Genomic DNA, 60,948 nt, shown 5'->3' with positions numbered 1-60,948 from the left:
ACAGAATATTGTGTTAAAATCAATTTTTGAGGCATTAACTGGCTGTTTTTGCTGTATTTTACCTTTGTGTATTCATGAAGGTAAAAGTCCTTCGCATTTTTTAACGTGGGTATTTGCAAAATAGAAATTAGAGACTTTGGTAAAGTATCTGTGCACATAAAATTGTAGAACACTTACTGCATTCATGTGATGCATTTTCTGTTAGGGAAGAGATGATTATGATGTTAAATATTGGAATGAAGCAAGCATCATTGACCAGGTAGAGCAAAAGATGCAGCAACAAAACCCTCTGCCAGGTCAGTGGTTCATGTGCAGCAGAAATCAAAGGTTTGAAGCAGATATTTAGTTGGATGAAGTTTTTTATACCTTGCACACAAACAGTTCAGAATAATTCCTTCCTGTTGTAAAGGATGTTTTTAAATGAGTGCTTCATAATTCACAGACCCCAATGCATCTAGCAGACAATTTAGATTGTTAAATCATTTAAAGATATTCTTTATCTGTATGAAGCATCATTTATTCATGAACCAGTTATAGGCTGAGGAGACAAGGTGTGGAATATGAGCCCCTAGATTTAGAGTGTGACAAGATTAGCTTTCAGCTGTGGACACACTGCTTTAAGTGACAGGACAGGCAAAGGAGTAGACTAGGAGGAAACTGGAGACAGAGCTACTTGCAACTTCAGAGTCCAGGTACGCTGGAGGAAGGGCCTTCCCTGCAGCAAGAAGGAAAAAAGAAGATGGGATGAAATCAAGTAATAAGATGACTGGCAAGAGAAAGAACAATGGTTATAATGACTTGGTAAAGTCTTTTGTGAATTTAGAAGCAAAGAAAAGAGAAATAGGATGGAAGGATAAGGAGCGAATGTGGGAAATACAGAGAAGAAATGTGAGCCAATAAGAGGCAATCAATATTTTGGGGGACAAATAACTTACTACAACTCTTCAATTTCCCTAAACTTTCCTATAACCCTGTGTCACTCTTTGTTGTTAACCTGACTGCATTTAGCATCACCATGGAAAAGTATGCTGTGTGTGCTATGAGCAGGGAAGTCTTACTGTGAATTTGGGTACCATTGCTTCGTGGGCTAGGGTCGAGACTGAAGAAAGAGAAAGCGAACTGAGTCCCAGCATTTCTCTCTCTGCCTCCTAAACGAGGACACTGTATGACCAGCCACCTCTCGCTCCTGCTGTCATGTCTTCCCTACCTTTCTGAACTGCCTCCCCTGGAACTTAAGCCTAAACAAACGCAATGCAAATCAAAAGTGCATTGAGATTCCATCTTACACCTGTCAGAATAGCTAAGATCAATGACACAAGTGACCGCTCCTGCTGGTGAGGATGTGAAGCAAGGGGAACACTCCTCCATTGCTGCTGGGAGTGCAGACTTGTGCAGCCACTATGGAAATCAATATGGCAGTTCCTGAGAAAGTCGGAAATCAATCTACCTCAAGACCCAGCTATACTACTCTTAGGCATATACCCAAAAGATGTTCCATCCCACCACAAGGACACTTGCCCAACCATGAATAAAGCCAAAGATTATGGCTTTATTCATAACTGCCAGAAACTAGAAACAATCTAGATGTCCCTCAACTGAAGAATGAATTTAAAAAATGTGGCACATTTACACAATGGAATATTACTCAGCTGTTTAAAAAAAATGACATCATGAAATTTGCAGGTAAATGGATGGAACTAGAAAACATCATTCCTTGTGAGGTAACCCAGACCCAGAAAGATAAATATGGTATGTATTTGCTTATGAGTGGATATTAGCCATTAAATAAATGATAACCACGCTAGAATCCATAGCCCCAGAAAGGTTAGGTGTAGAGGAAGGAACTAGGCAGGACATCTAGACCTCCCTAGGAAGGGGAATAGGGTAGATTTGACCTTGGAATGGGAGAATGAAGTGGAGAGGGAAAGGGGAGATGGGGTTGAGGGAGTGATTTCAGGAGAGACAGCTAGAATTGGAAGGCACTTGAGGTATGGAAACCTAGTGAAGTGGAAACTTCCTAAAATACATAAAGGCAATCCTAACAACATCTCCAAATAATATGTGTTAAAAGGAAGAAGTGTTATGTGCCTATCTCCAGCAAAATGGGGTAAATGTGTAGTAAGAGTAACATGTTGCTTTCTTCACCATTGAAAATTAGTTGTTACATTCTGTTGCTAGAGTTTTCCTGCCTGGCCCACAGTCAGGGCAAATCTCTCTCACCTGCCAGTCCCAAGCCGCTCAAACCCGATCAAGTAAACACAGAGACTTATATTGGTTATAAACTGTATGGCCATGGCAGGCTTCTTGCTAACTGTTCTTACAGCTTAAATTAATCCATTTCTATTAATCTATACCTTGCCACGTGGCTTGTGGCTTACCGGTACTTTACATCTTCCTTGTCCTGATGGCGGCTGCAGTGTCTCCCCCACTCAGCTTTCCATTTCCCTCTCTATTCTCCTCCTTGTCCCGCCTATACTTCCTGCCTGGCCACGGGCCAATCAGTGATTTATTTATTGACCAATCAGCAACACATTTGACATACAGACCATCCCACAGTAACATTCCTTTAATCCCAACAATTGGGAGGCATAGACAGATAGATCTCTGTGAGTTTGAGACAAGCCTCATCTACATAGCGAGTTCCAAGCCAGTCAGGGCTGCCTAGAGAGACTTTGTCTCAAAAAATAAATAAATTAATTAAATTAAATTAAATTAAAAAAAATTAGTCATGTGCCTCAAAATACTATCTTTCTTTCTAATCATTTTTGAAAGCATAGGACTAAGTTTATTATTAAAGAGCACTTGCATACATCCTAATTGTTATATGCCAGGCAAAATCCTAAGTGCCTTATAAATAATAACTAACTTTCTCATCATCACTACCTAGGAGATGTGTACTGTTATCACTATTACCAATTTCATCAATGAAAAAACAGCGAAGTGAGAAGCACAGCTGACAAGTGGCAGAGCTGGGATTCAAACCCATGCCGCTGGATCTAGCATTCAGACTCTGGAACACAATACATAGCCGCTTCTATTTTCCCATGATGCCTCTGTCTTAGTTCCTGACTGTATTATTAAACTTTGTATTGTTCTAAGGTCCGGTTGGCAGAAATTCTCACGTTTTCTTCTGTGCATCTACAATATCCAGCACTGTATTTAGTAAATAGAAGGCGCTGAGTAAATGGCTTTACATATCAGAAGAAGATACGTTAATGATGCTTAAGCACTCTGACCTATTTGCAATAGGACTGTTGTAACAGTATCAGTAACATTGCCTTTGTGAGAGTGTAGAGGGGCTGGAGTTAGGGTCTCATGTGTACCAGGCTTTTTCTTTTAGGCCACCAACCAGCTCCCAAATCACAACATGGAGACTTCCGATTAGTTATGAATGATCAGCCTAGCTTAGGCTTGTTCTTTGCTTGCTCTTTCAGCTTAAATTAACTTGTTTCTCTTTATCTAACCTTTGCCTCGGGGCTTTTTACCTTTCCTTCCTTAGATATATCTTACTTTCACTGCTTCTCATGTCTGTCTGGCTGGCAGCTGCCTGACTTCTTACCCAAGGTGTGTCCCTCCCTTTCTCCTCATTCTCTTCTCCTTTTTTTCTCCTCTCAAGTCTAGATTTTTTTCCTCCTCTTTATTCTCTCTGCCAACCAGCCCCACTTATCCTTTCTCTGCCTAGCTATTGGACATTCAGCTCTTTAATAGACCAATCAGATGCCTTAGAAAGGCAAGGTGAAACAAATGCAACACATCTTTACATAATTAAACAGACATCCTTACATTATTAAACAAATGCAGCATAAATAAATGTAACACACCTTTACACAATTAAAGTAATAAATAAATGTAACACACCTTTACACAGTAAAAGTAATATTCTGTAGCATAAACAAATCTAACATACCTTTACATAGTTAAAATAATATTCCTCAACACTCATATAACCCAGGCTGGTCTGGAATTTGCTATGCAGTTGAGATGACTTTGAACCTATAATCCTTTGGTTTCCACCAACCAAATTTTGAGATTGCACATGTAGGCCACTAGAGCTCCAGGAACACCAGGCAAGGACTCTATCCACAGAGGTACGTCCCTGACCCCTACAACCAATCATGTCACAATATGTTTGACTCTGTATCCCCTTGTGCTTTCTCATGAATGTCTAAGCCCTTATATTTTGTTGCTCCCCAAGAAGAGTGAAGTCTAGAAAACTGAATTTTAAGACAGTATTAGTTGGTAAAGATTACTCAAGCAGTAACATTGTACCTGAGTCAGAAGGTCAAATAGCATTTCTGGACCAAATAGCTCATATAATAATGATAATTATTTAAATGGTATCTTGTATGTTAATGATTTTTAGTTCTTTCATGAGATCATGGCTAATAATATCTATAAACTATAAAATATGAAGTTATACAATCTTTTTAAGGGCAGTATTGACAAATGCCTATGTTATACATAGTCACTGAACATAGATCATCACTTATCAAATTATCGTAGGCATTTAAAAATGTATAGATGTCAACAATGTTCATTTTATTTATTTATTTATTGGTTAGCACCATCTACATTGCTCACAAATTTTATGATACAAAAAGCTATAGCTTGCCGGGCGGTGGTGGCGCACGCCTTTAATCCCAGCACTCAGGAGGCAGAGGCCGGCGGATCTCTGTGAGTTCGAGGCCAGCCTGGGCTACCAAGTGAGTTCCAGGAAAGGCGCCAAGCTACACAGAGAAACCCTGTCTCGAAAAACCAAAAAAAAAAAAAAAAAAGCTACAGCTTAATCACAGAACTATACACATTTGATTTACATATATTGGGAGGTGACTTTTGAGACAAAAGTTTTTTTTTTTTTTTAAACTGTACTCTGCAGCCAAGAATAGCCTTGAACTTGTGGCTATCTCCTTTGCCTCAGCCTCTTGACTTCTGGAACTATAGCCATGACCTGGCATGCCATGCTTCACAGATTTCCTTTTAAGCAACGCTTTTCACAAATCAAAACTTTTTTTTAAATGTATAGTGCACAGATTGGGGTAGATCTGGGAGAAGTTACTTCAAATATATCAAAGTATATTGCATGCAATTCTCAAAGAATTAATAAGGATGTCATATTAAAAAGTTTAATTTCTTAGGTAAAAGCAAATTTGTGAGAAAGTGGCAACTATAATTCCAGTTTCCCATGGTGGTTAATCTGACTTATCCCTTAGAAAAGCTGGACTATGTGTTGAAAACAGGACATACCAACATACACAAATTGTGTGTGCCTATGTGTAGGTGTGTGTATGTCTATATAGTTTGGTATTTGAAATGCAGTACTTAAAATATTTCCTCAAGCATTTGTAGTCACAAATGCTCTGTTTTAAATCTTTTCTGAAGTGAATTTATTTAGAAGTATAGATCATTTTATACTTTAGGGCTCATGTTTATCTCCATGTGTATTTTAGTTTTTTGTGGGGTTTTTTTTTTGCAAAAAATAATGAAACAAAATATTTGCTACAAAAATTAAACTCAGAGACTGAGGAAACAAAGATGGAAAAAAAGACACCTTCCCTATTGTTTTAATAGAATCATGTTTTTCTTGTTAAAATTTTGGGATGGATTAAAGATGCACAAAACACAAGCCAAAAATATAGCCGGAACAGCTCAGGGTTAGAGATCTAATAAAACTACAGTCCCAAGTCCCCATCTTTCAAGGTGAGGATTTCTGAGCTAAGTGGGGCAGTTCACTGGATTTGACAGCTAAAATCTGGACTGGACCAAGAAAAGGTCATCCTTTGCTTCTTTAAAAATACCTCTCTGCTTCTACTTGGAGCCAGGATGTCCACTGGGCTGAGCTGCTGCCTAGGGCCATGTCTGAGTCCGTGGGTGACACCTGAGCTCGTCATTCCGGGCCACTGGGGCCACCCAGGCCCACAGCCAAGCCTTGGGTTGGCCTACGCTAACATCTACTCCACCTGGGACCTACTGGAGCTCATGAAGGGACCGGTCCTGTGGAACAACATCGCCAGAATCTCCATGAGTCAGGGTGGCCATGGGATATCCCAGAGGAGTTCTGGTGAGGATCCATTGATGATGGTGAACCAGAAACTAGAGGCCTTGAACCAGACCAGTGACTCGCTGCAATGAACATTTGCTAGTAAAACTGATTGGACAAAAGGGTATACTATGTGACACAGTGATCCCAATGCCACCAGGACAAATGAAGAGGTGTTGGAGAGGTGGGAAAGAAGTGAAGAGATGTTTCTTGTTGGTTTGTTCATTTTGTTTTTGTTTTTGTTTGCTTGCTTTATTTTATTTTTTTTAATTTATTTTCTTTGGGGGGCTCACTGCAGGAGTGTGGGGAGGATATGGGGGGACCCAGAGGTGAGCCAAATTAGGGTGCGTGATGTGAAACTCTCAAAGAATCGATAAAGAAGAAATTCTGTTAAAAACAAACCCGCTCATATTTTTACGTATTTTCACATAGTGAAGGACTTGGGGCAACACACAGTATGTTATATGAAGTAGTATGTTATAGCTAAATGATGTTGTAATCTTACCTTTTCTTTAACTAGAGAAAAACCCTAACCATGCTGGAAATCCTGACCACAACTAAGGCAACTCAGATAATGCTGATGGGAGCTGAGTGGTTTCTCAAACCAAAACAGCAGGGAGGCATACTTCAAAGACCAGAAGTTTTAGGATATAGTGAGAAGCTACCACCCATGCTAGACAGCTAAAGTCGTCTAAGACACTCATGACCACTGACATGGAAACTGATAAACCAAAATAGATACCCTTAATGAAAAGTCAAATCTTCAATGACTAACTCACTTCCCTGCTACACAACTCTGAGGTTTCCTGTTTACAGGTTTAAGGCAAGCCTGTGGCCATGCAAATGGCAGAATTTGACTCTGATTGCTTCTACATTTACTTTTACTGACTTTCCCAAAATTGCCAGGCTGGGGAGAGAAATCACTTGTAGCATAACAAACTGGAAGAGCTATTGAAGATCATCCAATCAGTCTCCTCTTTGGTTGCACATTTAAAAGAAAATGAGGCTGCAAAGAATTCCTGAATTGGGCTGGAGAGATGGCTCAGAGATTAAGGGCACTGGCTGCTCTTCCAGAGGTCCTGAGTTCAATTCCCAGCAACCACATGGTGGCTCACAACCATCTGTAATGAGATCTGGTGCCCTCTTCTGGCCTGCAGGCCTACATGTAGTAGCTGTATACAAAATAAATAAATAAATAAATCTTTAAAAAAAAAAAAAGAATTCCTGAATTTACAGTTATTTGAGATCTAGCTGATACCAAAGTCAACATAAAGCACCAAATCCCCAAAGTAATCATTTGAGTCACATGCACATAGTAAAGCGATGGCTATAAAAGTATCAAGAAGGTGGGGAAAATGTTATATGTATAAGAGAAATAGATTCACAGGCACCCCCCCTTGACCATTTCAATGATACTTATAGTATTAACTCAAATTTTAAAATGTTTTCAGCATGAGATTTCAATGACTTTCTGTTATTAAATCATGACTGTTGTTTCTCAGGTGAATGGTTGAGTAAACGGAAGTCTCTAGAGGTAGAATGACTCGTTCAAGGGCATGCACTTAGTTGTCAGACAGACAGAACTGCCAGGCAACTGAATCCTAGGCTGTGACTTCCTCATGAACCGTCTCTGTTTGCTCATGCTTAGTCTCAAGAAGTGATGTGCTTTAGTCAGGCAGGAGGCGCAGATTACAGATCAATATCATGAGAATCATAACGGGGAGAGGAAGTGACTTTTTCTTTGCCCTAATAGCCAGCGAGGCTCAGAAGTTTAAGCGAGGACAGACTTAAGGGAACCCTTCCAGAGCTGAGGGGTTTACAACTGTTTACAGCGCATTATTGAGGACACTGACGGATGCCAGGTTGTTTTGCCAAAAGGCCATGTTGTCACGCTGCACGAAGCCCAAAGGTTGTTTTGGAAGTCATTTGTGCTTGCTGGATTTCAGGGTATGAGACAGCACGTGTAAGGGAGGTAAAAGGAGAAAGGTTTGTATCATTGTATCAAAGGAAAAAAATAGTAAAGGCTTGTTTATTCAAATAACCTCTGAGTCATGATTCATAAACTCATTTCTCTTATTTCAGAGCAAAAGAATCAAACACCTTTTAATCCAGTGCCAAAATGTGACATGAAATGGAAGAATGAATGTAATCACTGCCGGAGAAGTCAGGATCACCCAGGTGTGCTGCAACTATTCCTTGAACCTTGAATGTGGCACCATTGCCAACAAGCGAGCATGAAGGGTTTGGTTGCTTTCTGCGTGGAATGGCTCCCGAGAAGCCCATGCTGCTGCATTGGAGGATTTTAGCCTTCTAAGAACTGCGAGGATACAGCCAGGACACAGGGACCCATTACAGTCTTTAATATTTCGTGACCCTGACGTGAGTACCAGGAGCCCTGCAAGTTTACAGCGGTCTGTGTTAACTTTAGTGTTACAGTACATTTTGCCACATTGACATTGGCACATACTGTTCCTGCCTGAGGCATTAGATGTCTAATGTGATCAATTTCAGACCCTATAATTTGAATTCAAGCCAAACCACAATCAAATCATAAAATTTCTAAGGCTGCCACCATCTTGGAAATGTCATATGTGGGTAGTGAAGCAAGAAATAGCTATACAATGGATAAATACAGCCCTTTCTAATGAATTTTGCATCTGGTCTTTATGTGAGTCTACCAACCCATTAGCTACAATTTACACATCGAAATTAATCTTTCATTACTTTATATATCTGCTGGAGAAAAATATTCTGTCTCCATTCACCATGGAGTTTCAAAGTGCTGAATACTGTGTTCTGTGGCCCCTAGAAGGTATCTAAAGTCTGCATATAGGCACAACAGTAACCTGAGAGAAGGGACACTTGCATGTGTGCAGAAAGTGAAGCTGTTAGAAGTATACCCTGCGTTGGCAGTCACTGTCAGGCCTCCTTGTGTCTGAGGAACTGTATACTCCATTCTGAATCCTTTTGGAAATTGCCAGTTTGATAGAATAACATTGCAGGAAACCACTCAAATTGAACATGTTTGTTGTTTTATGTTCTGCCAGGCAAATGTCAGAACAATGCCAGGAGACCAGAGTAATTTAGAATTAGAGCTAGCAGGAGGGGAGGGGAGGAGTGGGAACCCGGAGGAAAACAGACAATGAGAACGGGATGGAAAGTCTCTGGAATGGGGAGTTTTAGAGTAGAAAATGAACTCTTGCTTTTGAGAATTAGAAGCAAAATAGATTGTGTCTTTTAAGTTGTTTTGTGGTCAATAGCACGGCGTCTAATGTGAAAAATTGTGTTGTAGACTTTAATGATTGTGGTCAAAACTTTTCTGTTGAATCTCCATGCACTGGCCAATGCCTTTGGAAGCGGTGACTATTACATAGACAGTTCACTTGGAGAGCGCGCTAGGAGGGACTCGTTGTTACAGCTCCATGGTCTCTTTGTGTTGACTCTTTTGCTACTGGATTTTTTTCCCCTTTGCATTTTTCGATTATACAGCATGCTCAGCAAATCATTTCAATTATTCAGAACAATTTGCCCCAATTGCTTCTTCCTTCTCATGTAGGAAGACACAGTGAGACACAGCCCCACCCAACCTAATTTTTCTAATTTTCCTAGGTCTGATAGTATAGTAAAACTTACTGGTTGGAATAGCCAACAGTCCTGCAGTAATTTATCTTGCCAGAATGACCCATACTGGGGAAAGCTGTCTGAATGGCCATGTCAACTCAGCCTTTGCTTTGTTTTATTTTAGTGGCTATTCATTAGGAACTTGACCCTCTCTTCCAGGCTGTGGGTGATTTTTTAATGAACACAAGTGTTGCTTTATTCATTTATTTACTACCTTTGAGGATTCAACCCGGATAGCACTTAGTACCTTAGTGGTCATGCTTGTCTTAGTACTGTAGGCACAAAGCATTGGTCAAGGTTATCAATACAACTTTCTTTCCCTTCACTGAAATATTACACCCAGCACTGAATACCTGCTCTTTAATGAGCTGCATTATTATTGCATTTAAACAAATTTCACACTGATTAAAATTGAGTGCTGTTGGCCTGTTTTATTATCCATATTAGGTAAAACAAAATAAAACTAAAATTCCTGTAGTTTCCTTTCAAAAAATAATCTAAATACACACACTTTGGTAGCAACCAAATGATGAAGACTATCATATTTTCAACCAAGTAACATCACACTTAGTAATTTTTCCCAGGTCAGAATTTGGGTACTTAAATAATTTCTTGGGCAATATTGTTTATTGTTTGTGGTGATTTGAATAAAATGGCCCCCATAGACTCATAGGGAGTGGCACTATTAGGAGGTGTGGCCTTGTTGGAGGAGGTGTGGCTTTGTTGGAAGAGGTGTGGCTTTGTTGGAGTAGGTGTATCACTAGGGCATGGGGTTAGAAGTCTCAGATGCTCAAGCCACACCCAGTGTGGCTGTCACTTCCTGCTCCCTGTGGATCCAGTTGCAAACTCTCAGCTACCTCTCCAGCACCATGTCTGCCTGCATGCCGCCATGCTCCCTGCCATGATGATAATGGACTAAACCTCTGAAACTGTAAGCTACTCCTAATTAAATGTTTCCCTTTATAAGAAGAGTTACCATGGTCATTATGTCTCTTCACAGCAATGGAAACCCTAAGACAGTGGTTAGATATGTATTTATCTTATTCTTCTGTAGTTGGGGATTTTACTATTATATGCATGGAGAAATAATGTTTACTATGAGAAATGATCATGATAGATTTAGTGGTACCTATTGTTTGTCATTTTCCCTCTGTCTTTCTGTACCTTGGAGTTCAAAGTGAGACCCAAGTGGCCCTGAACTTTTGGCCTAAATAATACAATAATATGTACTCAGTACATCCTGAACAATCATTGGCTCTCTATAACTACCTCTTAACTGCCATTGTGTTCACACTGTTACATGTAAGTTAATGTTATGTGAACCCACGAGAGTCTGTTAAAGGATCTCAAGAATTTATTAAGGTATAAAATGGGGATAATACACTCAATGATACAGAATAAAGTAGACACCGCCATTTATCCAGCTGTCATTGTCTTCTATTCTGCCCAGGTGTGAGAGGATCCAACTGTCCTGACCCATCCACCCAAGAGAGAATGCATGACCCCTATTCCTCTGCTCTTAAGTGGTCACTTCAGCAGGCAAGTTCATGTCCTAGGGTTTTCTACCTCAAAGCCATTGGCTGAAAGGAATGAATTCCCACAACAAGTTAACTTTTAAGTTCCCAGTAGTTTGCAACTATTTGTAAAAGAACAGCACAATTAAATCTCAAGCCTCTAAGTAGGTCACCTTTAGCACACCTTTCCATGTTAAAAGTTTCTTAGGGAACGCCACAGAAGAGTAAACAGTGAATGGAAGAGCTGGAAGAGAAGAAGGGGAGCTGTGAAAGGCTCACTTCTGGATGTGACATAGCTGTTGTACTCATCAACTCACAGCAACTGTAGCTGGCTGCACAAGACCTACGCGATATCACACCAGTCCAAATCCCAACATAAAAGGGGGAGGGGCCGCCAAGGTCCCACCTTTGGCAAAGGGCTATTGACAATAGATGTTTGCTGAGGGAGGGTGAGTCAATCTCCATCGGGGACATGGCTGCTAGTGAGTTACCCATATCTCAGTGGATGGCCCCACACCCATGGGCATATGGACAGCACTTGCTGGACTCAGGGGCCTCTCAATGACAAAAACACAAAAGAAAATGGGGGGGACATGAAGTTGGGAGGGAGAGGTAGTGAGGTTGGAGTTGGAGGAAAATAATGATGGATGGAAATAATCAAAATATTTCATTAATTTACAACATTTTGAAAGAACAAATTTTATAAAAGTGTTAAAGGTTTCTTCTGTATACTTCTTTCAGTATTTTCTCTACCTTTCTCCTTGCCTTCCTCCATCTCTCTCTTGCTCTCTCATACAGACACAGACATACAGGCACAGAGACAGACATACACAGACACACAGACCCATACCACCACACACACACACACACACACACACACACACACACACACACACACATACCTATCTTTCTCTTGCTCTCTCATACACACACAGACAGACATACACAGGCACACAGACAGACATCACACACACACACCCCTCCATCTCTCTAAATTGTTTGCAGAGAGAGAACTTCTGATATGGAAATACATTAGGGTAGACACAAATTTAGAATACTAGAAATTCAGGAGACTGGCATAGCAGGAAGGAGATGTTGCAATATTTTGCTTTTTAAATAGGAGTGCACTGGGTGAAGTGTAACAAAATCCAGTTCCAGTTCACCTCATGTGCCCACTGTACTCTACATTTTTTTTTTCTTTTTAATTGACGATCTTGAAAGTTTGAGATTGAGCTGTCTTCTCCATCTGTCTCCTTGCCTTTGGACTATCTCTAATCCTCTCAGTCTGTGTTGACAACTCAGATGCCATTCAATGTTGTGGTTGCACTGAGTGGCCAGTCTGTTTTGGTTATCCCATGAGTTGTATTGTTGTTGTTGTTGTTGTTCATCTTTTGGTCATCAACATTTCTGCCAGTAATAGCATTTTGTGTTTTAGAGAGTGATGAGTTTGCCTGAGCACCATGGTGGTGCTTGGAAAGGAAGGTGAGGCAGTTACGGTCATGAAGTCAGGACTGGCCACCAATAGTCACCTTCAGTTCTTAGAGTGAATCATGGTGGTGTTCTAATATTGGCTCAGGAACAGTCCTTCTCCGATAAACACTGTTTGTGATGAATGCTGCTAGGGTGAAGTCCATTCACAATGAACACCGGTGGGTCCCTGGAGTCTCTGCTGAAGCTCTTCCTTCTGACATTCACTGGACTGGTCCTTGTTGTCTTTGGTCTTCTCTTGTTCTTTTACTTTAAATTCTCAATGAGCATTAATGCCTTGTCTGTCACACACCAGGTGTGATATATAGCTGTCTACATGGATGTGCTTCTGCACATTCTAGTAGCAACCACCAGCCAACATATTTGGTACACTTGGGAAATACACTTTATTAATTTTCTGATTGTTGACTTGTAGCTGCACTGTTTCGATTGATTTCTTTACCTGTTTCTCAGTTATACTTTTTTCTATTTCTGGTCTTTTTTTTTTAATCCAATGTGCTTTTTAAAATTCAGATCAGGTTAGTTAATTCTTTCTTTAATGTTTTTTAGTTCTTATAATCAGTCAGGAGCCTTATATTTATTATTGGAACCCAAATTACTGTAATATGAAGCTGACCCCCATATGAATACCATAATGCTAACCTCAGCTCTTCCTGGAAGACTATAAAAAATTTCCCAGAATTCCCTCAAGTCCTTCCTCCATCCCCATGTTCTTGTGATATCAGTGCTTTGTTTGACTTGTTATCTCTGAAGACTTGCTCCTGAGGTCTTCAGAGACCTATACCTAACTGACAGGAAGAGGGCTAACACAACTGAGCTCTCTTTACCGAACTTGCTTAATGCTTAACAGCACAGCAAAGACTTCACTGTAGCTGGAGTTTTCTCTAGTCCTGCTCAGACCCAAGTAAACACAGAGACACTTATATTAATTAAAACTGTTTGGCCTAATGGCTCAGGCTTCTTGCTAGCTAGATCTTACACTTAAATTAACCCATAATTCTTATTTATGTTTAGCCATGTGGCTTGGTACCTTTTCCCAGTTCTGTCTTTACATCTTGCTTCTCATGGTGGCGGCAGATGGCAGTGTCTCCTGACTCAGCCTTCCACTTTCCAGAATGTTCCTCTCTCCTAATCCTGCCTACATTATACTTCCAGCCTGGCTACTGGCCAATCAGCGTTTTATTTATCAGTCAATCGGAGTAACACATTCACAGCATCCCCAGCACTTCACCATGATTAACACAACTCTATGGCAGATTCACAGTGAATATAGGAACCTCCACAAGCTGTGATCATGTCTTAGAGTCTGTGTTCACATTACTTCTTTGTCTCCTTCTGGACCTAAGTCTGAAGCAAAGCCTTGTCTTCACTCTGCACTGCATGTCCCTTGTCTCCCCAGGTTATGGAATCTAAGACAAGGGCTCTGGTCATGAGAAGGAGCAAAGCTGTAATCTCAGATGTATCCCCTAAGTCCTTTTAGCTCTTCTTTGACTCTCTTCCCAGATAGTTGGCCATTAGGACACTCCTGTGTTTAAACAGTATTCATTTGCAGCTACTGTTTTGAAAAAATACAAAAATCTAAGTGATTTAAAACACGAACAAATAGAGTATGTTTCTGTTAGGATGATCAGACATTCAAAATAGGTCTGAGGGCTTAAAATCAAGTATTTCCTACTGTTCCTCCTGGGGACTCTAGCAAGGAGTTCACCCCCTTGCTTTCTGTGGCTTTGGGAAACTACCTGCACTTCTTGATCAGACTCTCTTTATTCATCTTCAAAAGCAGCAGTGGCTGGTTGGAGTCCTTTCCCACAGGCTATCGCTCTCAAGCTGCTTCTGTTGTCATATTTTTCTGAAAATCTCCTGCCTCTTTTTCCGTGTTTAAAGAGTCCTTATGATTTCATGGGGACCACTGGACAATCTCCTTGAGTTCATGCTATTAATGCCTTTAAAACAGAACGTATTTACAGGTTCTGGGAATAAAATCATGGCCATCTTGGGTAGTCATGCTGTCTACCATAGTGACAAAGGATTCAGTGACTAGAGTTGCTGTTGTTCTAAAAAAAAAAAAAATTAGAATGAAATTATTAAGAATGAGTATGTTTACCAAGTTCACATGTGGGACTTTATATGTGGGAATTCTCTAGCTCTGCCTAAGGGGGGCTGCATCAACTTGACAGGATCCAGAATCACCCAAGCAACCAGCCATTGTCATGCCTGCGAAGGATTGTCAAGATTAGGTTGACGGAGGTGGGAAGACCCTCCTTACTCATGCGTACACCATTCCATGGGCTGGAGTTACGGGATGAACAAGAGACGTGAACTCAGGAGTCACCCCTCTCTATTTCTTGATCATCTATGCCATGTAGCCACGCTTGTCTCACCATGGTGGACAGCCCCGTGAACTATAAGTCAACATAAACCTTTCCTTTGGTAAGTTGCTTTTGTCGGGTGCTTTATAGCAGCAAAGTAACTAATACGAGATTATAAAATGGAGGGGTGATCATCAGGTCTTTATGCCTTTCTCCACCCCAGATTTCACGATCTCTTTATCCATCACGTGTGAGCAGCCGTTAGGCAAATGTACATACATGACTCCCTAAAACCATAATACAAAAGGTTCATATTAAAAGTCTTAGGAAAGAAACTTGTCTGTTAGAAATAAAATTCTCTAAGCCTTTTAATTCCTAACAACATACCCAGTTTCCATTACTAAACTGAGCACCTAGCCACTCTGGGTGTGGTATCTTTGGTTTAATACCTTACACCCAGCTCTTCCTATGGCTGTGAGTAGGTGCTTCTGTATGTGCATTTCCCAGAATGCCCACTCCCATTGTTATATTTTTTAAAAATAGAGCAATGGGAAAATGTGTTCCTAAGTCAATTTTGTTTCCATTTTAGATGTTAGAAAGCAACTTACAACATAGAAATGACGGCGTCTGTCATTTAAAATGTGCTGAGGCCCTGTCGCGCAGAGTGCTGGGTACATATGCTAATCTTACTGCTCAAAGATGACATGCCTAAATATAAACAGATTTTCCAAGTCTCTCTAAGTTTTCAAGTGTTTGCCTTAGTTGTCCCGACTCAGGGTTTAGGCACTAAAACTGTCATCTATTTTTCTATTTTTCATCTTTAATATCCTAAAAGAACTTTTACAAGTAGTTAACATAACTTCTTCCTTTCATCTCCTAAAAGCCCCTGTCTGAAGTCCTCTGAGGTTTACCTAAGTCCTACAGTGTTTCTCTCCATTTTGAACCTTTGGCCATGCAAATCCATTTGTTCATTTAAGGGACTTTTCTCTCCTATGCCTTGCCCACACGATTATCCTTTCTCATATTAAAGACAATGTCAGGGGCTCTGTCCAATGAGACCAAGAATACATTTGATTTATCATTTGCCTTTTTCTTTCTTCCTCCCACATGTTATGAATTATGAGGAACAGTTTATCATAATCATCTAAAAATATACATCCTACAGGGGCAAAAACTGCATCCTCCTTACATCCTATAACCTTCCAACAACAGTGTATAGAAATGTTGAAGGGCTTAATTAACAAATGAATCAAGGCACTACCATTTCTTTCTTAAATGTCACATATTTTTACGGAGCTAAAAATATTTCCTCCGTGGTCTTGGCATTTTGCATGTGGCATGGCGTCTGCTCTGAAAGCAACAATAGAATTATAACAGACCTCTCAGCTGCTATTTTGAGTAAACTATTTTGTCATCTTAAACTCTTTTGTTAAAATGCAAGAGAGGATAATTATTTTTCCCTAATGCCATTGTGAATAGAAATTCACTGTGGTTACAATAGAAAAAATGATCTTTCAACTGTCTCAGGGGGTTGACACGGAGTCATTTTAGGCGTGTGTGAGCCCTCCTGGGACCACTGTATGTTTTCTTATCCAAGTAACTTAAACATTGATGTACTGACCATAATGCCCCACAGACAGACAAACATACAAGCAGTTCCTTCCATATTTAAGTCAGTACTGAGCAATGCAAGACTGTCTACGTAACAAATTCCCTAAGCTGCCACTGAAGTGCCTGGCTCAATAAATTCAGACTTGGAAACAGTGACATTTGCTCAGAGTGTGTGCATGCAAACCTAAGTTCTCAAAGTATTTTAACATCTTGATTGCAGATCATCAAATTACACAAAGTCCAAATAACTTAAAAATGATGGGCATCATCTGTCTGTGTGCCAAATAAATGGCCAGATTGCTTTTCCTTCTGTAGAATTAGTTAGTTAATTGGTAGACCCTATGTCAGTCTATAGGAGCAGCATGGAAGTGGTCTCTGAACTACAACAGAGCTAAGAAAATTACAGACAAAATTGTATTAAATCATTAAGCAAGTAACTACATACATGACAATAGTGACAGGGAGCAGCCAATTTTGTGCCTGAACCATAAGGCTCATCAATATCCCTGTGATTTCTAACATAAGTTCTTGCTTTCTAATTTGCACGGTTTTCCTCAGCTGGGCCTGGCAGTACACTTTTGCAATTCCAACATTATGGGAGGCAGAGGTTGAAGGATATCTCTAAGTCTGGGGCTAGCCTGGTCTACAAAATGAAAATAGCCTCAAAAATAATATTTAAAAATTCATACATTGTCTAACTTTTTTCCTTTAAGTTATAGAACTAAAAGTTTTGGTGAACAATTTATATTTGCTACATTTCAAAATTATAAATTCCTATAATATATAATATCTATTTCAGAAATATGATTTGTGCCTACCTTGTAAATACATATCACATTTTCTTCGTTCATCTGTGATGAGCACATAGTGTAGACAGACTTTTCTTTTCTGCCCTCCAGTTCCCAAATAATCAACACAGAGACTTAATTGTAAATGCTCAGCCAATAGCTCAGGCTTATTACTGACTAGCTCTTACAACTTAAATTAACCCATTTCTATTAATCTATGTATTGCCACATGGTTCATGGCTTTACCTGTCCTCCAGCATGTCTTGTTCCTTCTGTGTCTCCTAACAACTCCTTGAGACTCCTCAGACTCTGCCCTTCTTCCCAGCATCCTCCTAGTCTGGATCTCCCACCAAATCTCTTCCTGACCAACTATAGGCCAGTTAGCTGTTATTAAACAATGAGAGCAATACATATTTGCAGGGTACAAAGAATGCTCCACAGCAATATAGAGTTTTTTGATATCTTGACTACTATAAATTGTGCAGGGGTGAAGATAAAGGGGAAGAGATTTCTTTGAGATGTTGATTTTAAAAAGTTATTTGTATATGTGAATATGTGTGTGGTGTTTGCTGGCCAGTGTGCATGGGTGTGCTCACCTATGTGGGAGTGTGACTATGTTGAGATATCTTTCCTTAATCCCTTTCCCACCTTATCTTTTCAGGCAGTGTCTCTCACTGAATCTGAAGCACAGTTTGACTAGCCCATCTGGCCAGGGAGCCCCAAGATCTGCCTATCTCCACCCTCCAGAACTGGAGGGACAGATAGCAGCTGCTGTGCTCAGCTTTTATGCGGGTGCTGGGGACCCAAACTTTAAGCTTTTATGACAGGCACTTTACTTACTGAGCTGTCTCCTCAGTGGAGATACTGATTCTTATTTCTTTCAGATATATTCCTGGAGTAGATTGAGAATCATATAGAATTTCCTTTTTAATTTTTTGAGAAATTTTTATACTGTTTTCCTCAATGACCATACCAATTTACATTTCTGTGCAAGGAGGTTTTTTTTTTCCCTACTCTGACAGATGTTTGTTAATTACTGACTTGATAATAACAGCTATCTTAAAATGAGTGAAGCGTTATCTCCTACAAATTAAGTACACTTCACTGCTAGAGAGTGATGACAGGCCATTTTTTTTTCTTTGTTTTCTTTTTTTTGGTTTTTCAAGATAGGGTTTCTCTGTGTAGTTTTGGTGCCTGTCCTGGATCTCACTCTGTAGACCAGGCTGGCCTTGAATTCACAGAGATCCACCCGGCTCTGCCTCCCGAGTTCTGGGATTAAAGGTGTGCCCCACCACCACCACCCGGCGTAACAGCAGTTGGCCATTTGTACCTCTTCTTTGGAAAGATAACGGTTGAAGTCCTTTCCATATTTTAAAAATCAGATTATGTATATTTTTAAATGTACCTAATCTTTCAAACAATCACTCTCCTAGATTTCTACAGTGAAGTTACTGTTTATGCATTTGTTCAAGCCATAGGGTGTCTCCTTTTCCTCAGCGTCACACAGCCAGGCTATCTGCAGATGTCACCTTTCACCCTTTCCACTTACAGTCCTTTGTCTCCACTGCTGCTGTCTATGCCAGGGACCTGTAATACTCCTTAACTTACCTCATCCTGCCTCAGATGTCGACTCTTCCTCAGGGATGCCCTCCTGACTGCCCTTTATGGATCAGAACCGGCTGTTGTCTTTTGAAGTGATAACCCACTTCCCACAACAATCTTTTTCTATTTCTTTAGCTTTAGTACTTCCTGTCAATGACAAACACCATGTTAATTTATCTCTCACTTCCCACTTTCGCCAGCTTCTAAAACATCATCCCCTTAGCTCTTCAGGAGATCTCAAAAATGTGGAAGTTTTTTAAAAGATCCTGGAAACCTGTTGCTGACCTTTGCTCTCTGTATTTAACAAAGGCTGAAGCATCACATTCCAAAACAACGACATGTATATGTCTTTCATCTAAATGTTGGTATTATATAGTAACAGTAACGCCATTTCACGAGCAAGGAAACTAAGAATTAGAGGAGATTTGCAACGACATACTGCTGGGTGCACAGCTTTGAACTGATTTCTGAAGTTGTTATCCCTCTTATTAGATCACATACCAACTATATTTTGACTGCTACAGTCATGAGAGTTCAGGTTGCTTTGGGGTACGTCTTCTTCCAAGGAGGTGAAAACAATCTTGGTTTTACTGGGTGCTGCAAAACTCATCAAGATGATGTTTCTGCTGTACATAGCATGTACCACCTTCCTATAGATGCAATATATACAATGTTTCCTTGAGGCTTATAAGTTATCAGATACAAAATATGTAATACTTTCAAAGTAAGATAATTTAACATAAAAAGGTCAGTATTACCATCTCCTTAAGACTGGGACTGGATTTGTGGTAAAGTCTACTGCAGAAGCAGATACAATAAAGTGGGGGAAAGGTTGATATTTCTTCAGTGATTCAGCTTAAGGAGTACACATATAAAGGCATTTTTAGCCTTCCAAAGGTCGCTGGTGTCTTGTAGCTGCAATACTGGCCTACATTCTATGGGTGAATGGGAAGCACCAACCTTGTAGAGCTTTCTAGATAACTTTGAAATATATCCCATTATTACAAAGGAGTGTTTAATATCCTTTTATGGCAGTCATAGTAAGTTCGGTGGAAATGGTGGTGCTCCATCAGAGATACTCAGCAATAGTAATGGGGTAGTAATTCTACTGACTTAGAATTTCACTTTATTCCAATTAGGAGATGCTCTAAGAAACCTGCTCTCCATTGATAGCTTTATAGAAAGCGATTAGCACACATGCAGAACTAGTCTGTCAAAATGAAGAGGCTCCATCGTGGGGCTCTTATAGCTTCTGCTTTCCTTTTTCAAAGAGTGTGGCCATTGATCTTTCCTCCACTGCTTGTATTTATCAGTTCAAGAATAATATGATAGAAAACATTTTGGTTTGGATTTGCTCTTTTAATTCAACAACTTGAGATCCATTCATGTATATCAGCAGCTTGTTCTCCTTTACAGTTGAATAACATTCTATGGTATAGATTATAAAGGTGTGTTCATCCTTCTTTCATGAAGAGCATTTGGGAATAAGCTATTTCAGTTTGGGACTCTGACAAAACCATCATGAACACTATCTACAAGCTTTTGGTTGAACATAAATTTTTATATATGGCATAAAAATCCAGAAGTGTGATTGCTGGGTCATGGGTTTTAATTGCATGTTTGATTTTTCTTGGACACTACCAAACTTCTGGAATGGCTGTCCCATTTTACATTCTGAACAATAATTTATGAGGAATACATTTTTCTGCATCCTTGCCAACTCTGGTACTGTCAGTACTTTTTAAAAACTATTCTCATAGATGTGTAGTGAAAACAGATGGATTGTTAGTGGTATTTTTGGAACTCCATATAGATACTCCAATGAACTTTCTATAGTGAACATGAGTTCTTATACCACAAATAAGCAGAGTACTTTAATGATGAACGGAGAGTAGATCAGACCTTTGTCCTCTACCTTTATAAAAAGTGAGCATAAAATCATAGAAATTTAAGCCCCCTAGCAACTACAAAACACCCTGTGTATCTGTAACAGACTTGGAGCCCTTGGAGTTGTATTCAGGAAAGAGCAGACAGAAGATTGGTTGTGGTTGACTATCTTTCTTGTGGCCTGATTCTCACTGGCCGGTTGATAAAAAGCCCTGGCAGGGTGGGGGCTTTCCAAAGAATCCTTCATTCTTGAGTTAGAGGACAGTGAGAAAGGGGTATTCACACTGATCTAAAAGCACAGACCACTGGAAAATACAGTCTAACAAAATGAATTTTCCTACTGAGGAAATTTAAACTAGTTTAGTGCATGAAAGTTATAAGTTTTAATCTTTAGTCTTTTGTTTAATTATATCTCTCTACATGTCTTATTTCTTTTTTCTTCTATACAATGAAATGATGAACATTGCATCAAGCTCCACAGCTTAGCTGGTTAAAGCACCTCTCTGGAAACACAGAAAAAAAATTCTAATTGTGAAAGATTGTGGAGACATTCGTTCACTCTACGCACCATCCCTGGGGACTGCAGCTCTCCCTGAGAAACCTTAAGGAGTGGAGAAAGGCGACTGAAGTCTTCAGAGCAGCAGCCTAAAACTGTCCCTGACTGTTCAGCTTTGGGTTAGCTTTCCACTTTTACTGCAAAAGACACAAGAAAGTAGAAAAGTCATGGGCTGTGTATCTTATTTACAAAGACTTGAGTTTGGATACATTAGTTTAAACTTTTTGTGCTCCAGTTTGTTCATTTTTAAAATATCTACCTATTGCTAGGCTGTGGTGATGCATGTCTTTTTTAAAAAATATTTTTATTTTATAATTAATTTAATTTTACATATCAGCGACAGATTCCCCTGTCCTCCCTCCTCCCACCCCCAGCCTTCCCCCCCAATCCACCCCCCATTCCCACCTCCTCCAAGGCAAGGTCTCCCCTGGGGATTCACCCCAGCCTGGTAGATTCAGTTGAGGCAGGTCCAGTCCCCTCCTCCCTGCATCAAGGCTGAGCAAAGTGTCTCAGCATAGGCCCTAGGTTCCAAAAAGCTAACTCATCCACCAAGGACAGGTCCCAGTCCCACTGCCTGGGGGCCTCCTAAACAGTTCAGACTCATCAACTGTCTCACTTATCCAGAGGGCCTGATCCAGTTCCACGGGGGCTCCTCAGGTATTGGTCCACAGTTCATGTGTTTCCGCTAGTTTGCCTCTTTGTCCCTGTGCTTTCTCCATCATGGTCTCAACATCTCTCGCTCATACAATCCCTCTCTCTCTCTCTCTCTCTCTCTCTCTCTCTCTCTCTCTCTCTCTCTCTCTCTCTCTCTCTCTCTCTTTCTCTCTCTCTCTCTCTCACTGCTTGGACTCCTGGAGCTCCACCTGGGGCTTGGCCATGGATCTCTGCATCTGCTTCCATCAGACACTGGATGAGAGTTCTATCATGACAGTTAGGGTGTTTGACCATCTGATCAGATCACCAGAGCAGGTCAGCTCAGGCACTCTCTCGACCATTGCCCGTAGTCTACAGTGGAGGTATCTTTGTGGATTTCTGGGGACCTCTCTAGCACTCTGCTTCTTCCTATTCCCATGGGGTCTTCATTTATCGTGGTATCTCTTTCCTTGTTCTCCCACTCTGTTCCTGGTCCATCTGGGACCTCCCACTCCCCTAAGCTTGCTTTCCCCCTGACCCTTCCCCTCCATTACCGCCCCCCCCCCCCCCCAGTTTGCTCATGTAGATCTCATCCATTTCTCTGTCATTGGGCGATCACTGTGTCTTTCTTATGGTCCTCTTTACTAGGTAGCCTCCCTGGAGTTGTGAGTTGCAGTCTGGTTATCCTTTGCTTTACATCTAGTATTCACTTATGAGTGAGTACATACCATGTTTGTCTTTCTGAGTCTGAGTTACCTCACTCAGGATGATATTTTCTAGTTCCATCCATTTATGGCAATCTTACCAAAAGCAATCTACAGATTCAATGCAATCCCCATCAAAATCTCAACACAATTCTTCACAGACCTGGAAAGAACAACACTCAACTTCATATGGAAAAACAACAAACCCAGGATAGCCAAAAGAATCCTGCACAATTAAACAACCTCTGGAGGCATCACGATCCCTGACTTCAAGCTCTACTATAGAGCAACAGTAATAAAAACAACTTGGTACTGCCATAAAAACCGGCATGTCTTTAATCCCAGCACTGAGGAGGCAGAGGCAAACATATCTCTTGAGTTTGAGAACAGCCTGGTCTACAGAGTGAGTTCCAGGATACCCAGTGCTACACAGAGAAACCCTGTCTTGAGAACTGAATTAATTAATTAATTAAATTATCTTCCTGTTGACAAATGGTATTATGTAAAATTAAAAAGCTTCTTACAGCACAGGAAATAATCACTAGGAAGAGACCACCCATAGAATTGGGGGGATCTTTTTCAATTATACATCAGATAGGGGATTAATATCTAAGATATATAAAGAACTGCAATAGTTAAGCACCAAAAATCCGATGTCAATCAATAAATGGCCTAAGGAATTGAATATATACTTCTCAAAAGAAGAAACAATATGACTAGTAAGTACTTGCATGTTTAACTGCCTCAGCCATCAGGAAATGCAAATTAAAGCTGCTTTAAGATTCTGTGTCACCTCAGCCAGAATGCCATAGCCAAGATAAATGATTACAAATGCAGATGACTATGTGGGGAAAGAGGACCTCTTCTTTACTGCTGCTAAGAATGTAAACTCATTCAGCCACTATGGAAATCAGTGTTGAGGCTTCTCAAAAAGCAAAACAATAAAATCACCACAGGACCCTACTAGACCATCTTGGATTCACACCTGAAAGACCCTGAGTCAACATGCCACAGAGATACTTGCACATTCATGTTCATTGCTTCACTGTTCACAATAGCAGGAGATGGGAACCAGCCTAGATGTCCATCAACAGATGAATAGACAGAGAAAATGTGGCACAGATACACAAGGAAACTTTGTGCAGTCATTAAAAAAAATTAAATAGTAACATTTTCAAGAAAATGGATGGAACTAGAAATCATTAGGTTAAGTAAAAGAAAATACACTTGGGAGAATCTAGATTTAAAATTATGTGTGTATGTATGCATGTATGCATGTACTTCTCTCTGTGTGTGGTCATGAAAGTAGAAAGGACACAGTGAGGAGGTAGGCAGATATCTGAAGAGACACAGGAAAAAGAGATGTTAATGGAATACATATGATGAATAAGAAGAAAAAGATGCTATCTGAGTAGGAAGGGACCAGCGAGGAGGACAGGGAAGATGTGTGGGGGCGGGTGGACCAGCACAGTCCAGTAATGTTTGTATATGAAAATAACATAATGAAGACCATTGTTCAACATGCTAACCAAAACAAACCCAGGAAATTAAGTAAAGTGTATACCAAGGACAGGTTGAAAGAGTAAATGAGATAATGATGTAAAAGCTACTGTCATAGTGCTAAGAAAATAGAAGATAAATTTATTAAAATTTATTACATCCTTTATCTTTTTTCATACTCCCTAAAATTGTCCTGATAGCTATAAAAATGCACATTTTCTTATCTAATAGAATCACCAGCCATGTGGGAAGCTACACATTAGCTGTTTATTCTAAAATGTGGGTTTTTTTAATTTGAATATTTGGTGGCCAGTTTATTTACTATTGTAAAATGTGTTTTAAGTGACACTGTACCACATTTGAGCTTTGACAACAAGCTAGAAAATTCTCATTCATACAGAAATGTCTCATTTTCCTTCCCAATTTATCACCTATTTGGAGACTTATAATCACTAAGACACAAATACATTTTGTGAGATTATGAAATAGGTAAAGCTTGAAGTATATGTGCATACCATACCCATTTTCCGTTTCAGCTCTTCTGTACAGAGTGGAAAGGAAGTAAGACCAACTCAATAAGATTCTAGTATTTTTTTCAGTGTTGCTCATCAACACAACAAAAAGAACACTTCTATACTAGATTTATGAAAAGAGTAAAATTTGGTAGTGTTTTTATGATGATTATTTTATTCATATTGCATTGTGGGCTATGAGTATGTACATGGAAATGTACTGTTCTTAAGTGAGGCTGACTACTTACCTACCATCAGTCATGGACTATATGGTGATGGGATTGGAAATTATTCCCAACCCACATGGAAGCCAAGTATCATGCCATCCCTAGGCTTAGCTCTGGAAAAAGAAGAGGGGGGACATTCAGCATGAATTACTAAAGAATTTATACTCAGAATGAAGATGAAAAGACTGTCTGAAGGCACAGCACAGTAGTGAGAAGGAAATGCTCAAAAGCATCATCTAAGAGAACTAACATCTTTCCACTGGTGGTCACGTCGTGTAGCCACAGATATATGTGGATTTGATGCACTGTAGTGAGCAAGATGGTCCTGAGCATTTTGGGTTTGCCTTCAGAACCCTGTAGAAAGACTTTACTTTGAATCTTTAGCTGAAGTCCTACTTAGAGGAACTCATACATACAGGCCAGGGAGCAAGTAAAAAATCCATAGGACGCTTATATTCAGGCCTGTCTGATAAAGGTCCCTTTGAAATATATAAGCTCCATGTCTCCTGATCAAAAATTAATTTTAAGTAGCTCAATTTGGCATGGCAGTAGTTTAGCTTTTGTTTTTAGTGAAATTTAGTGAGCAGTGAAAATATAATTTGAATATATAAAATATATGAGTTCATATGAGTGTGTACACACACACATTAGTTAAGAAGTCTCGGAATATTTGATTAGTTACTTTCAGACTTATTTACATAAACATTCTGTGGTGGTTTGAATAAGAATAGCCCCCATAGGCTCATATACTTGTATGCTTAGACACTAGGGAATGAAACTCTTTGAAAGGATTACAAGGATTGGGGGTGTGGCTTTGTTGGAGGAAGTGTATCACTGGGTGTGGGGTTTGAGATTCCAAAAGCCCATGCTAGACACAGGCTTGCTCTCTCTGTCTACAGATTAGGATGTAGTTCCCAGCTACCATCCCTCTGAAACTGTGAGCAAGCCCCCAGTCAAATGCTTTCTTTTGTAAGAGTTGCCTTGGTCATGGTGTCTCTTCACAGCAGTTGAACAGTGACTAAGGCATAGTCCCAAGAATGTATTTGCCATATTGAGGAAGGACTATGTTAAACTGGATATTGATCATTATCTGGGTGTTCATTGCTATTAGCATTTATGCCATAATTCTGGCCAGTTTTCATTTACTGTTTTCTCAGAAGAAAATTAGAGTAGTAGTCACATGAAGTTCTCCTTGAGAAGAGCAGTGTTTGCTTGTCTCTTCTTGTTGCTTCTTATCCACTTAGCTACACCTCATCTGGACGTCCTAGGATCGGGAGTATGACCCAAGTTCAATAATAAAGTGATTATTTGGGGAAAATGCACATACTTTTATTTTGATACATAATATGATTTTTGAAAATAAACTGAAGGAAGTTTGCATTGGCTAGTTGCCTCAACTAAAGTGGGGCCTCTGGAGTCCATCCCTAGACCAAAGTCCCATATGGATTTTTATGTGTGGCATCTGGAAGTCTATTATGTGAGTTTCTCAGGTTTCAATTCTAGCCTCATCCATAAACTACATCTTTTAAATGCTAAGCTAACATTCCCTAAGTTTATCAGAACCAGTCGGGAAATAAAAAGATGCAGGCTTTTCCTAGTATGTTCAACTTGGTGCATCCAAATGTTTGCTTTATCTATGACCATAGGACATTTCTTGTTCCATAAAATATGAGAGCTGTAAATACATTTGAACTTAGAACATTTTTTTATGCACAGTAAGATTAAAATCATACCAACTTAGCAAGGGCAATGATGTCTCTTTCCTTAAAGCAATGAATACACTTTTTTTTTTCAAGGACAGGTTAGAAATTATATTCATCCTAGAACATGTTGGGAATCTTTTTTATTTGTGAGCTAGTGTTAAATTTCACTAAGCTGCAATTTAGATAGTTCCATAAGAATTCTTAAGAAATAGTTGTTATGAGTACTCAATTTTAGAGTTATCAAATAAATAATCAAACACCATCTCTGTATGACTGTGTTTCGTGAGGCATATTGGTGAATGAGACAGCGCAGAATATCTCCCCACCATTGATGCCACCCTTCATGGCCACCCTTGCACATATGGAGTTTATGAAACATTCTGCTAACTTTGTCTCCAAATCATCTCACACAACTTCTTTTTTAAGCATTACATTACTTTTTTTTTTTTTAAACAGGGGAAAAGGTCTGATCCAATTTATAGCTCTTTTCCTTTTAATCCTTGGTCTTTTTCCATATTTGGTTCTTTCAGAGCTTCTCACACATTTTTCCTCTTTTTTAATCTGGGAAAATTTAGCTTTGGCGCACCATCTGTTCCGTAGTGAAGCGCGTGTACTCAGCCTCCCAGATGGGTTGAATAAGAGAAAAAGGTTAAGCGATTTAACTTGAATTCATACAGTGAGTCATCTGCCCTCAGCCCAGGCGTGACGAAGTGGAAGACTGTCAGGATTTTCCTTACACGAATTTGGATCACACAACTCTGAGCAGAACTTTCTCCAAAATGGACAGAGTGTCAAGTACGCTCAATATTGTTGGGCAATAATGTGAGTTTCAAATTTATTTCTTAAATACAACATTACAAAAAAACTTTTAAAAAGTAAACATGTCCTTTTGGCAGGAAAGGAAAACATTGTTTTCCATGGCATTGCTTTCTAGCTGGTATTTTTACCACTCTTTCCTCTCCCTTCCAACGCGTCTTTCAAGCTGGCCCTGCGTTGGGTCTGAAACAGCACACTTGTCTCACATCCCTGCTTGGGAATAGTCCGTTTCTTCCTACAAACGGGGCGCTAAGGGACACCAGCTCGCCAAAAGTGCCCGAAATCCATGTTTTTGAAAGCTTCCTTAGTCTAAAGGCCAGTGCTTTAACTCAGTTCTAGTTTAGATAACAATATTTCCGTTGCAGGAGCCAGTTCAGACAGCAGGAGATAGCCCCATGGCTTAATGTCGGTACTAATAAAAAGTTATTGCGTACCTCAAAGGAAAAGGGAGTCACTTGGATACCATGATGAGGCTCTAGAGAATCAGGGGTGGTTCTTGTTCCTTGGGAGTTTGGCTTCTAATTGGTGCCACGAGAAAAGTATCCCTGTTTCGGGTAGAGACAGGTCATTTCATTCGTGAGCCAAAGTCTATGACAATTTGTTTAGAATCTTATATGTAGTTATTCTCTATTTTTTTTTCTAAGCTAAATTATTCTTTTAACAGTTAATTCAGTTATGTACTCTGGTATGGGATAAATATTTGTTTCCCTCCAAAATTCAAATGTTTAAAAAAAAAAATCTCAGCCCCCAATGTGATAGGTTAGGAAGTGGGACCTTCAAGAGGCAGTTAGGTTAAAAGGGTGGGGTCCCATGCATATGATTATTATAGTTTTCTTTCTCTCGTGTGAGGCCATGATGAGAAGACAGCCATCTGTAAACCTGCAGAGGGTCCTCAGCACACAGTCTGCTGTCATCATGGCCTTGGACTTCCTGTTCTTTAACATGGCCAACATATGCGAAGTCATTCTGTCCTTAATGTTTTCTGGCAAGGATCTAAATCTCTCAGCTTACCATGAAGCTGTAGCACTGTTCGATTAGTGGTTAATGTAACCTATTTGAAGCTATATAAATTCACTGTAATTATCTATTTCCAAAAGAATTTTGAAGAAAAAAAATTTGCTTAGAGGATTAATTCAAGTAAAGTTTCATTAAGACAAAATAATGTGGGCATTAAAAGATAAATAGCTATATAGAGATAACAAATGATGAATGGAGGGTTCATAGCATTATATCTAGCCCATAATTTAATGACTGTTCTCTTGTAAGTGAGTGTTACTCCCATAAGAATATGCACAAGTTCCAGGCAGTGGTGGTACACACCTTTAATCCCAGCACTCAGGAGACAGAGGCAGAAGAATCTTCAAGTTTGAGGCCAGCTTGGTCTACAGAGCGAGTTCCAGGATGGCTATTGCTACACAGACAAACCTTGACTCAGAAAACAAAACAACAAAAACCATACAAAAAACAAAACAAGCAAATAAACAAAAAAGAATATGCACAATGGGGCCAGTAAAATGGCAAGATGGTTCAGTGGGTAAAGGCACTTGCTGCCAAGCCTGAGATAAAGACCTGGATCCAACACCAGCTCTCACAAGTTGACCTCTGACCCGTACATGCTTTCCCTAGCACATTCATGACAGCACACAAATAAACGGATACACAAATAAATAAATGTAAAATTTTTAAAGTTGTAAAGACATTTATATGATGACTGCAACAACCTAGAAAATTAATTTGAATACTTACATCACAGAAGACCAACAACATTTAAGGTACTTTGCACTTCCAAACATGGTTTTGTCTCCATGAGTCTTCAGACATGGCTAACTGCTCTCCTCATCAGCATCATCTCGGTGTCTTAATTGCTTGTCCGTTTCTATCTTCCCACTGAGACTACAGAGTAGGCACTCTGTCTTCTTACTGGAGAACGCCTCAGATTAGTCCCTGTAACCCTGTGTAACACATCACTGAGATAAATTGCATTGTGGGTCATTTGTCTCCATCTTAGAGGCAACCTTAAAACAGAAATCTAATCAAATAAAAAAGCATCTATAAGCCAGTATGAATAGAGTTGTGTGCTAAACACAGACACTGGGTTACACAGGACTTCGCTGGGAGGTGATAGTGTCCTGGCAGGTGCCTGGGGACCATCTCGGTGGCAGGATGGGCAAAGAATTCTAGGATACAGGAACAGATTTGATTTTCAGTAACTGGAGGGAAGGAAATCGCCTTATTCTCATCGTTATCTAGCCAAGGAGTCTCAAAATGTTGACTACATTTCTTTCAATCACATACAATCCAGGAAGATGCCAGCATGGGCAGATGGATAGTTTTCAGATCCACACTTGGGAAACACATGGTGCCTCTCTGAGGCAATTGTGTACTGTTTCTTTTAAAATAGCAGAAAGCATATGGGAACAGGAATGGATCTGTCAGCTACTATCAAGAGAATAGTGAAGCTTTTAAAATAAATCAAATCAAACCTACAGGGTGACAAAATATCTTATCACATTTTGAAATTCTGAAGTTTTACATTTGTAGATATATGTACAATTTTTATCTCTTTTTTTTTTCTCATAGAAACCACAATCCCTCTTAGAGCTACTGAATCTGAGGCAAAAAAAGTGAGAAAAGGTCAGTGTAGTAAGAAAGTGTGGAGCGATTACATAAATCAACATCGGAGTACTTCCACTCTTTATTATATCACAGGGTCTCTCCCCCTAAGAAATGGGTGTGTAGAACAGCTGTGACAATCTCCTCCACCACCTCTGCTTTCCTTTCCAAACACAAACACACAAACAGAAACATGAGGCTTGCACGTGTGAAAAGCTTGCTTCAGCTAAGTAAGCCAGGTATGAGAGATGCTGGCCACAGACTTCCAACAGCACAGGGCTGTGGACAGCCAGCCTCCCTGGATGCTCTCGGTTCCTTTTGGCAGGATGGCTCCCCATCCCCTCTAACCACAGCGCTTTCATGAATGAATTTCCTAACCAGGTCATAGCTTCTTAATGCTAGACTTAGAACTCTACCATACTCTATGTTTTCTATGGCAATCTAGCTCTCCCCCAAATTATTATTATGGGATTTGAAATGATTTAACTTCAAGGAAAATGATTTCATAGGGCAAAACCCAAGGAATTAAAGGAGCTTTAGATAGCAAGACTCTATTTCAGGAAAATATTTTTGTTCAAGGTGAATGACTTCCTTTGCCTTTTATCCATGCAGGATCCTTGATCCCGGATATAGCAAAAGCTCTGTTGGTGGCTTTGAAGTCACATGCTCTCCCTCCTGGGGCAGGGCTGCATGTCATTCTTCTTGACTTCCACTTGTGTGAACTTCGTTTTGCAAATCTGTAGCATGATGGTGTGAGTTCCTTGGTGTTAATTTGGGAAGACTGTTTTGAAAACAAGGTTGTGTTCTCATCCATTGATTTCTAGAGTAGGTGTTACAGGCACTGTAAGTCAGTATAGCACATATCATTCTCTCAAAATGTTTGGGGGAATCTTGGATAATACACAAAGCAACAGAATAAGGAAGAAAATGATCAAACCAAATGTACAAGTGAAGTACTCTGTGAGCTTGGAAGAACAGTAACTAGGTAATCATAGATGTTCAGTGTTCATAGATATTTGACTGATTTTTTTTTCTTGTAATATTCCAAAACAACCTCTTGACACAGTAAAACATGTTTTGATCTAAGTGTGCCAATCATGTACCACTAGCACATGAAGTTTTGTATGTCTAAATGACACTAAGTTATCAACAGCATCCCAGCTTATTCTTAGCTTGCTCTTGCATTTTATCATAACTTCAGGCAGAAGCTGAGAGCAATTTCAAGATCACATGTGCTTTATTTTTATGGTTCTTAAAATGAAACTGCATGCAATTCAAATCCTAATTTTGTGTTGTTTAAAGTCCAATAAAAGCTACTTTTAATTAATTTTTAGTATCTGTTTCAATTTTAGAGACACAGTGTTCCCAAGACAGAACTAGAGTTCCATTCATATCTTCAGACTACTATTCTGAATTAAATTAGGAGCAAAAGCTCAAATTTTGGAATAAGTGATTTTCAATGCTCAGCCCTAGGGGGAATATCTGTAGCACCCTTCAAAGGCTCAGTGATCATGTGGGAGATGGGACAGAAAGCATGTAAGAGCCGAAAGACAGGGAAGGGCTACACAATGCCGTTCTTCTGAGCTTGGCATAGTCAGCGTGGCCATAACCTCACAGCAGCTGTGGCTGCCTACAGTGGGCCTATCTCCAGTCAGTCAGAGATGGGAAGAGGTTCCTGGAGCCATGCCCTCTCTCCTGAAATTTGATTTTGACCGTAATGGTGTCACAGTCCCTAGGTTTAAATCTCTTCCTGAGATAGGACCAGGAAATTGATTCTCTTTGGTTCTAGAAGCACTGGCCTCTAGGTGGCAAATATAAAGTTTTCACTAGTAGTAGAGTGAATACTGATTTCCAGATAGATGGTAGTTGAGTGTCTCCTGCCCTTCTTCCCACTTCAGCATTTCAACGGAACTCCAGAGTTTTGTCTTTGCTCCATGGTTAGTGCATTCGCTGGACTGAGGTAGAGGCCTGGACTTCTGGGACTCAGTTTGCCCCATCTTTCATATTACACTGTGATTGGCAAGGAAGTCAGACTCCTTTTCCCTTGGTGAATTGGCAATCTTTGAGAGAGCAAAGTCTATTTCACTTTCGAATTTCCAAGATCCCAGGATAATGTCTTTTATACATTCTAATTATAAGAGAAAAGGGGGTAAGTGGGCTGTTAAATAGAACAAAATTTCTTTTAACCCCATTTGTAAGCACCAGCCAGCAGTAATGTTAGAGTCTCATGTGGAAGAATATTTTATTTCCTCTGCTCACCTTTAAGTCTCATGACAAGAGATTAGAAAATTTCCCAGAAACAGGTGCCAGGCTGTAAGCAGAGTTTTTCATGGAGACTAACCATCAACTCTATCCAATCAGCCACTCCCAAATAACCACACAGAGACTTATATTAATTATAAATGATCAGCCAATAGCTTAGGCTTGTTACTAACTAGCTCTTACAACTTAAATTAGCCCATATTTCTTATCTAAGTTCTATCAGGGGGTTCATGGCTTGTTACCTCATTTTCTACACATCTTGCTTCCTCTGTGTCTGGCTCAAGACTCCTCAGACTTCACCCTTCTTCTTCCCAATGTTCTCTTTGCCTGGAAAATCCTGCCCAGTCGTCAGCCAGTGAGCTCTTTATTGAGCAATGAGAACAATACATATTTACAGTGAACAACAGGATTATTACATTGCACCAGGCTATGAGGCTAACTTTGTCTCATTTGGATGCAGCACTGTGTAGAATTACCCAAGAAACCAGTGGCCAAAAATCTTATAAGTCAGTATAGTACTTTCTACTGACAAATGCCCAGGCACCTTTCTCAACTTCTGTTTCCTGGAGCATCTTCTCATCACACTCAACCTCTGGTATCATAGACAGTGAAGCAGGCTTCATCATCAGCAATACTGGCAGGTGATAATAGGGAGAGGTAGCACATTATTGTAATTTAAGTTTAAACTACACAGCTTCCAGTAACTCAGCCAGTCTTGTAGGATTGTTTCCAAGGTGACACTATCAATTATAGTTCGAAGGAAAAAGAGTATTTGCAAGGAGGAAAGAACGTGTACAGGAATCTAATTTCTACTCATTGGTTTCTTTTAGCATACATTTCTCTTTTAATTAATGATTTTTCTTTCTTTTTTTAAATAAAAAAAATTTGCTTAACAGAAATTGCATTTTACATGAAGAAAGACCTCCTCGGTACAGGTAATGATCTACAGAGAGGATATTTTGACCCATATGATGAAGACATGTGGGCTTTTTCTCCCTGGAGACAAACAAAAGCATACATGAAAATGTTCAAAAAGTATAGAAAAAAGAGAAAAGAAAAAGTATAGAAGAGAGCTGTTCAGTTGTTGAATGCCTTTCTGTAAGGAAGTCTGGGCTGTGGTTTGAGTTAGAACATTAATGGTACCAAAAGCTGACACATGTAAAATTCTGAAACCTTTACAAATCAGTTATATTAAAATGCATATCATATGTCACTATACATGTAATTTTAATCACTACCTTAACCAAATACATATTTAAATAATGGGCAATCAGTGCAACAGTTTGGTATGCATTTCTTAGGAATTCTGCATTCCATAGAGTCTTTTACTTTATTTTCTTTCTTTCCTTTTTTAGTTTTTGTTTATTTGTTTGCTTGTTTTCAAGATGCAGTTTTACTATGTAGCTCTGGCTGTCCTAGAACTCACTATGTAGATCAGGTTGGCCTTGAACTCATAGAGATCCACCTGCCTCTGCCTCCCAAATGCTGGGATTAAAGGTGTGTGATACTCTTTAGGTCATTTCCAATGAATAGATTGAGGTCTCTGTGTTCTGTCCTATCATTCTCAGTACATGTTCACTAAGTATTTATGATTAGGTTTAATTAGAGCAGACAGGTCTAATCTTAACTGATTTCCAAGAGTCTTAAGCCAAAAGAAATTGTCTTTCCTAAATCATTGTTATACACTGAAATAAGTCTCCAAAATGTGTTTGTTAAAGCCCTAACCCAAGATTAGTTTAGAGATAGGATCTTTAAGGTGATAAGGATAGGTCCCTCACCTTTAAGGTGATAAGGATAGGTCTCTTATCTAATGAGAATGGTGTCCCTACAGAGAGAAGGGCAGGCCCCAGAACAGTGAACAGAGAGAGAAAGTCCATGAGAAGACATGAGAGAAGCTGGGAAAGACCTTGAGAGGAAACAATACACTCTGTGCCTTATTTTGGACTTCCAGCCTCAGAAAATAGGAAAATGTATTTTTTGTCCCTTAAGCCACCTAGCTGGTCTGAAGTCATTGGCTAGGAAGATCTACTTGACCAAAGGGTTATGTTGCATGTGCTTTTTGAGGGTCTGCTGGACTCATGCCTCCTTTTTGCTAACAACCAAAGAAAGTATATAGCCAAAGAAAGCAGATTCCTAAAGCCGTAGATACACCCAGCACAAGTTGGGGACAACCACATTTTCTTTACTGAAAAGCTAAAGCTGGACATCAGAGCAATAGTCCTTGTCTATCAGAATTGAACTTATGATCTCAGGTGGGGGCTGTGCTGGCCACACACACAGATGTCCTCTATGTCAAAGATTCCTTTTAGTGCCCAGCTGAGCATCTAATACATATTAGGAACCCATTTTTTTGTTGTTGTTGTCTTCACATTTTTTCATTTTCACTGACTGCTTACTACTATTGGGTAGCCATTGCTGAGTCTTCCGTATGCTATCTAATCTTGTGCCTACCATAAGCTAAAGACACATGCCTATCTTACAGTTACTATTTCTGTGATAAAATGACATGACTAAAAGTAACTTAGGAAGGAAAGGTTTAATTTGACTTATATATCCTGAATCACAGTCCACTGATGAGGCTAAGGAAGGAACTCAGACGGTACAGGACTATGAAGGCAGCAGTTAAGGCAGAGGCCGTGAAGAAATGCTGCTTACTGTCTCGCTCAACCTGTTCTCTTCTAACATCCAGGACCACCACCATCCCAGGGGTGGCCCCACCCACAATGGGCTGGGCCTTCTCACATCAATCAACAATTAAGAAAATGCGATACCGGCTTGCCGACAGCCTGATCTTATGGAGGCATATTCTCAATTGAGTCTCCCTCTTCTCAGATGACTCTAGCTTGTGTCAAGTTGATGTAAAACTAAGCAGTGCAATGCCTTACAGGTAAACATCAGTCACAGAAATATTAATGCTCTTACAGTCTTGAAAAGCTGGTAATTAGTAAAGCAAATTCAGTTATCAGGTAGCTTGTCTCCAAAGTCCAAGTTCTGAACTACCATTTAGTTGCCTCTCTCTTTCAGAAGGAAAAAAAGAGAAAATGGAAAGAAGAGGGAAAAGCCAGTTGTTTTGCAGAGGCCTCTTTTTCTTTACAGACTTTAATAATAATGAACCCCCTCTGTTTGTAAGCAACATTGATGGTCCACTGTCTGCCCCTGGTCTTACACTAAGGTCCAAATTCATTGTGTGATATGGTTGTCCAGCCTAGGGCAGCTATAGCCTAACCTCCTCTCTCCTACTTCAAAGCTATTCTTTGGTCTTCTAGTTGGAATGATGACTGTGCAGTGGCCATTCAGAGACAAAACTCTGGTGAACGCTAGAAGGAAGTGTAGCATTGTGATGCGGGAAGCACATTACTGTGGATGAAAATGAGACTAAGCAGAAATCTAGGAAGGAAGAAGGCCAAGCATGTCAGCCTGAGGGAATCTGGTTATGGAGATCCTCTCCAGACTACTTCTGGAATGTCAAGGACCTTGCTAAGGTTTACCTGACTTGTCCGTTTTCCATGAATGTTCCGTCTTCCTATATGAGACCTATTGCTTTTAACTGAGAATTTGACAGCTAATTTTTATAGGTGGAAAACCCAAACTCCCTTAAGAAAAACTAGCATAAAATCAGGCTTAAGTATCTTACAACTAATATATGGACTTGAATTTAGAGATATACTGAGATGAATTTGTTTAAATATTGCTATATTGTACTTGGTCATTGTATGGCTTTAGGTCAAGACTCTAAGCTAATGTGGCAAAGAGACACACATTGCTCTTTAAAGCAGCAATCTACAAACCTGCACAATGAGAAATGTTTAGCCATTGAAAATAATGATTTCAACATGTACAAATGGTGACATGTTGAATTTAGAAAGCCCCAAATCATGTTTACAAGGATTTATTTACATAAATTTGGAGATAAATGGATTCCCCACCCTCTTCCCTAAAAACACTCTTGGACTGGTCTGTGTCTCTAGCATCATGAAAACGAGAGTAAAGCAACCCATGGGTCTCAAGTTCATCAAGGACCTGGGTAGATACCAATATTCCATACGGAGATTAAAGATGGAGAGCATATATAAGAAATGATATAGTTAACACTGAAGAATAGTGTGGAATAGTCATTTTTTGGTCATTCCTATTGGAAATCTTACCAAAAGCCTAGAAATTCCTTCAGGTTACTTGGGAAATGTAGTTTTTATTTGTTTAATCCCTAAAGCTTTGAGATGCTGAAAACCAAGATACATTAATTTTTTTTTTTTTTTTACACAGCTACAAAGCTCACTTGAGTTTCTTCAGGTAGTGAGAGGCATTCAACATCTACAATATCCCTACAGAGACATGTTTCATGGGTGAACAAAATCAGTCACAGCAATCTCAGTCATCTGCCTGTGTTTAAACAGTTGCCAGGTGGAAGAGTTGGTTTGAGCATCAGAGAGGTTGGCTCCCAAGTCCAAGTTCCCAACCTCAAAAACCAGAGAGTCATTTTTAAATTAACAATCAAAATTATGGATTCTCCAACTATAATCATATTGAGGACTTTAACTTCATTTGGACCAGTTGTCTTCTTAAAGTGTGTCCCACACATTCACATTTCCACATGGCATTACATTGCAGCTGTTCCAGGTTTTTTTTTTTTAAGATTGCATTAGATTTTTCCATTTAAAATTTTAGCAACCCAAGATAGAGAACTATCAGCACTGAAAAGGCAGTCTTCACATAGTCCATAGTCACAGAAACTGTAACACAGGATTCCACTCACCTTTGTGGTACAGTATACACAGATTGAGTTTAATCATCTTTATTAAAGGGATTAATCACAGACTGAATTAAAGCTGGATTAGTCTTAATCACTTACAAGCTTGCCATTTAAAGAGAGAGCATGCAAAGGGAGTCAGAAAAGAGGTTATGTGCGGTTACAAGACCTGAAGCTCATGGTATTTCCACACATCTTAATGTCTTCTTTCCAGGCCATACGTGGAACGCTAAACAACCCCGAATTTGACACCTCACTTTTCTTGAGTTACAGACCATTGCATTCCTTAAAACCAGTGACGGTCATGACGAGAAGGAAAGGCTTCTAAGGAGGAAGTGGCTGTCAAGGATGGCTCCACTGGAAATTTTACTTCTTCTGACAGCAGTTTTGACTCTAATGGATTAACCTCCAGGATTACTGTCTGCCTCCTCTGCCTCTTTCTACCCTTTGAAAGCAATGTCTGGGAGACTGTCATGTTCTTTTGTCTAGACTTGGTTTTCACATCTGAAAGGGGTATGCTACCTGCGTCAAGGGACTGAAAGTCCTGAAAGATTCCAACATCTTACACTCTACAGTGGTGTTTCCCTCCCATGAAGAATTCATGGTTCAGCATGAGAAGATCACATGTTTGAGAACTCCTGTATTCACCCTTCCTCCCAAATATCAGAGTAGGGGTGTGGGCTAACTACAATACCTATTTTTTTGATGATATAGAATATTTGAACTTGTGCCCTTGTCTCAATTAACATCTTTAAAGAGAAATAAGTGGACACTACATCCTTCCATAGATGAAATTTCCCTCCATGCTTAAAATACCATAGTTTTGAGTGTTGAGAAATGGGAAACTATGTGCCACACTGACTTAGGTGGGAGGCCTGTGAATGAAAATGGCTTGCTGCTGTAGGATAATGGCAACTTGTAGATAACAAAGTTATCCTCAATCATATCTTCACATTTTAATTAACCTGGAGAGATTTTGGTATTGTGGCTCAGCTTCCTAGAGATGTTAGTTGTATCAGTCTCAATATTGATTTGGGATTAAGTATCTTTCAAACATACTGTGATAGTCTAGCACTTAGCCAGCTTTGAGAACGATCTAGTCTAGCCTCTGGGCATCACTGCAGTGCTACCAGGTTGAGAAATTCATTTGAAGGTCCAGACTCATTTAAGAAACTAACTACATAATGCAGTTTCAGGAATCCACCTTAGTTCATTAATCTTATCAGCTTGCCCTGGATGGCTCAGAGTTAGAGAAGGAACCCCAAGATATCCCTAAAGTATATTGGTACCTACTAGAACCTGTCTGAAGGACTCCCACAGAACTCTAAACTCAGAATCTAAATGCCACACCATCAGGTAGTCTCTCTGTGCTAATCTCTGGTGTATGTGTCTTCTCTTTGCATTACTCTTTCTTTATAGTGCCCAAAGTAGGAGCTGGAACCAGCTTGACCCTGTGTACCAACTGCCACCTCCAATGTCCATCTTCAGCCATGAAGCTGCACTACTGTTTGAAAACAAATCATTAGAGAGTGTAAATATCTCTTCATCCACCAATGTTTTGTTCTCCTTCTCTGCCATCATTTCCCCTGGAAAGATGACAATGACTCTTCCTCCTTTCTGTTTCTTTTGTTCCAAATGCCAGCCTACAAGTTAAGTCTTAAGAGACAATGTGGGCGCTTTCTCTTGCAATTTGGAGGATCCCACAAAGGAGGTTTTGCTAGTTCTGTCTAAATGCTAAGATACACAGACTTGCAGGGAGGTGTTTGTGTGAGAGGGATTACATGACACAGCTGATGATCAAGGTCATTGGCAAATGCCAGCTCCACTCTCTTAAACCTGCCTTTCAAGCTCATTTCAGGTCCCTGTTCATTCTTTCTCTGAAGTGGTAGCTTAAGCTTGAGCTTTGGAAGGGTGCCACAGAAATTGTACTTAGAGGAAACATACTCAATGAATTTGTTTTATTTAATATGTATTTTTTCCCTGCACTAAAAACATGTATATCGTGATGTTGAGCAACTCTAACTCCAGAAATGTAGGCAAGCATTTATTTTCAGTATCTGTTCTAGAGAGAATAAGACACTCAGGAAGAGATGCAACTCTGACCTAAAACAAAACAGGTGTCACTCACCCCGATGATCCCAGCGTGTGGCTAATGACACAGAGCAGCACGTCAAGGCTCTCAGCTAGCTCAGTGTGTCCTGAGAGGTGAAGAAGCCGGTGGTTGAAGATGTCAGTGGGTCCAGTCCTACGGGAGCAAGCATTTATCCAGTCACCGTGAATTCTCTTCCTGATAGATCTTTTACCAGTTTTAAGACAATGCTCATTGTGAAACTTGGAAGAAATGGGATTGTGTAAGCGATTATATATTCAATTGCACTAGGCACTCTTTAAAAAAAAAAAAACTGTGCTAGTTTTACTTAATGGAATATTCAGCTAGAAGAAATAATCAACATTGAAAATAGAATTCCAGAGACCAAGAGAATTCAAGAAAAGTCTCAGTCGCTCAGCTTTCACACATTCAAAGTAGGAAACCTGAGGCTGGGGTGATGGTAGGGCGCTTGGCATGTTGTGCAAGCATGAGGCCTGAATTGAGATCTCCAGCACCCATGGAACATGAAGTTGGGTCTGGAGGCAAAGACCTGTTAACTCAGCGCTGGGGGAGAGGCAGACAGGAGGATCCCTGCAGCTCTACTCACCCCGTGTCTCTCTCTCTCTCTCTCTCTCTCTCTCTCTCTCTCTCTCTCTCTCTCTCTCTCTCCCCTCCCTCCTGTTCTTTCTGTTTTTTCCACCTCTTTCCTTATTTATTTATCTATTTATTTATCTATTTATTTATTTATTTATTTATTTATTTATTTATTTAGAGACAGGTCTCACCATGTATCCCTGTCTGGCCTAGAATATTCCATGTGTTCTAGACTGGCCTCCGACTCAGAAATCTGCCTGCCTCTGATTCTCCAGTGCTGGGATTAAAGGCACCACCTCACCAAGCTCTAACTAGTCGTTCTGGTTGACTGAGTAAACTTAGAGTTCAGTGAGAAACCCTGTCTCCAGAAGGAAGTTGGAGAGGGTTGCAGAGATGGCTGAGGGGTTTAAAGCACTTGCTGTAGTTAAAGAGGACCCTTGTCCACTTCCCAGCACCCCCATGGTAGCTTACAATTGTCTCCATAACTCTAGTTCCAGGGGATCCATCACCCTTTCCTGGACTTTGCAGGCACCAGGCACGTACCTAATGCACGTACATACTTGCAGGCAACGCAAACACATTAAATAAAAATAAATGAATTTTTAAAAAGAAAATGAGATGGAAAACAACAGACACGAACACCTAACATCAACCACCGGCTTCCACAAGAACGTGCAAGTACAGGCATGTACATCTGCACGTGTGTGTGCCTGTGACTACACACACACAAACAAACACACACACGTAAAAGCAACCTCTCACCTCACTCTCAAGACCTGGAGTGAAAGGAACATACAACTTTCTCCAATAATCTGGATCCCTGAGTACATTTTAGACCTGATTCTTTGAGGATCTCTGGAGCTTTTATTTGTCAAGTTCTGTCTCAGAAGTATGATAAACAAAAGCCCTAGAAAGTCACAACTGTAGGAGAACACTATGATCAGCTATTAAAATAAACACTTCTGAGTCAGGCAGATCTGAGTTTAATAAAATTCTAGCACTTCCTAGATGTTATCTTTGGCAGTTGTTAAACCTCTGAATTTCAGCTTCTCCTAGCAATCAAAACAATGGGAAGCCCACAGCCCAGCCATGTTCACAGAATAGAGATGAATCTATAAGACACTTGCACCAGCTTTGCCTGGGCCTCCATCTCATATCTGTAGTCTAAGCTGCTTGTTCTTTGCCTTGCAGCTGTTAGGAGTCACACTGCACTCCTCTTTCCCCCCATGCTGCACTCTGCTTCAATAATGAAAACAGGTTTGGCTCCACAGAAATAAGCTGGGGTCAAAGAACTGGCAAAGGAGTTGGGACGTAACTGGGGCATTAGAAAACGTACAGAATTAACTTGTCAGAAGAAGAGAGGGAGATGGCTAGGGTTGGGGGACTAAAACTATTTCCATCCTTGTTCCTTGGCTAGATAGGTTAGCTCAACCATAGAATATTTCCACTGATATTAGAGACTGAAAAAAAATCCCAAATTTGAAATTTCAGGTAAGGAAAATAATATTGTGCCTTGAATGACTTGGCCTTCAGCATTCTCTGTGATTAGATTTCTTTTCTTTTTTTACATTTTAATATTGTATGACATGTTGTTTGAAGTATAGTGAATGACTCTCTTTTGTGATTGTCAAAATGACTAGGTTTTCTATTAGAGAAGGCTAGTTAATCAACTTAGAAAGTAAATGAGTAATACATTTCCAAAGGACTGCTCTTCCTGGCAAGGATGTCCAACCTTTTGACGTTACAACTTATTGTTGCCACCTACAAAGTTCATGCCTAAGGATCATCTGCTGTGGGATGTTCTGTGTGGCAAATGTGTTGCTGATTAGTCAATAAATAAAACACCGATTGGCCATTGGCTAGGCAGGAAGTGTAGGCGGGACAAGGAGGAGAATAAAGCTGGGAAGTGGAAGGCTGAGTCAGAGAGACACTGCCAGCCGCCATGATGACAAACAGCATGTGAAGATGCCGGTAAACCACAAGCCATGTGGCAAGGTATAGATTAATGGAAATGGATTAATTTAAGCTGTAAGAACAGTTAGCAAGAAGCCTGCCACGGCCATACAGTTTGTAACCAGTATAAGTCTCTGTGTTTACTTGGTCGGGTCTGAGCGGCTGTGGGACTGGCAGGTGAGAGAGATTTATCCTGACTGTGGGCCAGGCAGGAAAACTCCAGCTACAATCATCAAATCAATTAATATTTTTAAAAAAAACAAATAAAGCAAAAACTTGGGGACACTGAGAAAATGGCTCATTTGGTAAAGTACTTGTTGCACAGATGTGAGTGGCAGAATTGGGGTCCTCAGGACTCATGTAAATGCCAGGTTGTGGCCTGCCTGTAATCTGGCTAGATAGACTACACCAACAGACTAACTCTGGGTTCAAGTTAGAGACCCTGTCTCAGCGTATGAGGTGGAGTGTAATCAGGGAAGACATCCAAGGGCGATCTCTGGTCTCCACACATCCGTGCACACATGTGTAAAACACCCACAAATGCACATGCATGCCCACACATGAAAAGACACACACAGACCTTTTGAAATCATACGTGTAAACAACCAGAATGTTTTAAGTCAATTTACAACTTTGTTTTGGACTGCATTCATAGCTATCCATAGCCAGCCTAGGGCTGCAGGCAGCACATTTAAAGTTAACTATTTAAGTATTTGTGAAGGTTGATGTTCCCTGAAAGTTCTAATGCAGTGGTGTGCAGTGTTCACGTACTTACATCTTTGTGTGCTATTCATTCAGTGTAAGCCACTGTTGCTGCCTCCCTGAAGATGTTTTGAAGGTAACAAGTAAAACAAAGTAAATACTAGTATTTCCTCATGTCTATAGCTTAAATAGTTGTTTTCTCTCACAAACTTGCTTGTAGAGCTGCCATTAACCTAAAGAAAATCTCTAAGACATCAAGCTATGTAGCATGAATCTTAAAGAGTCTTATTAATAAAAACAAACCTGGTGCCAGGTATCGGGGTGAATGCTGGAAGATCAGAGAAGCAGAACAAGCCACAGCTACCTCACCTCACCAACTCCTCAGCTGATCCTATTTCCTCAGACTGGAAGCCTCTCAGCTGAACTGTGCTGCTCAAAAACCTAAAAGCTTAACCAGCCAAAAGCTTCTAGTTCCTGGTCCTTATGCCTTATATACCTTTCTGCTTTCTGTCATCACTTCCTGGGATTAAAGGCTTGAGTAACCATGCCTGGCTGTTTCCAGTGTGGCCTTGAACTCACAGAGATCCGGATGGATCTCTGCCTCCCAAGTGATAGGATTAAAGGCACGTGTGCCACCATTTTCTGGCCTCTATGTCTAGTGGCTGTTCTGTTCTCTGACCCGATAAGTTCATTAGGGTGCACAATATTTTGGGGAACACAATATCACCACAAAGCTAAAATGTATTAATTTACGATTAATGTGCCTCCATGGTTGGGATTTGCCTGCCCAAGAAACTCCTAGTGAATAACTAGATGTTTGGAAGCCTAGTAATATTCAGTTTGGATCCTGCATAAATGCAGCAGCCTTTGATCTTCCAGAGCACTCTTAATTATATCTCTATAGGGACAAGAAAATAATTTAGGTCTATCTAGATGTGAGTCTTAAAAGGAACTCATTTCTTTCCTTTAACACAAGTCTTACAATGATTAAAATGAAAGTCAGGAAATCTTTTCATTTTAATTTTCTTTTAACCGACAAGTAATTGCATAAACATATAGAATATGAGGTGATGTTTCATGTATACATTTTGGGCTAATTCGAATATCTGCCCACTTCACATATTTATCATTTCTTTGTGGTAAAAACATTTAAAATCCTCTCTTTCAGCTCTTCTGAAATACACAATTTATTGTTAAGTACGGTTAACGTGTTGAGCAACAGGAGTAAGGAAAATCTAATAGAAAAGGGAACTCTTTAGTCCACAGGTGCAAAGCCAGACAGGAAGAGTCAGAGCTGAGCAACTCTGTTTGGAAATAAGCTAAGTCCCTGGCTCCAGCAGCAAGCAGCTTAGCTCCGCCCACACACACTGGCTACAGCGATGTTTTAACCCTTACTGTCCCACAGTATTCCTGAAGGTATGTTTATTACAGAAGAGTTCCGTTTCTTGTTTCTTTGTATATCCCCACATTCCCAACATAACTTTTGTCTGGATTAAGTAAGTGGATGCAGAAACATCCTTGGTGAGGTGCAGCGAAGTTACTGTGTGCAGTGAATACTGGCTCAGGGGCTCATTGAGAGAAGAAAATAGGTCCAGGTCCTGGGCTCAGGAAAGATAATGGTTACCAAAAGTAGTTCCAGATGTGCAATATAAACAAAGTGCATCTAAATGCAGGTAGGTGTTATAGGGGGCAGGAATGGATGCCGGTGAATATCATTCCCACACACCTCTGGGGCTCACACATTTGAAAAGAGCAGTACCAGAGTTAAGCACATCACAAAGCCAAGAAAGGGCTCTGAATCTCTCCAAGCTCCATGGAAAATGTAATCACCAGAACGTTTGTTTTAAATATAAAAGCTAATGAGATAACCACGAGGATAATAGCACCACATTTTTCTCCTCAAGTTTTATTAAGAACACATTACATAGACTTGGAATAAATGAACACACGTGAAAAACAGAGTAAGCAAACACTGCTTTGTAGCACAAATAGATAAGGGTCCTAAAGCCTCCTTATGTAAATTTAAGTTGCAAAAATTAGTATTTTTCAGCTCTAAAATTATATATACAAAAAAATGGCTAACACAGAAGGACCATGACTATGCTGGAGTCTGGCTGAAAATAGTACAAAATTCTCCATATGGTGAAGGTCTCAACACTCTATTTTTAAAAGATTGTGGAAAAGATGGGTAGGAAACATAACTAACCGCCTGCTTCAAATGGTGGTGTCGTGGCTGAAATTTTCTATATTTATACTTCTATTCCTATATTTCATTTTATCTACGTTTTATTTTTATTGTCCTTTGGGTTAATGAAACAAATTTTCTACAAAATGAAAATTCAGAAATGGACATAGTTCTCTTTCACCAGAGATGAACATTCACACCCCAAAACTCCAGCAGCTTTCCAGACTTTTTCTCTCTAACTTGCTGAACTGTTGAAATTATGCCAGGGTATTTTTTTTTATTTCTTCTTAATCTCAGTGAGACTTTTACTTTGAGACAAGAGGCTCCATTTCCCCCACCCCCACCCCCCCTTACCCTCAAACAGTGCCTGTGTTTTTTCTGGAATCCAAATCAGATGCTTTTCGCCATGCTGATTTCAAAGGCTCCAGAAAAACAGCCTCGCTCCAGCTCCAGCTCCTAGCCAATGCAGCCTCTGTGGCTTTAAGAGTAGCTTTCCGCCACCCCCCTGCGCCCACATACTTGTCCTCTCTGCACAGAAAGTGCCAAGCAGTGACATCTACTATAGTTTCTAGGACACCATGGTCTTGGCAATACAGGGAGAAAAAAAGAGAGCGAGTGAGCTGTGAGGAGAAAGAGGGCGGGTGGCAGGGGAAGTCAGCGCAAACCCAGCTACGTTCCCAGAGGACCCACGGGCACTTTCCATGCAGTAATCCCGACTTGCTGTTTATGGCTGTTCGGCTGATAGGAAGCCCAGCTCCAGGGAGCTGCAGGGCCCAGCCTCCCCCCTTGCTATCCATTAATCATGAGAAGCTGTTACGAAGTGTACACAGAGTGGGAGTTCTGCCTAGAGTGGCCTCTAGCTGTCTCCAGCTCAATGAAATGACCCTGTGTGAAAACTTGTTTTATGAGAGATTGGTTTATTTGTAACTAAACTACTTCCTCCGTTATTTGATAAGCTCAAATATTTGCTAGTGATAGTCTGAGAGTGTCACATTTATTATCCTGTTTCTGTGGTTGCCTCACTCCTTTGGAGCCGGCTCTGTTAACCCTTGGAAGGACTGCAGTGGCCCATGCCATCTCTCAGGTGGCCACCATTTGTGAGACCAATGAGGATTTGTGATACAAAGAGGGAGACTCGCTGTTCCCAAACCACACAGACAACTCTAGAGACTGAAGACTCTGATAAAGCCCTCCCCCACTCCCCCCAGGATTCTGCAACCACCATAGAAAGGAAGGAAGGGCTTTCTGACTTCCTAACATACATCCCTGGAAGTTTCACACACACTTGTGTTGCTGAAACAGTATGTTAAATAGGTCGGTGTGACTTCCTGTAGTTTTTCAGACCCCGAACGTCAGTTGTGTGCGGCATGCGTTCTCAAAACGCTGTAGCATTCTGTGCTTTGACACTCTGCCTGTTAGAGTCTGAGCTCATTTGCATTTGGCAGAACTTATTTCCTGCTGCCAGAGAAGGGGAGCAAGGGAGGGGGTGAAAGCCTTTGCAAGACTCCCTCAAAGGGCTCAAAGGGCTTTCTGGACATATAAAACTATGTTTCCAAGAATTAAATGAACCAGAATGAAGCAGATCTCCTTTGAAATGAAAAGAAATACAGGCTTTTGTTACATGCAACACATTTGGAGAACCTAAGTTGAATATCTCTCTTGACAGATCTACACTGGGACTGTTTTCCAGCTCTTTCTGTCTCTAGTCAGCGACACAGAGTTCTCAGTGAATGCAGAAGAGGTGAGGAAGTAACCACTTACGTGTGGCAAAATGTTCCAGCCTTGCAGAGATTTTCCCAAAATCATTAGACCCACCAAAATGCTTTCCATTGGCCCGGTCCTCACCTTCTCCATCAGAGTTTCCACACTCCTCAAGTCTCCCAGCCGTCTGCAGTTCCTAAAACAGCCAGTCATTTGTAGCCGAAAATGTAACCAAGTTTATGCTTCTAAATTAGAGAGTTGGCTATCAAGCAGAAAAGAAAAAGAAATAATGTTGCCTCCCAACTTGTTTCAAAGTCGGAACTGAACACGGATCCAAGTCCCTTTCTGCTCCCAAGGAAGGTGAAGTTAGGGCAGCTAGGCTGTGGGAGGGCGCACAGAGAGGGACATGTACTGGGAAGACAGATCATAAGATCCCATCCCCATCAGATGGGGTGGGGGAGACAGGCTCAGGGTTCTGCCTCTGGTCTCTTTTAGACCTACTTTCTCAGCAGGCAGCTTTTCCCACAATCCCACCAGTGGAACAAAGCTTGGCCTGAGTGATGACCTAAATTGTAATTACCTGCAAGAAATTTATATTTAAATAGAAATATATTTAGTATGATGAATAGATTTTATTTTTAGTTCTCTCCCCCTTTCCTTGTGTTTTAATTGAGTTTTTTTTTTTTTTTTAAACAATATCCCTCCTCTTAGGCATCTTATCTTTTCTATTTTGGAGCTTGTGATTGAACCCAGACCCTCACATCTTACCACAACTCACTGTACTACTGAACCACAACTCCAGTCTTCCTCCCAAACATTTTTCAGTATAAAATGCAGTTTTGATAGCTATAATATTATACACTAAATTTCTAGAACTTTTTCAGATTATATGATGGCTCTTTTTAGGCATTGTATGGCAATACCTTACCCCATCCCATTCCCTGGTAACTACCATTTCTGTCCTCCTCCTCCTTTTTCCTCCTCCTCTTTTTAAAAAAATATTTATTTTATTTTTATTTTATGTGTATGAGTGTTTTGCCTGCATGTATGTCTATGTACCACTTGTATACCTGGTGCCTGCAGAGGTCATAAAAGGGCATGGGGTCCCTGGAATTGGAGTTACAGATGGTTGTAAACCACTGTGTGGGCACTGGGAATTGAATCTAAGTTCCTCTGGAAGAGTAGTCAGTATTCTTAACCACTGAGACATTTCTCTAGCCCTTACCTTCTTTTGTGATGAGCCTGATTGTTTTAGATAACTATGGTGGCTGGTTTTATGTCAACTCGACACAAACTAGAATCGTTAGAGAGGAGGGAGCCTCACTTGAGAAAATGCCTTCACAAGATTAAGCTGTAGACAAGCCTGTAGGGCATTGTCTTAAATGGTGATTGATGGGGGAAAGCCCAGCCCATTGTTGGTCCTGGGTTCTATAAGAAAGCAGGCTGAGCAAGCCATGATGAGTAAGCCAATAAGCAGCACTCTTCCAAAGCAACTCCCTGAGTTGCTTTGGTCCAGGTTCCCGCCCTGTTTGAGTTCCTGTTCTGACTTCCTTCAATGATGAACAGTGATGTGGAAGCGAAAGCCGAATGAACCCTTTCCTCCCTGTGGTGGTTTGAAAGAAAGTGGCCCCCAAAAAGAGTACCACTATTAGGAGGTGTGGCCTTGCTGAAGTAGGTATGGCTTTGTGGAGGAAGTGTGTCACTTTGGGGGCGGGCTTTGAGGTCTTTTTGCTCAAGCTTCCCTCAGTGTGACATGGAGTCCACTTCCTGTTTCCTGCAAGCTGTAGGACTCTCAGCTACTTCTCTTGCACCATGTCTGCCTGCATGCTGCCATTTCACATCATAATGATAATGGACTGAACCTCTGAACTATAAGTTAGCCACCCCAATTAAATGTTCTCATTTATAAGAGTTGCTGTGGTCAAGATGTCTCTTCAAAGCAATAGAAACCGTAACTCAGACACTCCCCGAGTTGCTTTGGCCATGGTGTCTCATCACAGGAATAGTGACCTTGATGGAGACAATGACTCACCTCAAATATAATAATGCAGTATTTGTTCTTGTGTGATAGCTTACTATAGTTAGCATAATGTCTTCAAGTTTCATCCATATTACAGCATATCACAGGACTTCCTTTCATAGTGGAAGAACATTTCATTGTTTATGCAAGCCACCATTTCTTTATTATGTTGATGAACAGCAGGGTGATTGTTTCCACTTTGTAGCTATGGTGAATAAGGAATCAGTGGTTACAGGAGTGGATGCAGATACGTATCTATCCGATAAAGAACTGTATTCAAAATGTATGAAGAAATCCTACAACCAATAACAAGCAGTCAAATTATAAATTGAGAAAAAGGACTTGAAGAGACATTTCTCCAAAAAGGATATACTAATGGCCCATAGGAAATGTAAAACAACGCTAACTATCATAGTTTACAAGTCTATCCTTCTGGGAACCTTCTGCCGTGTCTTCAGGAATCCAAGTATGCATCCCTTGGAGATGAAAGTCAGAACCAGTGAGCTCTCACATCTATTCAGATGACATTATAAAATGGTGTAACACAATCTGACAACTGTGGTCAAGAATTCAGAGAAACTGGAACCTGTTCACTGTCGTGAGATGTAAAATGGTGTGGTCAATATAAAGTGTCCTCACAAAATTAAGTAGAAGAGCACCATCCACCAACCCTCAGTCTCTCAATAAAACCTCTGTATTATTCTGTCCAGTGCTGCATTGTGAGTTTGTTTACAAATTTAGTCCAAGAGCCTTCGCACCTTCTCAAGTGGGGTGAATGACAGTGGGTGGAGAAGAACGGAACTTGTTACAGAGACCTGGTTTTAGCTCTGACTCTAGTCTTCACTGGCAATATGCTTTCTAGTGGGTCACCTAAATCCCTGGGGTTTCACTTGGTGTCTTTAGAGGGGTATGATTATAGTCAATTCTTTCTGGCTTCCCAGTGGGAAATGAGGCACGTAACACAGAATTATGACAGCTAACCAAGAGAGATGGCCATCAATCACTGTTCTAGTTTCCAAATACTTACATGTGGCAAGTTGGAAAATTTGGGGGTTTCCCTCAAGGAGTGGACTGGTTTCCCATGGAATTAGACTGACCCTTTTAAACATAATGCCTATGGTGGGGTCGTTCTCTTTTCAGGCTAGAATGGTGATAAGGAATAAAATTGCTCGTAGTTTTACAAAGCTGTTTTTAGTCACAAGCCCACACCTGAAAGCTAAAAGCAAGATCTATTCCAGCCATCATGAGCACCCTCTTTTCCACAGGCGTAGACAGAGGTAGCTATTGAATGAAAACTCCAACACTTAAATATGGTAACCTGGGTGAGAGAGTTACAAACTGCAGTGCCACAAAAACATTTGTTGTTAATGAGCAGAACATTAATTCAGAGGGTCCTTGTCCCTCCACAAAATAGGGTGAAAAAAATCACTCTAGAACTTGAGTTTTATACTCTATATCAATTACGGATTATTAAATAACTAACTTTAAATGTTTCTTTTCACCACATCGACACACGCGTATTAAAAATTATTTTTATTAATTCTTTGAGAATTTTATATAAAAATAATAAAAAAATCAATCAGCCTCAATGTATGCTGATCAGATACTTTTGGGTCTGCAACCATCCACTGGCGCATGGTAGACCTACCAGGAGCCGCACCCTTAAGGAAAACTGACTTCTTCTGCCCCAGAAGCCATCAACTGCCCATAGCAGGGTTTAGTGGCTTGATTTCAGGCAGGCAGCCACCATTGCTCATGAGCTCATGATCATGGTAGTCCAGAAGATTCCCATGTGCTCTGATCCTCCCCGACCTCTGGCTCTTACAGACCTTCTGATCTCTCTTCTCAGACTGTCCCTGAGGCTTTGGGAGTGGTGGTATATAGATATGTGATTATTTTTTTTAAATACAATATTTTGTGTGTTTGTGGTATGTATGTGCATTACATTAGCATATTAACTCATATTAAAGGAATCTTTTAAAAAATTCTGTGTCATCATCATGTAATTTCTTTTTTTTTTTAATTGATTCTTTGGGAATTTCACATCATGCACCCCAATCCCACCCATCTCCCAGTCTTTCCATATCCACCTCTCACCCACTCCTGCAGTGCCCCACCCCAGGAAAAGCCAAAAATAAATATTAAAATAAAACAAAGGCAAAAACAAAAATGCAAACAAGAATATTAACTAAAAAAGACTTTAAAAACCCACAAACAATAGCAAACAAAAAGAAAAAAACAAAACAAACAAACAAACAAAAAAACCTTTGCTGCTCAGTCTTTTCCACCTCTCCATCACCTCTTTATTCCTCTCAGTGGCACTGGGAGCTGCAGGATGCCCCCTTGCCCAAATGGCTTCACTTGCAAATATTCATTATGGAATGTGTTGTTGGTCAGGTTCAAGGCCTCTGGATTCCAGTACCCCATCAGTACTGGACCCAAGTATCTTTAAAATATATTTCTATGTTTAAAACAATTCTGATAGCACTTCTTTGAGGGGGTGGTTGTCTGTGCTTTACTCTGAAGCACCACCCCTAGCAGGCAGCAGGTAACTGTTAGGTACCTGTGCCCCCTCCCACGGGGTGTGGCCGAGGGGGGGACCCCTTAAGACCCAGAATACCTAAGTGCTCGCTCTCTTGGGTACCTCATAGTCTTAGATGCTGGATGCTGGTACTGCAGACCAAGGCAGAGTTCTCCTGAGAACCGCGTTGGACCGTGCCCCACCCCTCCTGGATCCTGCAACCAACTCCCTTATACATATTGTGAGTTGACCCAGAATAAATCCCTTTTGACTATCAGACAGACTCTGGGGAACTGCCACTTTTTACTTCTTACTTACCCTCAGCTAACAAGGCACAGGTTCCAGAACAGGAGAATAGTCAAGGTTTAAAGAACTATGAAACTGAACAGAAAATACCTGCAGTCAAGGTCTATGGCACTAAGTTCCCATGGCTTCACAGAGAAGGAGCAAATTCAGTAGTTCCCCCCCCCCAAAAAAAAAAAAAAAACAGTGCCTTTCACTTCCCACTCAGCTTACTCAGCTCTCTTGTGTTACCCACCCCACCAGACTGTTTCTGCAGCTCAGCTTACCAAAGGTTTCAGTGGCAATACAAGGCTCACTGGAATCTCAGGGTCCCTGGGGAATACAAACTATATACAGCTGGAGTTAATTTCCTGCGGAGGCTTATATTACTTGTTTAGCTTGGTAGTTCCTTCCTGGGGCTTCCAGCTTTCTCTTTATGCTTTTTTTAGTTCATAATACTTAATGCTATACTCTCCGCCCCTACTGCAGAGGTTCGTTGTAGTTATTCTTATATTTAACCTTATGTTCATCTCTTTAATATGAGTCTGGCACATCTGGACTCTGCTGCCTCCCAGGCTCTGTGCCCTTCCCTGTCCACATGGATGCTACAGAAACTAGGCTCACACCTGCCTTACACTTAACCTGGATTTGGGTACTGTCTTCTTAATCTGTGGCATTATTACCTTCAATACGTGACTTCACTTCACCGAGTTTCACAATGTGTATCTGTACAGTGGGAATAATAATTCAAATCACACTCATTTTGTGGAGCTCTAATGATTTGTATTCAACACTTGAGACAACACTGCACACCTGTTAAGTCCCACTTCTCGTTTCTTTCTGAAACATGCACTTTTTTCCATTGAAAAAAGAAATACTTATTGTAAAGAATAACACAAAATTCTCGGTAATTTTGAAAAGAAAGTAGACATTTAAAAGAAGTTTTATACATACTTTGAACTTCTTGGGATATGTATTAAATCACCACAAATACACTTTTTTATTTTTTTCTCTGCTATTTCCAGTGAATTTTAGAAGTGCTACATATTGGTTGAAGTTTTATCAGTTACAAGTGACTAAAAACTTGATCTGAAATTTGAATACCTGAAAAATAAGATTTTAAAGGTTCACATTGCTGAAATGCCCAAGGGTGAAATTTTAGCATAGTGGATTCTGTAATTTAACAGTAGCATAGAATATGGTTTTATATTTGGCAAAGATTTATTTATTTTTATTTTATGTCTATGAGTGTTTTTCCTGTGTGTATGTGCACCACATGCCTGCCCTGTGCCTGCAGAGTTCAGAAGAGGGTGTCACATCCTCTGGAACCAGAGTTCTGGATGTTTGTGAGCCACCATGTGGATGCTAGGGACTGAACTCCAGTCCTGTACAAGAATACCAACTGCTCTGGACCACTGAGCCATCTCTACAGCCCCTAGTGTGACTTTAATAAGCTGCTGTTATCCTTAACATTGTCATGGTTGTTTATCTAAGCCAGATCATTGCTTCTGCGCTCCCTCTTTCTCTCTCTGTCTGTCTGTCTCTCTGTCTGTCTTACTCTCTCTCTCTCTCTCTGTCTCTCTCTCTCTCTGTCTCTCTCTCTCTCTCTCTCTCTCTCTCTCTCTCTCTCTCTCTCTCTCTCTGTCTCCCTCTCTCTTCCTCCCCAATCCCTTTCTCCTCTCTCCTTAAGCTATTTTCATTAATAATAACCTTTAGGATTTAAGGAGCTCTGATTCCAAGGTGCCACTTTTTCAAGTGAAGTTTAAACCCAAATTTTCTTCTGTATCATTCACTTGGTTCATTTTTACTGTGGTAGCACTAAGTTAAAAGCAAATGAGAATGTGAAAGAATGCCTTCGTCAGTCACATTTTCAAGTGTTTGTCTAAGTGGCAGATACAAGTCTCCACCTTAAATTACTGAATTATGAAACTAAGAATGTCTTTTCCTCCTTTTTGCTCTGTAATTACATCGACAGCAGAACTGGGAGACAGAAAAGAAAAAGGTTAAAGCTTAAAATCTGATCACTGTCTTAATGCATTAACCCATCTGACCTAAAAACTTCACTTTTAAAAAGTTGCACATATTTACATTTTATTTATATTTTGCCAGCATTACTTGCATGAATGAACTCCCCTATGGGTACAGACGGTGTTTCATTTGTTTTTGTATTTATTTATAAAACTAACTACAGTAGTTGGTATATAATGGAAGACCATAGGGTGTCAACACATTAAAAAAACTCACAAAATATTAGTGCTATCCATGATGAATTTCAATGACACATTTTTAAAGATACTTCTCACTTTGGTGTACATGTGCAGGGGGAGTATATTCATGCATATGCAGGTATGCACGCATGTGTGTATTATGCAAGCCAGAAGTCAACTTAAGGTGTTGTTACTCAGGAACAATTTGCCTTGTTTTGGAGATAGGGTCTTTCTCACTGAGATCTGAGGACCACTGATTAGGTCAGGCTGGATCCCCCCTGTCTCCACCTCCCCAGTACTGAGACCACAGGTACATACCATCACATCTCGTTCAACTCAGTTCTCACAGTGCCTGGCAAGGGCTTTACCAACTGAGTTATCTCCACAGCCCGAGATAATTTTCAAAAATAATAAGTACTTCTGTAGTTAAGTAAAATGTACAACTCTATGTCAGAATGTAAAACTACAGATCTTTAAAATAATTTTTCCACATTGGTTGGCCATGTAAGCTGTTGCAAAGACACAATTCTGTTGCAATGTGAAACTGCCATAGGTAAGTCAGATGAAGAATATTCTTACAAAAACAGGCCAACTTTAGCCAGCACTCAAGTTGATTGAAACAATCCTACAAAGAGTGAAAGCAAATCTTCTTATGTGGTCTAGGTAATCAACAATTCAGGCCACAAAGTATGAAGGACTTCACAGGAAATGGGATTCCAGTTAAAACAGCAGGGCAAGCCTGGGCTAACTGGAAAGAGTGATCATTCTGCTTTCGAATCTCTCTCTCTCTCTCTCTCTCTCTCTCTCTCTCTCTCTCTCTCAACACACACACACACACACACACACACACACACACACACACACACACACACACATCCTTCTCTTAACATGTCACCAACACAATTTTATTCAGACAATAAATGACTTCTTCCTGTAATAAAAATCCCAAATTGGGCTTTTTTACAGGCAGAAATGTGAAGGGGTTGCCAAACAGGCTGAGGAAAATCCCAGTGACTTCATGATTCACCATTTGTATTCAAAATTAGAAGGTGGGAACACGCAGGAGGGGGTCACTAATAAGGATTAAAAACAAATGATTCATTTCTTAAACTTTTCTCAGAGAAGCAAATTATAGGTCTGACAAACCATAATTAAGGTATGAGTGGAATCCTGAAGGATTGGGGGGGTGAGGAAGACTGTTTCAATTTCAATATCAATTTCATTGAGCATCATTAAAATTAGTTCTTTCCTGCCACAAACTCTCAGTTTCTGGAGTCCCTTTTTAATGAAAAGGGAAGTAGACTAGTAGAATATACCCACCATTCAAATAGGATTAAACGTGGGGTGGAACTAATATAGATTTTAAAATAACGTCCAGGTGCAAACAAGCATAACATATTTTCCTGGAAATTAGAAGGGAGTGCACGTCCCACGTTCAGAAGAACCAGTTAGTGTGTACATTTCTCTTTGCAATCTGAGTGTTTGAGACAACTTCCAACACTTCCGTTGTTATTAGAAAAGGAGTACGATTTGAAGCAGAAGATGACAGCAACTTCCACAGTAAAACTGCTGTGGAAAGGGCCAGTACCCAGAAGTCTTGACAATGAGATGAAATGAATTTCTTTCCAATAAATGTCTGTTCAATTATTAATTCTGAGCATCCTTTTCTTCCTACTTTCAATTTTGTTGCATATCTTATGAAAATGACAATGGATGGTCACTTTTCCTTCAGTCAGTCAGGAATAACAAAAAGAAATAAACTTAACAGTCAGCAGTGGTTGGGTGAGATGTCTCAGTGGGTAAGAGCTCAATCCCTGAAATCCATGAGGTGGAAAGAGAGAACCTAATCCTTCCAGTTGTTCCCTAACCTCCACACATGCACTGAGCACACACACACACACACACACACACACACACACACACACACACACATGCACACACACACACACACACACACACACACACACACACACACACCCCTCATAAAATAAGTACATGTAAAAATTGAATAGCATTTTGTAATACAAAATACACACGGGATAGACAAGTGTGCATGAGATTGGATGTATTAAACCAGAGCAAGAGGGTTAGGAGTTTTGCTTTAGGATATTAATTGTATTCACTTGTTATCTAATAGAGAGAGTAAACAGCATAGTCCTCACACTGGTCAGTACAAAGAGACTAATCAGTGGTCTCAATTGAGTCCAGCTTCACATTCCTAATCGAGAGAGACCCATAGAGTTAATATTCTCTTCCATTATCTTGGTAATAATTTTTCATTCATGAAAACTTTTTTTTTTTTTTTTTGGTTTTTTGAGACAGGGTTTCTCTGTGTAGCTTTGCTCACTTGGTAGTCCAGGCTGGCCTCGAACTCACAGAGATCCGCCTGGCTCTGCCTCCCGAGTGCTGGGATTAAAAGCGTGTGCCACCACCGCCCGGCCCCCGAAAACTTTTATAATCATGTTATCAGCCATCCTCGTCAGAGGTCTCCTAACTTTGAATGTACAGTCTTCAACCGTGGAAAAATAATGGAAGTAGAGAACCATAAAGGAGGCAACTTGTGGTGTGAACTTGGCCCATGCACTTTGTACAGCTCCTTCTCCGGTTGGAGAATATCCAAAAGCAACAAAGAGGACGGGAAACGAAAATTTGCAAACTCCATTTTCAGCAAAACTAGGAGACAGCTGAAATCCCTGGAGCCCAAAAATAGGTGAAAGAGCCGCCAGCAGCAGTGGAGAGTGAACCGGAGAGCAGAAGCCATGTGGGAGGAAGCCCAGAGTATCAGGGTGGGCTGTGCAGCAGGTGTTGAGGCCAACCCTCGCCGATAGCAGGAAGGGAGCAAAACTCAATGCCCAGAGAGAGAGACATGGTCTGGGTGTTAAATCTAGACAGCCTAGGTCCTCTTTTGCAACAAGGGACTGGGGTACTCAGGCCAAGAGCAGAAGCAATTCTAGACGTGCACTAAGCCTGAGACATAGGAGACCTAAATAGAAATGCATGCATCTAACAGTCAGGCACAGAGAAGCTGTTCCTTCAAGGGCAACAGGATTCTAGGTAGTCTGTACATCTGTATATCTATAGGCTAGGGACAATCCAAGGTATAGAAATCATACTAGTCTGCCCCACAGCTTTGGCTCCCCATTACGCACAGCCTCTAGTAACCCCATCCCACTCTCTATTTATGAATGACTTCTACAGAGATTATGTGGCAGTTATGTTTCTGTGCCTCTGCCCATTTTATACCTGTGTCACCTCTCAATTGTGCGTGAACCTCTACCTCATAAAGAAGGATTTCCCTTTTCTCTATCCTCACAAGACTGAATACTCCTTTGAACATGACGACTAAGGCTGATACTTTATTGAGTAGTCCATCTAGCACAATGATTTAAAATGTATGAACTGTGTCCTGCAAGCTCATGTGTTGAATACCTGGGGGCACTATTTCAGAGTGTTCTAGAAACTTTAGGAGCTAAGTCCTTGCTGAAGGTAAAAGGTCACTACAGTGTGCTTTGGGGAAGCTCATGACTCTGGCTACTTCCTGTCCATCTCTCTGATCCCTGTTCATAGAGCAATAAAAAACTCTTTCACCATGAAGCGCTTGAAGCCTAGTGAGCCTAGAAACCATAATTTAGATAAATAATTACTACTTTGAATTGTTTGTGCCCAGCATGCTATAACAATGGGAAACTAACAAATGGTAGAAAGGAAAGAACCGTAGTGCTCTGAGCAGTGGGTGAGCTAAGGCTAGGTTAACGGAGTACTGGTGAGGGTCCAGACTCCAGAAACTGGTTTGCCAGTGGAACCGATCAGTGAGTCCTTGCTCCTGCCTTTTCTTCCACTGTCCTTGGTAAAGGATATTTTGCAAGTCCCTTTATCACTGAGACGGAAAAAAAAGTCATCATTGATGATTTTACTAGGAGACAGGTAACACGTTACAAATCCTGAGGAGAACAGTAATATGGTTTCTAGAGGAAAACACTATAATTATTAAAAGAAAAGTGAAAATTCAGAATAATTCCAGGAATTCCGGTGGCTAAAGGGAAAGTGTAGTTTAAGTCTTGAGCAGAACACATCATAGATTAATTCTCATTTTTTCATCTTTAAGCTACAGATTCTCTATTTAGTCAAAGCCCCATGTGGGGCAGAATAAGAGGTCCCTGCCCGTTTTTCAGCTGTGGAAAATATCAAGCTGGCCTGGGCTCCCATGTTACAACAGATTCAGATGATGCTTATTTCATAGCTGGCCAGGCTAGAGGTTTTGCTCTTTCCAGGCAGCATGCTGACTTTTCATAGATTCGAGCTGAGGTCAGATGAATACATAGCTCTGCTGATGGACTCTGGAGAACTTGTGATTGAGAGTAATTCTCTGAACTCTGTTGCCTGTGCCAGAGAAGAAAGACAATGAAAGACACAGATCTGCAGCGACAGCACCAGACCGTCCAAAGCTCTCCTTCAAGGCTACACCAAGACTCCTCCTTCCTAAGTCCCTGACACACTTCTGTAGTCCCCCCGTAGGCTCACCCCTCCCCTAGCTTTCTGTTTTCACAAGATTAGGATTCAATATTTAGGTCCTTACATTGTATTCATTTTAACTCCTACCTGATAGAGAAATTGCTTGATGCATTTTCATGTTTGGGTTATTATATCACTACATCTATATCTCCCTTGTAGTGCTTAGAATTTGTTTCCTAAGGAAAGTATAAGGGAAAGAGGGGGAAAAAGATGGAGGAAGGGGACAAAGTGAAGTCAAGACTGTCCTAGTTGCAGCTTTAAGGCTGGGCACATCAAGTTTGCCTACTCACATCACAGCAATGGGGACCTCTCCTTACCCTCCCCCACATATATAGTGTTGGACTAGCACTAAGAAATTTTTATAAAGAATCTCCAGATGTATCCTAATTATATTATAAAATAAACATTAGTGGATATGATCATCAGTTTAAAATAATTCCCTATTGTGCTCATTTATAATAATTATATAATTTAAGTATAAAATTTAAATATTCTATGACTATTTTAAAATTTCATTTACTTATTAATCTATTAACTGTTTATGTACCAGATATATAATGATGTGTTATTTTGCTGTTATTGTTACTGTTTTCTCTTCTTTAATTTTTTAAAATAATTTAAACTACCAAGGTAGGTGGCCTAGAGAGGTTTGTTACTTCTGTATCCATTTATATATTGGTAACTTAGAATGGTCCAAGTAATGTTTTGGCTAAAGTAAAGGTTCAGGGACTATGATAAACAACCCCAAACTATGGCGATTCAACAGTCTACAGCTAAGAAAATGTTCTACTAACTTGGAAGCCTTCTCCCTAATGACTAGCTTTGGTAACATCAGAAGATGCTATGCAGGTTGTCAAAGGAGAAAAGTCACCAATAGTCTATCTACAATGTCAACCACAACAATGACTGGCCTGGCAAGCTATCTCTAGTGCGATGAATCATACTTTTACCTTGAAGATAACCAACCCCCACCTGTAAGGCCCAATCATTAGGAGGGAATTCAAGGCCTCTTACTGTAACCTAGCCAACTATCTCTGGCTGGAGAGGAAAACCAACTGCTGCTGTTTTCCTAAACCATTACAGGTTTTCACTGTCTTCTAAATACTTATTCCTATACCCATGCATAAACATATCTCTCACCCCTCATCAAGCATCCTTTTTTAAAAAACAGAAGGAGACTACCAGAGAAATGTAGCAGGAATCTTAAAAGTTCTTATTAATAAAATCAAACCTGAGGCCAGTTACTGGGGTGAATGCTGGAAGATCAGAGAAGCAGAACAAGCTAGAGCTACCTCACCTTGCCAGTTCCTCAGCTGGTCCTGTTTCCTCAGACTGGAAGCCTCTGAGTCCTCATCCAGAATGGGTCTCAGCTGAACTGTAGCTCAAAAGCCTGAAAGCTTAACCAGCCAAATGCTTCTAGTTTCTGGTCTTCACGCCTTATATATCTTTCTGTTTTTGCCATCACTCACTGAGATTAAAGGCTCAATTCTTGGGATTAAAGGTGTGTGTCACCATGCGTGGCTGTTTCCAATGTGGCCTTGAACTCACAGAGATCCAGAGGGATTTCTGCCTCTGGAATGCTGGGATTAAAGGCGTGTGCTACCACTGCCTATCCTCTATGTTTAATATTGTGGCTGTTCTGTTCTCTGACCCCAGATAAGTTTATTAGGGTGCACAATATTTTGGGGAACACAATACCACCACAGAGAAATCCATAACTGGTCATAATGTAGAAAATAAGTGTGTGTGGAGTGCCCAACCCCAGCTGATATATCTACAATTCATTCCTTACACTTAAGACTTGAAGAAACAGGGGTTGGAAAGATTGTAAGAGCCAGAGGAAGAGTTGGGATGCCAGATGTAAGACAGTGTTTTCTAGACATGATGGGGAAGCTGTACCCATGAAATCTCAGCAATATGGTCACCTAAAAAAACCTTCATTATGACAATACCAATTGAAATGCCAATGTAGACAGAAGAAATTTGACAGGCCCAAACCTCTAAGTGAAGAGCTACAGGCAATTAATGACTGCCTACTAATGAAAGAGGATAATCAATTTTCTTTGGGGACAGTACCCCAATAGGTTGTCCAAGTCCAGAGGGCTAGCCCTAATCACAAGTTTGTATGAATGATGTTAAATAGACTCAGTAGAGGGTGTGTGTGTGTGTGTGTGTGTGTGTGTGTGTGTGTGTGTGTAATGATAATAAGTGAATAAGTTGTAAATTTGAGAGGAAATGGGGCATAGGAGGAGTGGAGTAGAGTGGTGGAAATGATGTAAATACAGTATTCATGTATGAGATTCTCAAAAAATCTAAAATTTAAAATAAAGAAAATGTTCTAAGGTATATCCATCTTCTTCAACATATGGTCCCTTAAAGACCTAAAATGTCATTCCAGTCTCATTATCAGATGTCTAGAGGAGATCAGAGACTAGAGCAGCATGAATTGGCAAATCCCACAAATAGGACCTGTTAAGTCTGTTTGCAAATTGTTGATCAAACTCAGGTGTACAGCTAAGTATGCATACAGCTACTAGAGCATTTCAGGCATATTGCTAGCTGCAAAGGAAGCTGAAAATGTACCACAGCAGAAACTGCATTAATCTGGGAGGAGGAAGAAAAGTATAGATTAGGGAGAAGGCAAGGGATTGTGCCATATATATCTTTTCAATCAGCTCTGCCGAGATCCAATTGTCAGTTACTTCTAGTTAACATTTTCAACAATCTAAACATATTAATATGTTGACACCAAGCTTACAGTTATCCATCTTATACAAATATATAATCAAGGAAGAAAAGATAGATTCATTCCCTCTTTTATCCAATAATTAAATGCTTGATTACTGAGTTCAAATGCTTACTGAGTTCAAAATTCCTGAGAAGGAACTTATATCCAAAGAAAGAGGAGGACATTGTGCAATGGTGTACAGAAACAATGCTTAAGAGAAAAAAAGTAAAATGAACTCAGAGAAAAATAAAACACACAGAGTAACAGTACAAAAATGTTGCAAGGTAAATTAAAAATGGATGCCAGATTATGACTTTAAATGCA

At 40.3% G+C, this 60,948-nt stretch overlaps 1 long non-coding RNA gene across 2 annotated transcripts; it reads right to left on the bottom strand.

Moving 5' to 3' along the window:
- Positions 1–22,628: 22,628 nt before the first annotated feature.
- On the bottom strand, positions 22,629–45,310 carry LOC128107065 (uncharacterized). Of its 2 annotated transcripts, XR_008216942.1 has the most exons (5): positions 45,008–45,310; positions 39,259–39,375; positions 29,255–29,460; positions 27,943–28,053; positions 22,629–25,102 (listed from the first exon to the last, which is right to left on the bottom strand). It is a non-coding gene; the product is annotated as an uncharacterized LOC128107065 (long non-coding RNA). The 2 variants fall into 2 exon arrangements; XR_008216941.1 differs by having other exon boundaries at positions 22,629–28,053; positions 45,008–45,309.
- Positions 45,311–60,948: the final 15,638 nt, after the last annotated feature.

The sequence above is a fragment of the Peromyscus californicus genome, unplaced genomic scaffold (assembly GCF_007827085.1).
Source record: "Peromyscus californicus insignis strain IS unplaced genomic scaffold, ASM782708v3 Scaffold_12__1_contigs__length_115047231, whole genome shotgun sequence".
Classification (NCBI taxonomy): Eukaryota; Metazoa; Chordata; class Mammalia; order Rodentia; family Cricetidae; genus Peromyscus; species Peromyscus californicus.
The sequence above is the reverse complement of the archived record's forward strand: the minus strand, read 5'-3'. Positions and strand labels throughout refer to the sequence as shown.